The sequence below is a fragment of the Salmo trutta genome, chromosome 14, assembly GCF_901001165.1.
Source record: "Salmo trutta chromosome 14, fSalTru1.1, whole genome shotgun sequence".
Taxonomy (NCBI): Eukaryota; Metazoa; Chordata; class Actinopteri; order Salmoniformes; family Salmonidae; genus Salmo; species Salmo trutta.
In genome coordinates, this window is record NC_042970.1 from 73,899,308 (window position 1) to 73,970,428 (window position 71,121).

Below are 71,121 nucleotides of genomic sequence, written 5' to 3' on the forward strand. Positions count from 1 at the left end.
AGTGCTCCATATGGCCTCCTGAAAAGACAGGCCTGAGGGACCCTATGGGCAGCTCTGTGTTTGAGAGAGTAAACCATAGAATTAGGGGCTTTGTCCCTTCAAGTAATTGTATTTCTATGGAGTGAACTTCAAATTGAAGTGGTGGACAACAGGAGTGCTCAATATGGCCACCTGAAAACTGCATCACTTCCTGTTTGGCAGCTCCACTCCGATGGCCTCCGGCAGACTAGCCTACATCTATAACTCTCTTCTGGCCAATGAACTAAGCCTAAGAGCAAAACCTCAAAAAGACAGGTGAATGATCTATGATTGTGACAGATATAGCTACAGGTGTTTTTGATGAGAGCATCAAGTTCAGATATATTTCTCTCTTCAGCAAGTCTGTAGTGGTGCACTTGCAGCAATATCACCACATCAAAAGGCTGATGTTGTAAGAATGATGACTAAACATCAAGCCAGGTGGAAGAAATGAAAATGTGAATTAAGCAACTCTTCTTGTATTCACAAAAACCTTCCAGAACTGATTTGCACTAAGTTAACTCTGCATTGAGAGACCATTGAAAGCCATGGATTAAGATTGGACATTCTGTTCTAGAACTAAGACTGTAAACTGGACATTCCAACCGTGTTGAGTTGTTGTGGCGAGTGCGCCTCGGTTTACTTCACCCAACGTTTTCTATGTTTTTTTATTGTTGTTGTTTGAAATGTCATAAAGAAGGCATAATATGGACATAATAATAATATGGCTGTGGACACCTGGACTTCGCTGGCTCGAAGGTCCATGTTGTGCCTGTCTGTGTCCCAAATGGCACCCTATTCCCTATATAGTGCACTACTTTTGACATTTGGGATACTGTCTGAGACGCCGGTTGTGATAACCCCATACAGCTACACAGTGTGCCCAAACAGAAGCCTATACAGGAAGTGGATGCTGCGTTGTTCACCCACCAGTTGCTCTTTAAAACACAAACACACAATGGAAACCTACGCATGCACCTAAACATTGTGGTACCTGGATGTGGAGGGAGACGTCAAAAAAAATTAAGATCACAGGAGGCTGGTGAGGGGAGGACGGCTCATAATAATGGCTGGAATGGAATAAATGGAATGGTGTTGAAAGTCATATAAACCAAGTGTTTTATACGTTCCATTAATTCTGTTCCAGCCATTACTATAAGCACCACCTCCCCAATTAAGGTGCCACCAGCCACCTGTGACTAAGATTATAATTTGAGGAGAAAATCTCCACACTGTTTTAGTGGCATTGTAGCTGTAACTGTTGTTCTGAGCTTACTCAGTCAAGTGGAAACTACCTGTTGGTTCCTGATTGGAATTCATATTTTAAATGCCATCACACACACTACAATACAGAAACACTACTATAACAATGTCACCATGAACCCAACTACCTGCAACTCTAGTCAGTGGTGGACTTCTTCACCAAGCAAAGGACTTCATGCAGCCCTTCGTGTTGCTCTTGTGTTATTGTACCGATAAGAACCATCTGTTGCACTTGGGGGTCTCTGTTTTGAAGACCGTGTTATAACCGATAAAACAACAGATCACAAGGTTACAGGTTACAATCCTAACCTGCTAGTCATCATCCAGCTGCATTGGCTGTTTGGTAACGTTAGACAAGAACGTGCTTGTCAGCTATAAATCAAGATCAAAGTGGGAAGATACACAGATGTATACAGTGCAATTATAAGTTACAAAGCCATTGACACATCTGTTATTACTGGCTTTAGAGAGGGTTTTCCTATACAGTCTATGGACCTGAATGTATATTTTTCTACATTTAAACTGGTAATATCATCTAGCAATTCAAAAATAAAACGTGTTCTGTATTTGGATGGATGAATGAGACGGTACACCATACCTTTGTACTGTATGTTGTGTATTGAGCAATTTATTTTTGTATTTCTAAAGGAATTTGTTAGGGCTTGTACATTGTACTGTAAAGTATATGATTTTTGTACTACAGGAAAAAGGTTCTAACATTATTAAAACAACTGTTTTCTGAAAAATCTGATTATAAAGCTGGTGTTCCCTCTCCAGGATTATGCATGCGCAGGGGTACAGTGACTTCAGAAAGTATTCAAACTCCTTGACTTTCCACATTTTGTTGTGTTACAGCCCGAATTTAAAATGGGTTAAATTGAGATTTTGTGTCACTGGCCTAGACACAATACAACATAATGTCAAAGTGGAATTATGTTTTACTAATTCATTCAAAATTAAAAGCTGAAATGTCTTGAGTCAGTAAGTATTTTACTCCTTTGTTATGGCAAGCCTAAATAGGTTCAGGTGTAAAATTGTGCTTAACAAGTCACATAATAAGTTGCATGAACTCCAATAAAAGTGTTTAACATGATTTTGGAATGACTACCTTATTTCTATACCCCACACATCTGTAAGGTTCCTCAGTCCAGCAGTGAATTTCAAACACAGATTCAACCACAAAGACCATGGAGGTTTTACAATACCTCACAAAGAAGGGCACCTATTGGTAGATGGGTAAAAATAAAAAAAAAGCAGAGGAAACCTGGTTGTCTGCTTTCCAACAGACACTGGGAGACAAATTCACCTTTCAGCAGGACAATAACCTAAAACACAAAGCCAAATCTACACTGGAGTTGCTTACTGAGAAGACAGTGAATGTTCCTGAGTGGCCTAGTTACGGTTTTGAATTAAATCAACTTAAAAATCTATGGCAAGACTTGAAAACGGCTGTCTAGCAGTGATCAACAACCAACTTGACAGAGCTTTTAATTGTTTAAAAAAAATGTTAACCTTTATTTAACTAGGCAAGTCAGTTAAGAACTAATTCTTATTTACAATGACGGCCTACACCGGCCAAACCCGGACGACGCCGGGCCAATTTTGCGCCGACCTAGGGGACTCCCAATCACAGCCGGTTGTGATACAGCCGGCTGTAAAATATTGTACTATCCAGTTATTCAAAGCTCTTAGAGACTTACCGAGAATGACTCACAGCTGTAATCACTGCCAAATGGGATTCTAACAGGGGTGTGAATGCTTATGTAACTGAGATATTTATGTATTCAATTTTCAATACATTTGCTAAAATGTCTGAAAACATGTTTTCACTTTGTCCTTGTGGGGTATTGTGTGTAGATGGGTGAGAAAAACAATTTAATACATTTTGAATTCAGGCTGTAACACAACAAACCGTGGATAAGTCAAGGGGTATGAATACTTTCTGAAGGCACTATGTGTGTGTATGTGTGCAAACCTGCGTGTACTTGTGCATACATGCGTTGGCGTGCATGTCCTCCCATTGTGGAGGAGCTGAGTGAGTGAAATAGCATTTCTTGGAGAACTGTGGCAGGAAACAGTCTCAGACCCCCCTCTCCAACATCTGTTTATAACATTGGTCTGGATACTGTATAGCTTCTGACATGATTCAAATATTTCCGTCGTCCAGCTCCTGTCAGACTGACTGCAAACACACAAAGAGCCTATTCTTCAAAGCCAGGCCCCTGACACATGGCCTTCCTGTCTCTCTTAACCTGTTACACCAGGGTCGTATTAATACAGCGTCAAACGGGAGGAAACGGGAGTTGCCCAGAAATGGCCCAGAAATGGCCCAGAAATGGTCCAGAAATGGCCCAGAAATGGACATACACATGTATGGTAATAAAAAGGTACTCCAGTCTGCACTCCAGTCTCCTTTTCAGTTCATTTATTTACTTAACAAAAGGCATTTCTGAATAGGTGGTCCAGGGATCCTCATGACATGGGCAGGCGGGCCTTTCCTCTTCTGTTTTCCATTGGCGATGACATCAGAGGGCACCATCAGACCAACTCCTTGAATGGCCTACTCCATGACGTTTGCACTTGTGTCTAAAAAACACTATTTTAAGTACAAATTCTGTCTGTTCTATAGATTAGGGTTACAGTTAGGATCATTGAGTTGCCCCCTTTACAGTGAATAATATGTTTCACAAACAATCCCATAAGATCTATTTACTGTACATTTGAAGTAAATCCTAATAATCTACCCGGGTTTAACATGTAAAGATTATTAACCCCGTAGAGTGAAGTGTCTTTTGTTAGTACTGTGAGACTTTAAACACCTCTGGATTATCTGTTTCTATAGCGATGGCTTTCAGGTTATTAGACGGTTCACAGTGAATAACACACACACACACACACACACATACACATACACACCAGACACATGTGGACAATTTATGAGTCTACTATAGAAGCAGCGTAGTGTACAGAATACAGTAACATAATACCAGCTGGTCTGAAAAGACAAATCCATTCAATACTAATACCACATAATGTACTGTACATACAGTTTACCACAAAACAGATGAATCATCCCTCTCTGTCTGTCTCTCTGTCTCTCTCTGTCTCTCTCTCTCTCTCTCATTGTCTCTTTCTCTCTCTCTCTCTCTCTCTCTCTCTCTCTCTCTCTCTCTCTCTCTCTCTCTCTCTCATTGTCTCTTTCTCTCTGTCTCTCCCCCCCTCTCTCTCTCTCTGTCTCTCTCTCATTGTCTCTTTCTCTCTGTCTCTCCCCCCCTCTCTCTTTCTCTCTGTCTCCCCTCTCTCCAGTTGTTACTATGGCTCTGAAAACATGAGAGAAGTATTGTGTGGTTGTAACCTGTGAGTTGATCTACGAACTTGGATACATAGATCAAACATATAATCTGACATACTGGTTTTCCACGATATGATGACCACATAGAACACCCCAGCCATCCTACAATCTAAGCTTGATGCCCTCAATCTCACACAAATTATCAATGAACCTACCAGGTACCACCCCAAAGCCGTAAACACGGGCACCCTCATAGATGTCATCCTAACCAACTTGCCCTCTAAATACACCTCTGCTGTTTTCAACCAAGATCTCAGCGATCACTGCCTCATTGCCTGCATCCGTAATGGGTCAGCGGTCAAACGACCTCCACTCATCACTGTCAAACGCTCCCTGAAACATTTCAGCGAGCAAGCCTTTCTAATCGACCTGGCCCGGGTATCCTGGAAGGATATTGACCTCATCCCTTCAGTAGAGGATGCCTGGTTATTTTTTATTAAATGCCTTCCTCACCATCTTAAATAAGCATGCCCCATTCAAGAAATTTAGAACCAGGAACAGATATAGCCCTTGGTTCTCTCCAGACCTGACTGCCCTTAACCAACACAAAAACATCCTGTGGCGTTCTGCATTAGCATCGAACAGCCCCCGTGATATGCAACTTTTCAGGGAAGTTAGAAACCAATATACACAGGCAGTTAGAAAAGCCAAGGCTAGCTTTTTCAAGCAGAAATGTGCTTCCTGCAACACAAACTCAAAAAAGTTCTGGGACACTGTAAAGTCCATGGAGAAAAAGAACACCTCATCCCAGCTGCCCACTGCTCTGAGGATAGGAAACTCTGTCACCTCCGATAAATCCACTATAATTGAGAATTTCAATAAGCATTTTTCTACGGCTGGCCATGCTTTCCACCTGGCTACCCCTACCGCGGTCAACAGCACTGCACCCCCCACAGCTACTCACCCAAGCCTTCCCCATTTCTCCTTCTCCCAAATCCAGTCAGCTGATGTTCTGAAAGAGCTGGAAAATCTGGACACCTACAAATCAGCCGGGCTAGACAATCTGGACCCTTTCTTTCTAAAATTATCTGGCGAAATTGTTGCAACCCCTATTACTAGCCTGTTCAACCTCTCTTTCGTGTCATCTGAGATTCCAAAAGATTGGAAAGCAGCTGCTGTCATCCCCCTCTTCAAAGGAGGGGACACTCTTGACCCAAACTGCTACAGACCTATATCTATCCTACCCTGCCTTTCTAAGGTCTTCGAAAGCCAAGTCAACAAACAAATTACCGACCATTTCGAATCCCACCGTACCTTCTCCGCTAGGCAATCTGGTTTCAGAGCTGGTCATGGGTGCACCTCAGCCACACTCAAGGTCCTAAACGATATCGTAACCGCCATCGATAAGAAGCAATACTGTGCTGCCGTATTCATTGACCTGTCCAAGACTTTCGACTCTGTCAATCACCACATCCTCATTGGCAGACTCAATAGCCTTGGTTTCTCAAATGATTGCCTCGCCTGGTTCACCAACTACTTCTCTGATAGAGTTCAATGCGTCAAATCCGATGGCCTGTTGTCCGGGCCTCTGGTAGTCTCTATGGGGGTGCCACAGGGTTCAATTCTTGGGCCAACTCTTTTCTCTGTATACATCAATGATGTCGCTCTTGCTGCTGGTGAGTCTCTGATCCACCTCTATGCAGACGACACCATTCTGTATACTTCTGGCCCTTCTTTGGACACTGTGTTAACAACCCTCCAGACAAGCTTCAATGCCATACAACTCTCCTTCCGTGGCCTCCAACTGCTCTTAAATACAAGTAAAACTAAATGCATGCTCTTCAACCGATCGCTGCCCGCACCTGCCCGCCTGTCCAGCATCACTACTCTGGACAGTTCTTACTTAGAATATGTGGACAACTACAAATACCTAGGTTTCTGGTTAGACTGTAAGCTCTCCTTCCAGACTCACATCAAACATCTCCAATCCAAAGTTACATCTAGAATTGGCTTCCTATTTCGCAACAAAGCATCCTTCACTCATGCTGCCAAACATACCCTCGTAAAACTGACCATCCTACCGATCCTCGACTTCGGCGATGTCATTTACAAAATAGCCTCCAATACCCTACTCAATAAACTGGATGCAGTCTATCACAGTGCCATCCGTTTTGTCACCAAAGCCCCATATACTACCCACCACTGCGACCTGTACGCTCTCGTTGGCTGGCCCTCGCTTCATACTCGTCGCCAAACCCACTGGCTCCAGGTCATCTACAAGACCCTGCTAGGTAAAGTCCCCCCTTATCTCAGCTCACTGGTCAACATAGCAGCACCCACCTGTAGCACGCGCTCCAGCAGGTATATCTCTCTGGTCACCCCCAAAGCCAATTCCTCCCTTGGCCGTCTCTCCTTCCAGTTCTCCGCTGCCAATGACTGGAACGATCTACAAAAATCTCTGAAACTGGAAACACTTATCTCCCTCACTAGCTTTAAGCACCAGCTGTCAGAGCAGCTCACAGATCACTGCACCTGTACATAGCCCATCTGTAATTTAGCCCAAACAACTACCTTTTCCCCTAATGTATCTATTTATTTATTTTGCTCCTTTGCACCCCATTATTTGTATTTCTACTTTGCACTTTCTTCCACTACAAATCTACCATTCCAGTGTTTTACTTGCTATATTGTATTTACTTTGCCACCATGGCCTTTTTTTGCCTTTACCTCCCTTATCTCACCTCATTTGCTCACATTGTATATAGACTTATTTTTCTACTGTATTATTGACTGCATGTTTGTTTTACTCCATGTGTAACTCTGTGTTGTTGTATGTGTCGAACTGCTTTGCTTTATCTTGGCCAGGTCGCAATTGTAAATGAGAACTTGTTCTCAACTTGCCTTCCTGGTTATAAATAAAGGGGAAATAAAAAAATAAAAATAGAAGACCTACAGCAAACGTTGGTAGCGTATATACTGTAGGCCTATAGGTTTCCCCACTTGTTAGCACCACACTTTGCCACTACCTCCATGAACATGACCATGTTCTGAAAGATGTCAAAGGTCAGTAAACCCTAACATTAGCTTCCTTCCTAGACCACTCACCCCTGTGTTGCAGGACTGTAAAATCGATTCCCCGCAGCTGTTGTAAGGTCTCTTATGCACAACAAAGGAGCAAGTTGTAGCCAGGGTAGATGGCGAGGTAGAGACTCCCATGTATCTGTCTCAGGAATACCCAATCATTGGCCCTGGGCCACCTTTCCTTCCTGCAGTGGAATGGCAGAATGGGCCATGGATAGACTGAATTCACACAGATGAGTTGCTAGTGTCACACAAATTAAATCTGATTTAAGAATTGTCTCCCAAGGCTCAATATGATGTTATTGGAATGAAGGTGTATTCTTCATCACTAATGAAGTGTGAACATTCATTTTCCTTCAAGCATAGACATTAACATTTGGAATTTGGACATGAATGAGTTTCAATATGGTCTCTGCTGCAAGCTGGCTCTGGGCTACTCCTGCAATATTAAGTTTATTAAAGGTCCAATGCAGCCGTTTTTATCTCAATATCAAATCCTTTCTGGGTAACAATACTGTGATTGTTTTCAATTCAAATGGTCTTTAAAGAAACAAAAATACCTTCTTAGCAAAGAGCAATTTCTCTAGCAGGAATTTTGCTAGGACTGTCTGGGAGTGGTCTGAGTGGGGAGGGGAAAACTGAAAACTAGCTGTTATTGGCAGAGAGGTTTGGAAGTCTTTCTTATTGGTCTATTAACTCATTTACAGCCTGGTGATGTTACCGGGCAGGCAAAAACTCCATCCCACCAAAACAGACTTTTCAAACAGCTTTTACACTAAAAGGGCATTATCATAATTTTTACAACTTCAGAGTATTATTCCAACCTACTATTGTTTAATTATATATAACACAGGGAAATCATGTTTTTGACTGCACTGGGCCTTTAAATTCCTTCTCTGCAAAGAGTGGTTTCAATCATCTTAGCTCTGTGGTGGTTATTGCTATTTAAGATGTTCAGTCTCTGAATGATCAACAGCATTGATGTGCAATTCATGTCTAAGACACATTTTTTTCCTCATAGTTCCTGTTCCTAAAGGCCCCAGGTAATTGGAGAATGGAGATATGAGATAATTGGATGTTAGGGACAGATCGCAATTTACTGGGGGGAGGGGTGGTAGACTTTTTGTCAAACTTTTTGTTTTGCTTTGGGGAGGATTGCGGGTTTTTTGGGGGGGGGGGCCGGGGGAGGGTAGCGCGTTTCTCCCTGGTTTACATTCTCTCTTTTGCAGGTTTTACTACATCATTTCTTCCATTCTAGCCAAATTTCCTAATCTGCTTGCATGCACCTCCCCTATATCAAGGTGTTTTGGTACTTCCCTTATGCACTATGCTTTTCCATGTGCTAACTTTTACTATACAACAGCTAAGTATAGTCTACCAGTCTAACGGTCTATCCTGCCCTCTATCCACCATTCATAGTGAGAATAGTGGTAGGTGGATTGTTTGTCCAGACATGCAATAGGCATCAATGCTCATGAAAGAACAGTGAAAACGTAACACACAGCTCAAAAATCTTCCCTATTGATCTTGTTTAGGGACAATACAATTATCCTACCTAAACTCCTAGAAAAAAGGTGCTATCTGGAACCTAAAAGGGTTCTTCGGCTGTCCTCATAGAAGAACCATTTGAAGAAACCTTTTCGTTCCATGTAGAACCCTTTCCACAGAGGGTTCAACATGGAACCCAAAAAGGTTCTACCTGGAACCCTTTTTTCTAAGAGTGTAGACTAGCCTATAACACCACAATGCATTATTGTTTTCAAGTGAGTACAACATTCTAGCCTACTCTAGGCTGCAGTGAAAATGTCATTTGAATAACGATGCAAAAGCCCTGTGATTTGCCTTTAAAGACTCGATGGGAAAAGGATTTGGGGGAGGAACTTGGGGAAGACACCTGGGAATCTGTGCTGCACAGGGTGCATTCGTCCTCTTTTAGCACTAGACACAGCTTCATTACATTCAAGGTGGTTCACCGTATCCACTGGTCCGGGGACAAACTTGGAAGAATATTCTCTGATTTTGATCCTACCTGTGTCAGATGTAAAATGGAACGAGCCACACTGTTGCATATGTTTTGGGGCTGTCGTAAACTGTCAGGTTTCTGGGAATGAATATTGAAATGTTTCTCTGATATATATGACACTGTTATAGATCCGTCTCCCCTTACAGCCCTTTTTGGAGTACTGCCCATAGGTACCCCCCTGTCAAGAATCCAGTTGGACACTGTTGCTTATACAACTCTTTTAGCTAGACGGCTAATACTACAGAACTGGAAGGTGGCAGCTCCCCATCTTATAAATATTGGGTGAGAGATGTGTTGTGCTTTAAGGCATGAAGGTTGATGATGTGCTTATTTATTGTGACCTGCGGATGCCTTGTTCATCTTGCCCGGTCAGAGACTGAAATGTGAGCTTGTTTTTCCTAGTTTTTATTATTTTATTTTTATTTTCAAATTTTGTTCACGCCTACATAAGATGATTATTATATATTTTTTTATTTTAAAGCATTGTAAACTTTTTATTTTTGGACCAGTGGATGGTCGGTCTGTGGCCATGACTGTGTGTGAGTGGTTGCATTTCTCCACCCCTATCCCTTGACTGTTTACAGGAACAATGGTGAGGTGTTTGCTCTGTCCCTGTCCTATAGATGTCATGACTTCCGCCGAAGTCGGCTCCTCTCCTTGTTCGGGCGGCGTTCGGCGATCGACGTCACCGGCTTTCTAGCCATCGCCGCTCCCTTTTTCATATATCAATTTGTCTTGTCTTGTCTCCATACACACCTGGTTTTCATTTCCCCAATTAAGCTACTTGTATTTAACCCTCTGTTTCCCATCATGTTTTGTGTGTAATTGTTTCATGTTATGTGGTGTTAGTTAACGCGCTTTACTTTTATGTTCTGTTTTTTGAGCGCGTTTGATTTATGTAATGCTCTTGTTTTTGGAACTATAATAAAAGTGTGCCTGTTCATTATACTCTGCTCTCCTGCACCTGACTTCGCCTCCAATACACCTGTTGACAATAGATTGCCCTTTAACCTTTGTAGCCTTCTGAATGGTGTGTTTAACTTGTCTAAAGTATGGTATCTTTAAAGCTATTTTTATTTTTCTATTTTATTATTTGTATTTTTTTTAGTTCAGTATATTATTTATATTGCTTTGTGTTGTCTTGTGTATGTAAAACTGAATAAACAGAGATAAAAAAAACAACCTGTGATTTGAATGCTTCATTTGATTTGGATCAGTTGTGGGTCTACTCTCGACAGGTTATAATGTCTAGAAAGGCACAGTAGCAGGCCAGTCTGGCTGTATTTTTACTTCTGATACTGAATGCGCTGTCTGCTGCAGATCATCATTCTCCCAAGTCATCCTATAATAATGTGGCCACATGCTCCCGGCAGGCCCAGTTATTCAGGAAAGTTTAACACATGCTCTGACTCCTCACCAATCCAAGCTATTCCTTGCGCACCTAGAACCTAACGCTTCAATATATTGTCAAGAATAGCAGGCTAAGGCCTAGTTTTCTTTGACATTTTAGTGACAGAGAGCATGGCTAGGAAGGCCCCACTAACACACACACACACACACACACACACACACACACACTCATGAAGAAGTTTCACTTGCACCCATGCACGGAGCATTAAGAAGAATGAATATTGAAAGAAAATGGACATGGACTCTAAAAAAGAAGAAGTAAAAAAAAATGGTACAAATATTTATTAAGATGATTATTGAAGGTTAAATATGTTGAATGTTAAAGGTTGAAAAATGATTAAAGGGGATTAAAGTAATGTAGTAAACTGGTTAATAATGTTCTGTTTGTTTTGACGTGCAGCACATTTGGATTATGTTGAAGAGGCTTGGAGGACAAGGTTCGATAATGAAATGTCATAATGATTAAATGTTATAAATGATATTTAAAATGTTGGGTGTTCAAGATATAACTGGAGTAATAAATTCGATTGGAGTAGGATCAGAATTGAGTGAAGTTAGAAGGGAATAAGAAAGGTTCATGTTTAAAAAATAATGTTTTAAAGGTCATGTTAATGTTAATATTAAGGGTGGAAATCCCCAGGTCAGAGCAGCCAGGGGAGGCAAGGAGGGGGGTGGGTGGGACTTCCTGTGGAGGCGCACCTCTTGCCTAGGCGAGGATAAGGTGGGGGCTAGTGGGTGCTGAAAAAGCACCTTTTGAGAAATGGCCACATTAGGTGTCAACCACTGAATGCGTCATCGGGGCAGGTGTTAGCCACGGTGAGCTAGCAGAAGATGAGGAGTATGGTACTCTCTTTGAGCTTGCTAGAAGAACCTGTTGCCTGCTGGAAGAAGATTTTTTCTGTAGCTTTTTAGTTTAAGATAGATTTTGAGGTTAAGGTTACCTAATTGATAGAAGTGTTAAGAGTTTTTTAGACACCAACTGAGGGACTGATCTTCCTGAGGGGGAGACAAAAAGCTTTTTATAAGTTGTAGAAGGTAAGAACACGTTTTTCTTGTTATTAAACACTGTGCTTCTCATAATAAAAGACAAAAAAAAGACAAAAAGACATTGTAAAAGACAAAAAAAATGTATTGGCACTCCAATAAGGGTTTAGTTAAGGGCGCTGGAGGCATCTATCAATTTAATCCAAGATTAATTTTCGCTTGTCATTGATTGGTGGTATTCATTTGGTATTTTTATGCCTGCTTCCGGAATTTTGCATAAACTTCCTTTTTGTTCTGAAACCCTGTGTCATCAGAGTCATACAAGTGCATGTCGTTTTACTCTAGGGGTCTGAAATAGACTGGATTCATTTAGGATTTTTAACATCTGGTTAATTAGTCTATCGGGAACTCGAGTGGCTGGAATAAAGGAACCTGAGAGCATTGGTAGGTGTCGTAAGAGGGGTGTCTCTGGGCCAAGCCAACCCAGAGGAAGGCGACCTGCTCATAGCTCTGGCCCGGGCGATCCTGAGAAGGCACCGGGTTTATAGGTTCAGGGTGAGGGAGCGTAAGCGCTCAACTTTGGGGATAGCCCACTTTACTGTTGAGTTTAAGGAACTGTCCCTAGCCGTACACTAGCTCAGTGGTAAGGCAGAGCTGCATCTATCAGATCCAGGGGCGCAATTTTGGTTTTAGAAGTGGGATGGACATAATTGTTTTGTTTTTTAATCCAGTAGGATAAACACTCCAAACAGCCTACCTGACCGCTCTGAGGCGTCCTAAAGCACACCGGATTGTATCACATTCCATTGATACAACTGGAGGGGACAAAAATGCATCCCCAGTGAAAGTTGCGCCCCTGATCAGATCTGTAGGGATTAATGAGGAATAACTGAACTGCCATTGGGTAGGCAGGGGCAAGTTGAATTGTTGATCCTGCATAGGTGGTATTTTAGCTTCGACAATAGCCTAAATATTTATGATTAAACTTTTTAAATGTATTACCTTTTATATGTGGCATAAACACAACCAGTCACAATGCTTTAATATGATTAGGATACTTTAAAAGTCTCCTGTAGGCATGCACACATTCATCCAAAATAGAATTCCAGCATCCTCAACATGGCTTGACATTGAAAACCTTTACCTTTACTTTACCCTGCGAGTAAAGTAGCCTACATGTCTGAGAAAATGTTTCACCACATCATGAAATAAGTTATGATGAACTTCACAGGGGGGTGAAAATGCACAGTGACGAGGTTGGTGCTCCTTTTAATAAATATCGAGGGTCTTATTCTGGTGACATGATGATCGATACTTGGCATTTGACAAATAAAAATAATCCTGCACTTTTGTCCATAATAATCTCATCATGTAGTAGGCTATAGCTGCACTGTATCTGCCAGCTGTTGGCTAGACAAAACCATCAGTATGTCTTGAGTTGAAAATGCAATGCAAACCCATTTAACTTGTATTTTGTATTCAGTACATGGGAATTTAACCTCAAAAGGTATTTTTATGTGCATTATGGATTTACACACAAACTTTCATCTGCAACAAGTCAATTTGATGAAAACACAACTCTGATGGGAAAAAGCTCCAGTTTTTTTTTTAAGCAGATAAATAAAATTGTAGCAGGCCAAATTGTCCAGCAGAGGCTGTCTATCATAGCCTACACCCCCAAATGTGAGCTTCAGCACCATACTCTCACGCCTTGCTCACAGGTGCGCCTGCTGCTGAGGGGAGAGAGCAGCAGAGGAGCCTAGGCTACTGTTGATTGTCAAGATTTTTCATTGAAGTAAAACAAAAGTTGGAGGGAAAAGAGTATACCTATAGTGAAAAGCCTACAAGGGGAATTTAATATAAGTTTTAATATTGTAGTGGACTAAGATGAGACTAATACAGGCTACTGTGCAACTCCTTACTCAGGTAGGATGACATTTTGGAAGTTACATTATTTCTAATAATTTGTTTGATCATTATCATTATTATTATTGTATATCATTGCTATTATTGTAAGCCTATTCATGAATCAAAACCAGTTATTTAAATATGTAAAACCTGTTTTGTTAAATTCTGTTGAGACATTTTCATTGGCTAAATTACATTTGATCTGTCTTTTTAATTGTGTGCTCTGTATTTAGTTTAGATAGGTCATAAGTAGGTCTGTTGTAAAATAAGTTGTAAAATAAGTAACATTAGCCTATTTCTGTCATTTTTGGGTATAGTAGGCATTTGCCTTTGTTGGTAATTGCTGCAATATAGCCTGTTCAAAACTTTTGTGAAGGTTTAAACCAGTTAAACCTGCAAGTGTTTTGTTTAATTCTGTTGAGCCATTTTCTTTGGCAAAATCAAGTTCCAACTATAATGCTGTGTTTGCCGCAGTACAATAGCCTGCTTGTATTTCCCCTATAAACAATGGCATGACTTACTTTTGACATTGTCCTGATAAAGTTTAGAAATGTTTGTGAAGGTTTGGAGTGGCTATTATTAAGCTTTAGCCACTGCAAGCCAATGATATAAAGGCAGTGTGATATAAAGGCGCTTCAACTGACACCGACAGTTGAACTTGAGGTGAGGAAGAATGTTTCAGGCCTACTAGAGTTACTCCTATAATCTAACAATATAATGCTTATCTTTATACAAAATATTATAATAAAAAAATGTAAGAATTAGCCTCCTTCTGTATGTCTATATCTGTATAGCAGATGCAATAGCCATCTGACATAAAGAAATGCATTGGTGTCGTAGCATGCCACGGCATAGCTCTATCTCTCTGGGGCTAGGCCTAAACTTCACTTCCTTTATATAGGCTACATATACCGTACCAGTCAAAAGTTTGGACACACCTACTCATTCAAGGATTTTTCTTTATTTTTACTATTTTCTATATTGTAGAATAATAGTGAAGACATAACAACTATGAAATAACACATATGGAATCATGTAGTAACCAAAAAAGGGTTAAACAAATCTAAATATATTTGAGATTCTTCAAAGTAGCCACCCTTTGCCTTGATGACAGCTTTACACACTCTTAGCATTCTCTCAACCAGCTTCACCTGGAATGCTTTCCAACAGTCGTGAAGGAGCTCCTACATATGCCGAACACTTGTTGGCAGCTTGTCCTTCACTCTGCGGTCCAACTCATCCCAAACCATCTCAATTGGGTTGAGGTTGGGTGATTGTGGAGGCCAGGTCATCTAATGCAGCACTCCATCACTCTCCTTCTTGGTCAAATAGCCCTTACACAGCCTGGAGGTGTGTTGGGTCATTGTCCTGTTGAAAAACAAATGATAGTCCCACTAAGCACAAATCAGATGGGATGGTGTATCGCTGCAGAATGCTGTGGTAGCCATGCTGGTTAAGTGTGCCTTGAATTCTAAATAAATCCCTGACAATGTCACCAGCAAAGCATGACCTCACCATCACACCTCCTCCTCCATACTTCACGGTGGGAACCACACATGCAAAGATCATCCGTTCACCTACTCTGCTTCTCACAAAGACATGGCGGTTAGAACCAAAAATATAAAATTTTGACTCATCAGACCAAAGGACATATTTCCACCAGTCTAATGTCCACTGCTTGTGTTTCTTGGCCCAAGCAATTCTCTTCTTCTTATTGGTGTCCTTTAGCAGTGGTTTCCTTGCAGCAATTCCACCATGAAGGCCTGATTCACGCAGTCTCCTCTGAACAGTTGATGTTGAGATGTGTCTGTTACTTGAACTCTGTGAAGCATTTATTTGGGCAAAGATTTCTGTGGCTGGTAACTCTAATGAACAGCAACCCTACTTCCCACGGCTATGCCTACAATGTAGGGAGGGATGTGTTTACTGTTTGTTGAAATTGACATAGTATATTTATTGTGGTGTTGAAAACGCAAATCATGTCAGTATGTTTTGTTTATTGGTTGAATGGTGCATTGGCACAGAAACCTGTTGGTGGAACATGTGTTACAAATACACTATTATATACAAAAGTATGTGGACACCCCTTTAAATTAGTGGATTTGGCTATTTCAGTCACAACTGTTGCTGACAGGTGTATAAAATCAAACACACAGCCATGCAATCTCCATAGACAAACATTGGCAGGTAGCCTATTGGTTAGAGCGTTGGGCCAGTAACCGAAAGGTTGCTAGATCGAATTCCCAAGCTGACAAGGTAAAAATCTATCGTTCTGCCCCTGAACAAGGCAGTTAACCCACTGTTCCTAGGCCGTCATTGTAAATAAGAATTTGTTCTTAACTGACTTGCCTAGTTAAATAAAGGTTAAATAAAAAATAAAAAATAAATAAAAATGGCCTTACTGAAGAATGGCCTTTCAATGTGGCATCGTCATAGGATGCCACCTTTCCAACAAGTCAGTTCATAAAATTTCTGCCCTGCTAGAGCTTCCTCGGTCAACTGTAAGTGCTGTTATTGGGAAGTGGAAACGTCTACGAGCAACAACAGCTCAGCTGCGAAGTGATAGGGCTCATAGAAATGGGACCGCCGAGTGCTGAAGCGTGTATTATGTAAAAATGGTCTGTCCTCGATTGCAACACTCACTACCGAGTTCCAAACTGACTCTGGAAGAAATGTCAGCACAATAACTGTTCGTCGGGAGCTTCATGAAATGGGTTTCCATGGCCGAGCAGCCGCACACAAGCCTAAGATCAGCATACGCAATGCCAAGCGTCGGCTGGAGTGGTGTAAATCTTGCCTCCATTGGACTCTGGAGCAGTGGAAACACGTTCTCTGGATTGATGAATCATGCTTCACCATCAGAGTCTGACAGATGAATCTGGGTTTGGCGGATGCCAGGAGAACACTACCTGCTCCAATGCATAGGGGAGGAGGAATAATGGTCTGGGGCTGTGGTTCATGCTAGGCCCCTTAGTTCCAGTGAAGGGAAATCATAACGCTACAGCATACAAAGACATTCTAGACGATTCTGTGCTTCCAATTTTGTGGCAACAGTTTGAGGAAGGCCCTTTCCTGTTTCAGCCTGACAATGCCCCTGTGCAAAGAGAGGTCCATACAGAAATGGTTTGTCGAGATCGGTGTGGAAGAACTTGACTGGCCTGCACAGAGCCCTGACCTCAATCCCATCGAACACCTTAATGATGAATTAGAACGCTGACTGCAAACCAGGCTTAATTGCCCAACATCAGTGCTCGACCTCCCTATGCTCTTATTGCTGAATGGAAGCAAGTCCCGCAGCAATGTTCCAACATCTAGTGGAAAGCCTTCCCTGAAGGGTGGAGGCAGTTACAGCAGTAATGCCAATGATTTTGGAATGAGATGTTTGACAAGCAAGTGTCATGGTGTCCACATACTTTGGTAATGTAGTGTATTTATATAATTGTAAATATGGCATCAAAATGTTGGAAATGTGATTTTCCCTAGCAGATCATTCATTGTCTGCAACTGTAGTATGAGCATGTGCTACGACGCAATTGGACAATAAATAATGCCAATAGCCAATGAGCACTAAGCACATGATGGCGAAGAGGAACGCTACAACAACACGCATGTTGTCACTAGTTACCACAGCCAGAAAGTCAAAACTGGCTATATCATAAAAATTATGAAAACAAAAATAACAATTGGTGGTGTTCATTTAAGGTTAAGGTTAGGTCTAAAGTTAACGGTGTAGTTAGGTTTAGGTTTGAAATCATATTTTAAGAAGAGAAATTGAAGAAATATGCGGGGTTTATTGGTGGAGCTGTGGAGAGGATGCAGCTGTCAATATTACGTTTTCACCTTCAATTCACTCTGTAGAACACCAGGCAGGATCAACTAGGAAATGATCGTGTAATGCGAGCACCCACATCCTGGGGTTGAGGATGCGAGGAATAGAATATTTGGGACAATGACATGGGGTAAGTGTAGTGTGTGCCCAGCATAACAAACTAAGCTTTCAGTGCCACCTTGTGGCTCTGTTCTGGAATTTACAGTACTTGCTGGAATTACGTATTTTCTCTAGACAGAACACTGTTTAGGGAAGAACAATATGTATTGGTGTGTCAGCACCTTCCGCACCTGGAACAAGCAGCATATATTACGTGTCCAGTTGTACAATAATCATATCGTGAAATTGAATGGAAAATGTACCCAAAGGTTCAAATCCATGGGAATATGAAGTGAGCTATATCAGGTGAGCCATATGATCATGTTATTATGGGGTTGATGAATGTAACTAAATGTATATTTTCATATAGGCCTATTCAACTGAACAGCTGTCTATTTCAAAATGACGTCATTCATTCAAAGAAAAAGATGCATCGTCAGTGTAAAAGCTAGCGTCATTCATTCAATCTACTGTAGTTTATTGTTACGATTCATTCACTTTTCCCTGTGCTTTGTTTCTGTGTGAACTTGTAACTCAGCTTTATTGAAATGTGCACAGCCTGCACTTCATTCAAAGCTGTATTCCTTATTTCTGTAAAGTGCACACACATTTATTTAACGGATTGTACAATTTCTTCGAATACGACTTTCTAATGTATATTTTGAGAAAATTGGGCTAATTTTGTCAATATTTGATAGTCAGAAGCGCGTTGAGAACGTTGCAGAACTAGTCCCGCTTCCTTTATTCTCAGAACTCCTCTTCCGTAAAAGTCCCCTCCCTCCGCTCGCGGTTCACCGCTCATACTTGTCTACGGAGGCCAGCAGACTCGTATTGGGGCCCACTCTTATTTTGGCAGTGAGAATCAGTTTTGTACAATGCTTAGTCATGGTGTTACAGCTTTCCCCCGTTCCTATGTGGCGCACAGACAGCGATGGAACTATTCAGCTATGTGAGTCTATTTTACTATTGAGAAAGCCGATCACGATTGATTTTGAAGATATATAATATTAGTGATTGTGTCGCGAGAATGTTAATGTTCCGATTCCAATCGGTAACATGTTTTCTACGAATCGAGTCGACACCAATAATGCCAGGCAGTTACTGACAGCGAAGCTAATTTTGATTGTCTGACACTGTTTTTCACAGCGTTTGCTTTTAATAGCCGTGGTGTTTTGTTGCTATAGCCTAATAGTACATCGACTGGTTGCCTAATGCTCATATTTGTTGTGAACGAGTGGTGAAGTATTAACGTCGGTGCATGCCAACACGTCAATGTGTTCAGCTATAACTGTTACATGTGACTCACCAAGCAAGCTAAATGTATCACTGTAGCCTATTTGTTGGGAAATCGCCATCCCTTTGTCTGAAATCTGTAGCTAAATCATATGGTGCTATATAATTGCGCGGTAAGCACTTTCTTTATGTCCGTTTACATAAGGACTCTTGACTTCTGGGTCATGTTTTGGTACACGCAGTTCCGTAATTTGCTCCCTCATCACAGTCCACGATAAGATGAGTCACTGGCGAAGGCGCATTGCCAGTCTCTAGCAATCTTGTTTGAAATAAGCCTTCGTTTTTAATACAGGTGGGCATTGTTTCAGATAGTTTAGGAAAGGTTAGGCTACCGGTGGTCGAGCAGTTTGTCGTTCGTCTAGTGTCAGTATCTATCAAAATGTACAACGTCTGTCTCAATTAATTATTTAAGAAGCGCGAGAAAGTTATGGGATCGAGTTACTATTGTAACTCCGATTAAGCAACAATACACATTTCCCCAGACAATCCAGCAATTGTGTAGTCTACTTTGTTGCAAGTGCGTATCTCTTATGTCGCACATCAAATTGAAACATATTGTCGTTCTCTGCGAAGTAAAGTTATCGTATTTGGCGCGGAGAAAGTGTCCACTTTAGGCCGGGGATTGTAAGGCCTGTTGAGGGATAGCTCTAGTGTAAATCCCTGTAATATGGATATCTTCCATACAAGGTTCCAGCGTGATCTGAACGAGAAGAGTGTAGCCTACCGCCTATAGACAAATTGACTACGAGGGCAGTTTCTAATTTACAAAGCTGGCCCCATGAGTTGCAAAGCGTTATGGGATATTAGAACCACGTTGTCTTAACGTGTAGGTTGAAGATTACAATGTTAACTAGCTGGATAGATGTATTTTGTCTTGCATTAGCTTCAATTGCAATTCTTCACCAACCTTATGATCTGCTTCAGACCGCTTGCGTTCTGCCTAAGCAGCATAGCTACTATGCTTGAGCTGGTCCCATGGTTGATTCAGAGCGGTAGACCCTCTGCATTATTGTGACTCCATTGTCTTAACCTTCCTATCATAAACCTAAGCATGAGTACACTCAAAAAGTGACAGTTAGTGGAGGCTCCTCAGAGAATTGAATTTCATAAAAATAGCGAAACATTAAAGGTAACCTTTTTTATATAACACTATACTAAATATATTAACGTAAATTGATTAAAACACACTGTTTTGCATTGAAGGTCTGCAGTAGCCTCAACAGCACTCTGTAGAGTAGCGCCATGGTGTAACCGGAGGACAGCTAGTTTCCGTCCTCCTCTGGGTACATTGACTTCAATACAAAACCTAGGAGACTCATGGTTCTCACCCCCTTCCATAGACTTGCACAGTAATTATAACAACTTCCGGATGAGGTCCTCCAACCTATCAGAGCTCTTGAAGCATGAACTGACATGTTGTCCACCCAAGGATCAGATAATTAATCTGATACTGAAAGCATAAGCTACAGCTAGCTAACACTGCAGTGCATAAAATGTGGTGAGTAGTTGACTCAAAGAGAAAGACAATAGTTGAACAGTTTTGAACAATTTCATTTCCTAAAAAATGAATAAGCAAGCATTATATTTTGTTGTATTTTCTCCACGTTCACTTACTTAGTTAGCGAATGCAGCTAGATAGTTTAGCCTACTCAAACACTGCTCAAACAGAGAGGGATGCCATGTTAGCTAGCAGGCTATGGCTATCCAACACTGGAACTTTTTTCCAAGTCAAGGTAAGCTTCTGGTTTGATTAATTTATTGCCACTGGAGCCGGCAGGTGTAACTGCTAAACTTCTTGATGACTGTACTGCATGATTTGTAGCGATTACTATGCTTTAGTTCTAGTAGCTATGTTGTTTATGAGTATGATGTTAGCTAATATGGTGACAAAGATGTAGGCTGTGTGTAGTTGTTATGATGGTTTGGAAGGTTTTTTCACCTGGTTACAGACAGCTGATCTGTTGTGCACTGAAGTCCACAAACAAAGGGGAAAAATTGAGAGGAGGAGAGCGCGAAGATGTGAGAAGGAATTAACGAGCAAAGTGATCATGCTGATTGTATGTGGCTGCTATGAAAGTGAACTGTGTTTGCGTGTGGTCAGGGGTGTATTCATTCCGCCGATTCTGTTGAAAAACGTTTCTTGGGGGGGGATCACGTGACCCTTGAACAAGATGGCCGCAACTAAGAACTCTGCACAAGTAGTTTACAATTCCTAATCTTATCTCCACTTCAAGTTTAAACTCCTTTAGCTTTAGTCAAAAAGTCATGGCGGCGACATTACAGGTGCCATTTTTACCCGGACTCGAGCATTGGCGACGGAAAAAGCCTCCAAGAAGCAGCTAGCTTCAGAGGCCCAACGAATGCCAACATCGCACTCTGTCGAAGACATCCTTTCTGAGCTGAGATCCCAACGTACAGAACTCAACATTAAATTAGATGCCATTAACTCTCAGCTCAGTGCGATAGGGGGCAAGGTGACAATCCTGGAAAATACTTTGCCTGACATCAACAACAAGATAACCATAAACGCGGGGCCCCTGGACGAGGCAGAGGGGCGAATCCTATCCATGGAAAACTTATTGACAGACGCCATGGAAACAATAGCATATGCTAAAAAGAAAATGGAGCATCTGGAAGAGAAAACAGAGGACCTGGAAAACGGGGCGAAGGAATAATTGTGTTCTATTAAATCTGGGCGAAAAAGAAGAGGGAAACATGCCACTGATCCGCTACCTGCAAGACAAACTCCCCGAGTGGCTCCACCTGTCCACCGACAGGCCCATAGAACTCGAGAGAGCCCACCAAGCACTGAGGCCCCCACCAGCAGCCAGACAACCACCGCACCCAATCACCATACGTTTCCTGAGATTCTCAGAGTCCTACAGGCGACGAAAATCAACACCATTACAGTGGGAAACGCCAAACTCACTTTACACCAGGACCTGTCAGCTGGAATACGCCGAGAGTTTGACGGGGTGAAGAAATACTCCATTGACCGAGGCATCTTTAGGGGATTCAAATACCCAAACGAGCTCAGGATTCTTCACCAAGGAGCCCTGCGACACTTCAAAACTCCCGAAGAGTCACAACGTTTTTTGAAAGACAATCCTGGTCAATGAGAAATGGACCAATGACTAAATGCAATTACTGTTATTATTAAAGGAGGTAAGACAACATATAGCCGACATCCAAAGACCCCCCCCCCCCCCCCGCTAAATGTCATTATAGCCGTCTAATCTATATTTATTTACCTTTAGCTGAGAGGGATAGGCTCTATAGCCTAACCTAGGCCTACTAACATTTCAGCCTACTTTTATTTCCCCTTTTTTTGTTGCTCTTATTACTTGTGGTTCCCTATGTCCCTTGGGGGAGGTATATGTAGACTGGGCTATTGATTTTATTTTCTCCCTCTTTTAATGTGGTCTGGACGGGGGCTACGTTGTCATTTACTCAATGCGGGGCGGAGAGGATGAGGCATTTCTTTGGTTGGGAGGGGGAGACGTTGTGCGTTGCTAACTGTTCCAGGTTTTTTTTCCATTTTTTTTCCGGAACAATTAAAAAAAAGAGCAGTCAGAGTACAATCATGGCTATCCGAACAGCAGAGGACGAGGTCACATATGACCCAAAAAATATCAATTTAACTTTTCATGATTTTTACTGCAAACTATATACCTCTGAGAGAAAACACACGGAGGCAGAACTCCACTCCTTCCTGGAGGGACTCTCACTACCTAAATTATCAGAGACCGACCAAGATCTTAACTCCCCCTTCACTCCTGAGGAGGTCCTGGAGGCAATTACTTCCATGCCACCTAATAAGTCCCCAGGCCCAGATGGATTCCCCAGAGTTCTATAAAGCTTTTTGGCCCCAGCTTAGCCCTATTTTCATGCCAATGAGGATTTTTCAAAAACGGAGTTCTCCCAGACTCAATGCACACAGCTCGCATTAGTGTTGCTCACAAAAGACAAGGACTCTCTATCCTGCTTGTCCTTCCAGCCCAGAAGCTTGTTGGATTTCGACTACAAAGTATTTACCAAATTGCTTGCCAAAAGACTAAACACTCTTCTTCCCAAAATAATAAAAGGGGACCAAACTGGATTTATTAGAGACAGATACTCTTCTGATAACATTCGCTGTCTTTTTGATATTATTGATCAAGTAAACGCACAGAAGACCCCTGTCCTGCTCGCTTCACTGGATGCTGAGAAGGTGTTCGACAGGATGGAGTGGAGCTTTCTGTTCTCAGTCTTAGACAAGTTCAATATGGGCCCAAACTTTATTAAATGGATCAAATCACTATACTCTCATCCAAATGCCATGGTGACTACTAACGGACTGAACTCTGACAGATTCCCTTTGGGACGGGGCACAAGACAAGGGTGCTCGCTGTCCCCCCTGCTCTACTTGTTGGGGGCGGAGCCTCTGGCAGAGTTGATAAGGAGCAATCCAAGTATTATGGGTGTCTCTGCTGGCGGCCTGCAGCACAAGATTGCTCTACATATCCAACCCTGAGAAATCCCTCCCATTTCAGACACAATTGCTCAGTATGGCACGTTTTCAGGTTATAAGATACATTTGAACAAATCCACTGTCTGCCCTCTCAATATTACACTCACCAGCTCTATGAAGACACTATGTCCATTCCAATGGAAGACACAGGGGTTTCAATACCTTGGGATCTTCATAACACCAGATCTGAATAGCCTTTTCAAGGAAAATTATCTTCCACTCCTGGATCGAATCAAGAACGATCTCCAAACATGGATCTCCCTCCCAATTAGCTTGGTAGGAAGAATTAATGTCATCCGTATGAACATCCTCCCTAGACTGAACTATTTATTTCAGATGCTACCATGCTATCTGCCAGTTTCCTTTTTCAAAACAACTAACCAAAGCATCACCACATTTATATGGGCCAATAAAAAACCTAGGATCAAGTTCTCCACTCTATTGAAACCTGAATCTAAGGGTGGTCTTGCCCTTCCCTCCCTTCAATTGTACTACTGGTCTTCCCAAATCCGCAACATGCTAACATGGATCACAAACAGACGAGTCAACGTGGATTCAAATAGAAGCCCAATCCTGTGGTTCATTGCCCCTAAGCTCAATTATATTCATTAATAACTTTAGTGAAGTGGGCAACATAGCCAAAACCTCTGTGATTTACAGCACCCTACTAGCGTGGAGGGACTGTAAAAAAACCTGGGCATTTCCTCCCAAATATGTTCTCTCGCCTATAGTAGGCAACTCAGACTTGCCAAAAGCCCTGAGGGATGCCAACTTTAATCTTTGGCATACGCTAGGAATCAGGACCTTTTCAGACCTATTTCATCAGAAAACCACTACACTGAAATCCTTTCAAGAGCTCTGCAGTGAATTCAATGTGCCAAGATCCCTTTTTTTTTTTTTTTTTTTATCTTCAAATTAGACATGTCATTTCCTCATTTACTTCCAAGAGGAGGTTTAGAACTCAATTGAATTAAGTTGAAACCCTTCTTGTCACAGCACAATCCATTAAAGGCAAAATATCTTATATCTATAGAATCCTTTCTGAGAAAGTGGACTCCTCCTTTACTCCTTTGAAAATAATCTGGGACAAGGACCTTGGTCTGACTATCAGTGATGAGTTATGGGTGGAGGTCTGACTATCAGTGATGAGTTATGGGCGGAGGTTTGCGACAGGGTTTACTGGTCCTCTACTAATGTAAAAATGAAAGAATCTAATTACAAATTTTTGTACAAATTTTATTACACTCCTTCGAGACTCCATAGAATGAAAACTGACATTTCTCCTAACTGTAAAAGATGTACCTCTGAAAGTGGAACCTATATGCATGTATTTTGGAGTTGTAGAGAGAGAGACAGATTTTGGCAATCTATACATACTGCTGCACAGAAAATACTAGATGTACAGTTTGCTATGACCCCGTGTATCTATCTATCTTAATGCCCAGCAGGACTTTGTTCTTGAGCCTGACAGAGAAAATTTGCTTATGACTATTACGTACTTTGCTAAGAAATGTATTCTTGTATTGCGGCTCTCTAATACCTCTCCTCCATTTAAAATGTGGATTGACCAGATTGTTGACTTTCTCCCTCTTGAAAAGCTCACTTATGACCTCCGCAAGAGAGAGCCCAAGTTTGATACTCTGGTCTCCACTACTCAACTATATTTCCAATTGGACAGAGTGAATGGGGTGATTAGGGAAATGAGCAGATACATGTTGTAAGGTGCTGTAAAATCTAAAAACAAATTATTTGCTTGTCGTCTCAGCTAAGGCTGGAAATAGCTAATAAGAACCTTGATAGTGCTGCTGCAAGTTTTTTTTAATATATATATATATCTTATTTTTTAATTATTCTTTGTGGTGTGTGTGTGTGTGTGTGTGTGTGTGTATGTATATATATATATAAATATAATGTGGAATGTGTTTTGTTGGTTGATTTGAAAAACAAGAAAATGTAATAACTTTAAATAAAAAAGTTTCTTAAACAGAAACAAACGAAATGGGGCTAAACACCTGAATTTCTCCAATAGAAACACTCATTTGCAACTGATGGACTAATGATTACACTCTAAATAAGCTAGATGCAGGCAAGAGTGAGCAAGGCGGTATTGAATGTGTCACTGTCTGTCAACTTGATTACTCACATTTTTCTCTCGACCTGTGTACCTACGTTGTAAACTGTCATTCATAGGCTAGGTTGTAGCAACCTCATGATGGGTATAGAGAAAATGTATCCTGTAGTAGCCTAAACCTATCGATGATGCATTGATCTGGGTGAATGGAATGTGAATGACAGTCATCCAATATGCTGTAATAGAAATAAGGTTATGCTCATAAAAAATAAAGAATTGTCCTCCCTCATATTAAATGGCACCGACAGCCACTGCTGCCTGTCCACCCATTATGACTTGAATGGGGACGCTCGTTCTAGTCATTCTATTTCTATGGTGCCACCACAAGTCATGGGACCGATATTAGCTTTTTCTGTGCATAATGTTCAAATCATTTATAAGTGACTTTGTTGAGCTTCACAATCAATTTTAGATATTTTCCCATGATGTGAATGGGATTTGTGCCACAAATACTGAAACGTTAGCATGTGGAACCAGTGCCAGGGAAACTAAACCGACGCATGAATTGCTGTCATACCCTGTAAGCAGTCTATGGACAAGTTAAGGAAACCATTGTGTCATTTTATAATTTGGGTCAACTATTCCTTTAATGATTTCCCTTGTACCTATTGCTGCGTTCTTGTGCTAGTCGGATCAAAGAAACTGACATTTTCGACTTGTGCCGCGTTCAAGCAGTTAACGTGTATAACTACAACCAGTTAGCAAGTCGGAAATTGTAGTTTCCTAGTTCCAACTAGCACGTGAACGCGGCATATGTTTGTAACTGCAGGCTTTTCTTTGGGTGCTGAAATCTGTCGTTTTTGATTAAAAACAATTTTATGTGACGTCTGTGAAATTGCACCCCGTAATCCACAGTTTTTCAATGGAGTAGTAAGTTACGACTTCAAGCGTGCACCACCACACGATACTTGTATAAATATCCATTCTTTAACGCTTACTGTGTACCTGTGCTTGTCCTGATTGTAATAGAGTTGTCAGTTGAATTTGGAATGCATATTTTGATAAAATTGCATTCTATACGTCCGCTTCCAAAACTGAGTCTGTCCTGCCATGATGGGCTGCTCCTTCTCAGTTAACAAATAGCTCCCTTGGCAGGTTTCATGTAAAATGCTACTTTTATCAAAACATACAGATTTTAGTAAACAAAGAAAAGCTTGCAGCTACACAGAACAAACATAGGTACAAGGAAAGAATTAAAGAATTTACATTTTTACAAGTATTGACTGACGGTGACTTGATGTAGTTGGAGTTAGCCTACAGTCCACCTACACTCGTTTGAGTGTACAAAATATTAAGAGCACCTGCTCTTTCCATGACAGATGGACCAGGTGAAAACTATGATCCCGTATTGATGCTGCTTGTTAAATCCACTTCAGTCAGTGTAGATGAAGGTTAAAGACCAGAAGGATTTTTAAGCCTTGAAACAATTGAGACATGGATTGTGTATGTGTGACATTCAGAGGGTGAATGGGCAAGACAAAAGATTTAAGTGCCTTTGAATGGGGTATGGTAGTAGGTTTGTGTCAAGAACTGTAACGCTGTTGGGGTTTTCAAGCTCAACAGTTTCCCGTGTGTATTAAGAATGGTCCACCACCCAAAGGACATCCAGCCAACTTGACTCCAATGCTTCTCACAGTTTTGTCAACATGGGCCAGCATCCTGTGGAACACTTTTGACACCTTGTAGAGTCCATTCTTCGACAAATTATGGCTGTTCTGAGGGCAAAAGGGCAAATCAATATTAAGGTGTTCTTAATGTTTTGTGCACTCGGTGTATATATCATTGTTGTGTAAACTCAGCTAGTTGAGGGGGTGAGTTCTTCCATGATGAGTACACTGTGAGTGTTGAGCAACAGCCTACTATTAAACTGTGACATTTCTTTCTCAAGAAACTGTGAGGGATAGGCCTTCCATGAGATTTCACACAACAAAGACACAATATAGGTCTACTTACCACTAGGCCTACTACTGCTGCTTTGTAGCCTACATCTAGGTATAACTCCTACATCTCCTCGCTAAGCTATAACTCTTACATATCCTCGTTAAGCTACAACTCCTACATCTCCTTGTTAAGCTATAATGGGTAACTATACATTCCTACAATGCAGTGCCTTTTCTTACCCCAGGAAATATCACTTCTTCTTTAGTGTAAAATGTGGAATCCAAAAGGATTTAAATATAAGGTCAGGTGTCCTTTTACCTTAAACACAAAAATCTGGATATTGAAACTGAATTGTAATGCATTTGGAACTGTTTTCGTAGTGGATGTCGGTGTTTGCCATGTCTCTGGCTGTTATTCATCAACTTCCACAATAAATATAAGCCATCAAATATTTCATCTTTCTTCATTATTTTATAGTCCTAGTTAAAATTCTCTCAACAATGTTTTTTTCATGAAAGGGGTTGTATTTTATTAAAGATTGTGTATCCCTGATATCTCTTTTCACCCTGTTATTTTGTTGTAATTCTCCATTTAAGAAAACAACCCCTTTCATTTATTTGGTGAGAAAACAACAGTGCAAAGCTGAATAAATATAAACACTCAGTTAGATCTATTTGTCCATGTTTCATGTTTAGTCCAACTCATAAATGTCCACCCTGTTAGGCTAAATTATAGAGGGAAATTGACCAAATTTCAAAAGCTTAAAATATGTTTGATTGAGTTTAAATTACTTTTACTTCTATCTTGCTCACTCACAGTGCGATGGCTAATTTAGGCTCAACATTTCCACCCGGTTAGGTTCCACCCTGTTAGGTTCCACCCTGTTAGGATTATGCACCTAACTGGTTAAAAAAAAAAAAAGTGAGTGCCTGAGCTTGACCAATATGTTTCTCTGAAAGTCAAAAGTCCTTTTTCTGAAATGTTTTCTAAAGTTACGAGTTCCAAAAGACACTACATTGTAGGAATGACCCAACTTTACTTCAGTTAGGCCTACACACTGTAATAATATATCAGTGTCCAATGACCCAACTTTACTTCAGTTAGGCCTACACACTGTAATAATATATCAGTGTCCAATGACCCAACTTTACTTCAGTTAGGCCTACACACTGTAATAATATATCAGTGTCCAATGACCCAACTTTACTTCAGTTAGGCCTACACACTGTAATAATATATCAGTGTCCAATGACCCAACTTTACTTCAGTTTGGCCTACACACTGTAATAATATATCAGTGTCCAATGACCCAACTTTACTTCAGTTAGGCCTACACACTGTAATAATATATCAGTGTCCAATGACCCAACTTTACTTCAGTTAGGCCTACACACTGTAATAATATATCAGTGTCCAATGACCCAACTTTACTTCAGTTAGGCCTACACACTGTAATAATATATCAGTGTCCAATGACCCAACTTTACTTCAGTTAGGCCTACACACTGTAATAATATATCAGTGTCCAATGACCCAACTTTACTTCAGTTAGGCCTACACACTGTAATAATATATCAGTGTCCAATGACCCAACTTTACTTCAGTTAGGCCTACACACTGTAATAATATATCAGTGTCCAATGACCCAACTTTACTTCAGTTAGGCCTACACACTGTAATAATATATCAGTGTCCAATGACCCAACTTTACTTCAGTTAGGCCTACACACTGTAATAATATATCAGTGTCAATGACCCAACTTTACTTCAGTTAGGCCTACACACTGTAATAATATATCAGTGTCCAATGACCCAACTTACTTCAGTTAGGCCTACACACTGTAATAATATATCAGTGTCCAATGACCCAACTTTACTTCAGTTAGGCCTACACACTGTAATAATATATCAGTGTCCAATGACCCAACTTTACTTCAGTTAGGCCTACACACTGTAATAATATATCAGTGTCCAATGTAAGCATTGTCTTCTTTACAGAGAATCATCCAACCACATAATATTAGTCTAATCTTGGTTTCACTTCAGTGAGTTGTACAGGATTTCATGTAATATAGAGGGAGGGTAGTAGAATGACCTAGATAGAACTGTAGGTAGGCAGACCATACAACGAAGTCTGCGCCCAAATGGCACCCTATTCCCTACACTTTTAGAAAAAAAGGGTTATTCGGCTGTCCCCATAAGATAACCTGTTTTTGGTTCCATGTAGAACCCTTTCCACAGAGGGCAATACATGGAACCCAACATGGTTATACATGGAACCAAAAAGGGTTCTTCAAAGTGTTCTCTTATGGGGACAGTCGAAGAACCCTTTTAGGTTCTAGATGGCACCTTCTTTTCTAAGAGTTTACATAGTGCACTACTACTAGAGTCCTATAAGCCCTGGTCAAATGTAGTGCATTACATAGGGAATAGGGTGCCATTTGGGAGGCGTGTAAAACAGGTAGGCCATATAACTTGTCCTCCAGCCCTTCAGCTCAGCCAGTCAGTTCTCTTATCTACTTGTACAGGTAATCATTATGTGCAAAACGTAACATTGCAGTTATGTTACCCACTCAGGCCAGAGCAGCTGCAATAACGCGATAACAATTGTTGCTGAGTAACTATGACTCTCTATAGTGGCTTTTGTATTGGCCTAGTTGTGAATGAACAGGCTTAACACCTGTATAGCCTGTAACTTACTTATTTGTGTGTGTGTGTGTGAGAGAGAGGTTATTTTCCTACTCTCCACTGCTGTAGCCAGATTGGTCACAGGACAATCCAGGGGAGAAAAAAACACTCAGTCACGATGACTAATTCAATTCTGTCCTAATTGAAGTCACTCACTCTGTCTTCCTCAGTAGGAAGTACGTCACTCGGATCAGACTCTCGACTAGTGGTTGGGCTATCTTACCCACTCCCCGCCAGACCTGGGTTCAGACTCTTTTACAAATCTTTCAAATACGTTGAGCATTTGCTCTAGTCTGTCTGAAGAGCCAGATGGGTGGGGTTTGCACTTTTGAGATGTCTCTATTGGTTCCATTGCAGCAGGTATGCTCAATCAAGCATAGATGCAGTATTTGAAATGATTTCTAATGGTATTTGAACCCAGGTCTGGGGGGGGGGGACTCTGCATTTGTGTAGACACCCAAGCTCTCCAAGAGCTGTGATGTTGTCTAAAAGTATGTTGACTCTAGTCACAGTGACTAAGAGAAACTGTGACCCCTCCCAAGAGGATTCATGGGTGACTGTAAACTCTGATTACCTTAAAGCTATGTTGTATATCGCTTTCTGTTCTAGGACAGTCTTTTGTTCTGACTGGAGTGATTGAGGTTGGATGGCTTCGGGATGTTATTTAGCTGAGTCATTTGCTTGTCGAATAACATACTAAATCACTCTCGAAGATGAAAGTTCTAGCTCCAGACTGCTATCTGTTTTGATCAGACATGGAAATAAGTGCTAAAAACAAATTAAAGGAAGATGGTGAACAATGAAGGGAAAATACTGACATTTTGGTGCAGGTACAGCCAACTAGCGCAAAAATATTATTTAAATATTGTCAGTACGATATATCATCAAAAAGTATATCCCGATATGTAAATGTGTTGATTTCTTTCCCCCATCACTATTAGATAAACCCTATCCACCCTAACACCTAACTGTCCTGTCTTTTCTCTCTTCTCTTCTAGTTGCCAACGGCGCCCAGACCTTCCCAGTAAATACAACAGTGCAATTTGAGATTCCAAAGCGGGGCGACTTCTGGGAAAGCTTCTAGAGTGGAGCAACTGATCAACCAAACTAAACTGAGCTCCCCCCTCTCATTCCTGAATCCTCAGGGCTGCTAGCTTATGCTGACGACATTTTTGGCACCTGCTCTTTTTTCTCTCTCTACAGAGTTTAGGAGTTTACACCCCTCTACTACCCTATCCTTGTCCCTCTTCTACCCAACTCCTGGCAGAAGTGTAGCTAGCTCCATGAGCTAAATCCGGATTATAATTATGACCACCATTTAAGATGCAGTAGTATATCAGTGTCTGTTTTTTGGGCCTCGGAGCGAAAAATGAATAAGCAAGTTTTGACCTGCGATCGCTTATCTTCACAGGAAAAACATTTTTCAGTTGGAAATTGATTTCTGTGGATGCTTGAAATAACGTAACTTAAAAAAACTTCTGAATGGAGTAGTTGGACTTGAGAGAAGATGTCAGAGTACTAGACACATCTGTCTGTTTTTGTGACTGTTGCTGACTCTCTCCTTTGTTCAGAAAGTTCCCCTTTAGGAGAAAAACATATCAACAAGCGGACGTGAATAACAGTAATTTCCCTACTGCGTATTTTCGGACTTGCTGCATACTTCCTGCCATAAAGACCATACATCTTGCTGTTCCTTTAATTAAAAGACGAGAAGTTTACTCAAGGGCAGGTGGGAAAGAATCTAGAACACTGGTTTGAATGATGCCATAAATCGTGGTGGATTACGATTGGCCTGGTTATAACATGCATAACCATGACTGGCAGTTCATGTAGAAGTATTTTTTTTAGTTTTACACTTGCACCTGTATGTGCACTATGGCTGGGCTTGTGGAATAAGTAAGACTGTACGAAAAACTCTTATAGACACAGTGGCTGGAATTGAGGAGTAAGGAATTGAGGAGTAAGGAATAAGGAGTAAGGGCTAAGAAACCGTCTTTCGGACCTTTCTAAGAAAGCGAATTTGGTACTCTCTGAACTCTACAGTCCCAGACATACATTCAACCAAAAAAACAACAAAGACCCCAGGAAAAGGGTCCTAGCCTTCTACAATCCCTCCCTAGCGCCTCCAATTTTCAACATTTCCCTTGTGTCTCCTTGCCCCTCAGTGAGCAAGGATGTCCGGCAGTAGTCACTCCCAACACTGTTCTTAGTTGTTGTCACAGCTTCAACAGAAGCACCAGGAAGGATCCTTCGTCAGTCAGGATGTCTAATGAGTGCCCGACGGAGTGCAAGGCGGTGGTGACGCCGTCGACGCGCAACGGCCACCGCGTCTTCAGCTACACGCTGGAGAGCCACACAGCGGCCGCCTTCGCCATCATGAACGAGCTGCGGCTGGACAGCCAGCTGTGCGACGTGACGCTTCGTGTGTGCTACAACGACCTGGAGGCCGTGGACTTCGTGGCACACAAGGTGTGTAGCATTGTGTCAATAACGGTTATGCTATGGACGGAGTCTGGCGTAGCGGTAACGCTTCTGACTTCAGACTACTCGTGCCCCCTTGGCGACAGGGGTCTGTGCCCTTGTCTTCTAGTTTATCCCCAGATTTGTTTCTAACACGATTCTGTCTGTGAAACTCCCCCCCCCCCCCCCAAAAAAATGTCTGAAAAAAATAATAATTCTGCACTCCGATCTCCTTTAAAGCTCCAATGCAGCTTTATCTCAAATCATTTCTTGGTAACAATTAAGGACCTTACTGTGATTGTTTTAAAATAAAATTGTGAAAAATAAACAAAAAATAGCTTCCTAGCAAAGAGCAATTTCTCAAGCAAGAATTTTGATAGGACTGTCTGGGAGTAATCTGAATGGGGAGGGGAAAACAAGCTGTTATTTGCAGACAGGTTTGGAACTCTCTTTCTTATTGGTCTGTTAACGTGATGTCACCAGGCAGGCCAAAACTCCATCAAACATCTTACACTAAAAGGGCATTATCATAATTTCACAGTATTATTCCAACTTCAGTGTGGGAATGTATATAAAACACAGGTAAATGTATGTTTTTGACAGCACTTGGCCTTTATATATACATGCACACACACACACACACACGCACACACATAGATATATATATACACACACACACACAGTTGAAGCTAGACGTTTACATACACTTAGGTTGGAGTGATTAAAACTCTTTTTTTCAACCACTCCACAAATTTCTTGTTAACAAACTATAGTTTTGGCAAGTTCGTTAGGACATCTACTTTGTGCATGACACAAGTAATTTTTCTAACAATTGTTTGCAGACAGATTATTTCACTTTATTAATCACTGTATCACAATTCTAGTGGGTCAGAAGTTTACATACACTAAGTTGACTGTGCCTTAAACAGCTTGGAAAATTCCAGAAAATTATGTGATGGCTTTAGAAGCTTCTGATAGGCTAATTGACATCATTTGAGTTAATTGGAGGTGTACCTGTGGATGTATTTCAAGGCCTACCTTCAAACTCAGTGCCTCTTTGCTTGACATCGTGGGAGAATCAAAAGAAATCAGCCAAGACCTCAGAAAAATATTGTAGACCTCCACAAGTCTGGTTCATCCTTGGGAGCAATTTCCAAACGCCTGAAGGTACCACGTTAATCTGTACAAACAATAGTACGCAAGTATAAACACCATGGGACCACGCAGCTGTCATACCGCTCAGGAAAGAGACGTGTTCTGTCTCCTAGAGATGAACGTACTTTGGTGCGAAAAGTGCAACTCAATCCCAGAACAACAGCAAAGGACCTTGTGAAGATGCTGGAGGAAACAGGTACAAAAGTATCTATATCCACACTGAAACGAGTCCAAAATCGTCGTAACCTGAAAGGCCACTCAGCAAGGAAGAAGCCACTGCTCCAAAACCGCCATAAAAAAGCCAGACTACGGTTTGCAACTGCACATGGGGACAAAAGATTGTACTTTTGGAAAAATGTCCTCTGGTCTGATGAAACAAAAATAGAACTGTTTGGCCATAATGACCATCGTTATGTTCGGAGGAAAAAGGGGGAGGCTTGCAAGCCGAAGATCACCATCCCAACCCTGAAGCATGGGGGTGGCAGCATCATGTTGTGGGGGTGCTTTGCTGTAGGAGGGACTGGTGCACTTCACAAAATAAATGGCATCATGAGGAAGGGAAATTATGTGGATATATTGAAGCAACATCTTAAGGACAACAAAGTCAAGGTATTGGAGTGGCCATCACAATGCCCTGACCTCAATCCTATAGAAAATTTGTGGGCAGAACTGACAAAGGGTGTTCGAGCAAGGAGGCCTACAAACCTGACTCAGTTACACGAGCTCTGTCAGGAGGAATGGGCCAAAATTCACCCAACTTGTTGTGGAAGGTTACCCGAACCGTTTGACCCTAAAACAATTTAAAGGCAATGTTGCCAAATACTGATTGAGTGTATGTAAACTTCTGACCCACTGGGAATGTGATAAAAGAAATAAAAGCTGAAATAAATCATTCTCTCTGCTATTATTCTGACATTTCACATTCTTAAAATAAAGTGGGGATCCTAACTGACCTAAGACGGAAGGTTTACTAGGATTAAATGTCAGGAATTGTGAAACTGAGTTGAAATGTATTTGGCTCAGGTGCATGTAAACTTCCAACTTCAAGTGTGTGTGTGTGATATATAAATGAATAGGTTATGCTAGTGATTTCAGGGGACCTTTTAAAACCGTCTTGTGAAAGAGGAGTGCATGGTGATCTCAGGGAATCTCATAACACATTGGAAAAGTTGATTAACAGATATATCGCTTCATTGAATTGTTTGTACACGGTAGGAGCCCTACTTTTATATGTTTGAGATATCAAGCTGACAGTTCACGTCTACAGGTGGTGCTGGCATCGTCCTCTCCGGTCTTCAGAGCCATGTTCACCAACGGCCTGAAGGAGTGTGGGATGGAGGTGGTGCCCATCGAGGGGATACACCCCCGGGTGAGTGTTACAACACATTTTAGAAGACTTGCCACAGGCATGTAATAAACCTTTCTAGCTGTTGGCCTAAAGTAAAGTGTTAACCAATTTTATTGAAACCAACTGTATTTTCATGAGAATCCGTGAGTAATAGTAGTGAACACTGGATAGATGAGGGAGACCTGCGTAAGTAGGAGGGTGAGAAGACTGCCTTTCATCCAGGTGTGTCAGTAGAGCTAGAGTTTCAGAAATCTGTTGTAATTATCCACGTTGCATTCAAGATAGGAAGGCAGTCCACGTTTTCCTACGAGGGACCAAAGATTGACTCCATAAGAAAGACGGTTGTATTTCTGTGGTAAAAATACACGCTCACACACACACACACACACACACACACACACCTGCTTTTATCGCTGGCTTCTTTGTTCCAGCTGGTGCGTACAGCCTCACTGAGTTAGCTCCGAGATATGGTAATCATGCCGCTGCCTTTAGAGGCGCAGACACACCAAGCTCACAGAGAGTGCAGGATTAGCCATGTTGACTAATGAGGGAACTGATAAACCAGCAGCTCTCTGACTGCTCTCTGTCATAAGCTAACTCAGAACTGTGCCACACTGCGACGGCTTGGATAGTATTTATTGTGTTACTATTTTTATTTGCGAATTGTCTTATTTTTAACTCTGCATTGTTGGGAAAGGGCTCGTAACTAAGCATTTCACGGTAAAGTCTACACCTGTTGTATTCAGCGCATGTGACAACTACAATTTGATTTGATCGCTTTTATTTGATTGTGTAGTTCCTCAGTACTGAGGCAGATTGTGTCAGTCTGGACCCTTATGCAACAATAATGATGTAATTGAATCGACCCCTTTCTGTCTTCCTGTCTCTTCTAACTGTTCTAACGACTCTCGTCTCATTCTCTCTCTCACCTGCCCTCTACTCTCTTTTCCATCTGTCCCATCTCTTCTCTCCATCTCCAATCTTTTCTCTTCCTTTCTCTCTCTGCAAATCCCTCCTCCTCTCCCTCAGGTGATGGGCAGGTTGATAGAGTTTGCCTACACGGCCAGCATCTCTGTGGGGGAGAAGTGTGTGATCCACGTCATGAACGGCGCCGTCATGTACCAGATCGACAGCGTGGTCAAGGCCTGCTGCGACTTCCTGGTTACGCAGCTGGACCCTAGCAACGCCATCGGCATAGCCAGCTTCGCCGAGCAGATCAGCTGCACGGAGCTCCATCAGAAAGCTCGGGAATATATCTACATGAACTTCAGCCAGGTATGGGGTGTAGATACTGTTTTCTGGATTTGAGCAAATATCTACTTCCCCAGAGGATGACCTCATGGATACTATTTTTATGTCTCTGCATCTAGTATGAAGGAAGTTACATGTAGTTTCGCAAGACAATGCTAACAAGCATGTTATGACCTCTAATATCCTTCATACTGGACACAGAGACATAAAATGGTATCCACGAGTTCATCTGACTCTGGGGAAGTAGATAACAAGCTTCATCGCCAACATCCCGAAGTATCCTTTTAAAACAGTTGGCTTCCCCCCCTCATATCTGATTCAGGATCAGCTTTGCCTAACCTTGTTCTTTGGGTTTTGCGATTCTCCAAACCATAGGTAGAATCATTTTAAACTCACGAGGGGAGTGAACAAGTACACACTTCAGAGAGAATGATAGTCTCTTTTTTCTCCCCCCGAGTTGGAAAAGTCCAGTATCCAGAGCATGCTCACTGTTGATGGCACGAAGTGTTTCACCATGACACTTTGCTCCTTGACCTTTCGATACACCCTATGGGGTTTCCCAGGAAATAACCACGTCGCCTGACTCCGATCAGTTGAAACAATTCAAGCGGATACTGTGCATCTCTCCTTATCTTCATTTGATATGGATGAGTCATTCAGTCAACCTTATCGTTAGTTTCACCGTCACTGTCAGGCCATTCAGCTGCTTTACAGATCTGTAGTCCCATCCTGTAATTGGTGTCTTTGAAAAGCCAGAGACCGTTTCCTCAACTGACTCACTGTGTTTAGTTAAGGGAAACGTCAAGGCTTTGCTAGGGTGGAGCACCACCACCTGCACCACTGAGCAAATAGTCTCAGCTGTTACTGTACACCATCTTCCTTTCTTTTCTGCCTTGGCCCTTGGTGAACACTCAACATGAATAATCGTACTATTGTGTGGTAGTGGGTTAGGTGAGTGTGTGTTGGGTTAGTTTTGTGTGTGAGTTGGGTGAGTCGTGTGGAATCAGAGTGTTGTGTGGGCGGGCTCATGGGGGTTTACATGCATGTTCAATGTACAGGCAGTCAGTCTGCATAACTTCACAGGGAGTCAGACTGAAACTGTTACAATGGAAGAGCTGGTTGGCTGGCTGGTTAACAGGGAGAGATGTGTCTCACACACACACACACACACACACACACACCCACACCCACTCCCACAACCAGAAGAATGATCATGAGTCATAATAAGATGAATACCAGTGGTGAACTGTGTGATTCAGTGTGCTCCATTGAAGAAAAAATGTTTTCAAAATGCTTCGTTACTCCCCTTTGTAATTAGAAAAGCCTAACAATTGCCCATTAACCATATCCAGTAATTCCTTGTTATTCTCCATGAGTTCATTTTAGACTGGCAACCAAGTGATGCCTTTCTTAAAACAGTCTCCTTCTTTTCCTCCTTCTCACCTTTAGGTGGCGACCCAGGAGGAGTTCTTCAACCTCTCCCAATGCCAGCTGGTCACTCTCATCAGCCGCGACGAACTCAACGTGCGCTGTGAGTCGGTGGTCTTTCAGGCTTGTGTGGCGTGGGTCCGGTACGACCGGGAGAACCGGCGGCCCTACGTCCAGGCCCTGCTCCAGGCTGTGCGGTGCCACTCCCTCACCCCACACTTCCTCCAAGCCCAGCTGCAGTCTCTGGAGTGGGACGACCAGTGTAAAGACTACCTGTCGCAGATCTTCCAGGACCTCACCCTCCACAAGCCCACCAAGGTGAGATGGTTGGTTGGTATTTTGGGTAAAAATAAATGTTACAGTTCAAAAGCCTCACCCTCCATTGTTTCTGATGTGCATCAATGACCTTGCTGCTGTATCTAGCACTTAACGTCCAATACTGATGCCAAGAACCTTGATTAAATAAAGTTTAAAAAAACTACAAAGCCGGCCTCCCGAGTGGCACAGCGGTCTAAGGCACTGCATCGCAGTGCTTGAGGCGTCACTACAGACCCGGGTTCAATCCCAGGCTGTGTCACAACCGGTCGTGACCAGGAGTCCCATAGGGCGGTGCACAATTGGCCCAGCGTTGTCCAGGTTAGGGGAGGGTTTGGCTGGGGGGGGGGGCCGGGCGCCTGCTGCCTGACTTCGGTTGAACAGTGTTTCCTCCGACACATTGGTGAAGCTGAATTCCGGGTTAAGCGGGCGGGTGTTAAGGAGAGTGGTTTGGCGGGTCATCGACCTTCGCCTCTCCAGAGCCCATTGGGGAGTTGCAGCGATGAGACAAGATTGGAATTGACATTGGGAGGAAAAAAAGGGGATAAAAAAATATCAAAAATATTTCCAATGTATTTTTCTCCAAGGTAATCAATCTCCTGATGGATCAATTGATTGATACATTTATGTGGTCCTCCTAGGTGATCTCGTGCCGCACGCCCAAAGTGCCCCAGCTCATCTACACGGCAGGGGGATACTTCCGTCAGTCCCTGTCCTATCTGGAAGCCTACAACCCCTGTACTGGGGCCTGGCTGAGGCTAGCTGACCTTCAGGTCCCCCGGAGTGGCCTGGCTGCCGTGGTCATCTCTGGGCTGTTCTACGCTGTCGGAGGAAGGAACAACGCTCCTGACGGGAATATGGACTCCAACACGTTGGATTGTTATAACCCCATGAACAACTGCTGGTTGCCTTGTGCTCCCATGAGTGTACCCAGGAACAGGATAGGAGTGGGGGTGATTGACGGGATGATCTATGCTGTCGGAGGGTCGCATGGATGTATTCATCATAACAGCGTGGAGAGGTTCGTAGAACTGAGATCTGATTGGGAGGTTTGATGAAGGGAGCGGGAGTTTTTGGGTCCTTGGGTTGGGGTTATGATTGGTTAGGTATGTAGGATTATGTGCGGAGCAAAGTGATGTTATACAAGGAAGTAAACTCAGCAAAAAAAGAAAGGTCCCTTTTTCAGGACCCTGTCTTTCAAAGAAAATTCGTAAAAATCCAAATAACTTCACATATCTTCATTGTAAAGGGTTTAACTTCTTACATCTAGACGTTCCGCTAGCGGAACACCGCTCCAATATCCAATGATAGGGCGTGGCGTGAAATACAAACTCCTCGAAAATCCGAAAACTTCAATTTTTCAAACATATGACTATTTTACACCATTTTAAAGACAAGACTCTCCTTTATCTAACCACACTGTCCGATTTCAAAAAGGCTTTACAACGAAAGCAAAACATTAGATTATGTCAGGAGAGTACCCAGCCAGAAATAATCAGACACCCATTTTTCAAGCTAGCATATAATGTCACAAAAACCAAAACCACAGCTAAATGCAGCACTAACCTTTGATGATCTTCATCAGATGACACTCCTAGGACATTATGTTATACAATAAATGCATGTTTTGTTCAATCAAGTTCATATTTATATAAAAAACCAGCTTTTTACATTAGCATGTGACGTTCAGAACTAGCATTCCCACCGAACACTTCCGGTGAATTTACTAAATTACTCACGATAAACGTTCACAAAAAACATTATTTTAAGAATTATAGATACAGAACTCCTTTATGCAATCGCGGTGTCCGATTTTAAAATAGCTTTTCGGTGAAAGCACATTTTGCAATATTCTGAGTAGATAGCCCGGCCATCACAGGCTAGCTATTTTGACACCCACCAAGTTTGGTACTCACCAAACTCAGATTTACTATAAAAAAAAAATGGATTACCTTTGCTGTTCTTCGTCAGAATGCACTCCCAGGACTTCTACTTCAACAACAAATGTTGGTTTGGTTCCAAATAATCCATAGTTATATCCAAATAGCGGCGTTTTGTTCGTGTGTTCAAGACACTATCCGAAGGGTGACGCGCCCGCGCGTATCGTGACATAAATTTTCAAAATATTCCATTACCGTACTTCGAAGCATGTCAAACGATGTTTAAAATCAATTTTTAATGCGATTTTTCTCGTAAAATAGCGATAATATTCCGACTGGGAGTCGTTGTTTTCGTTCAAAGACTGAAAATGTAAAATGGACTCTTCACGTGCACGCGCTCGCCCGTCTCATTGTTCTCAGATCGACCACTATCCAAATGCGCTACTGTTTTTCAGCCATGGACTGCAAAGTCATTCAACGTTCTGGCGCCTTCTGAGAGCCTATGGGAGCCTTAGAAAGTGTCACGTTACAGCAGAGATCCTCTGTTTTCAATAAAGAGGCTAAAGAAGGCCAAGAAATGGTCAGAGAGGGCACTTCCTGTTTGGAATCTTCTCAGGTTTTGGCCTGCCATATGAGTTCTGTTATACTCACAGACACCATTCAAACAGTTTTAGAAACTTTAGGGTGTTTTCTATCCAAATCAAACAATTATATGCATATTCTAGTTTCTGGGCAGGAGTAATAAACAGATTAAATCGGGTACGTTTTTTATCCGGCCGTGAAAATACTGCCCCTATCCATAACAGGTTAAACACTGTTTCCCATGCTTGTTCAATGAACCATTAACAATTAATGAACATGCACATGTGGAAAGGTCGTTAAGACACTAACAGCTTACAGATGGTAGGCAATTAAGGCCACAGTTATGAAAACTTAGGGCACAAAATAGGCCTTTCTACTGACTCTGGAAAAACACCAAAAGAAAGATGCCCAAGGTCCCTGCTCATCTGCGTTAACGTGCCTTAGGCATGCTGCAAGGAGGCATGAGGACTGCAGATGTGGCCAGGGCAATAAATTGCAATGTCTGTACTGTGAAATGCCTAAGACAGTGCTACAGGGAGACAGGATGGACAGCTGATCGTCCTCGTAGTGGCAGACCACATGTAACAACACCTGCACAGGATCGGTACATCCGAACATCACACCTGCGGGACAGGTACAGGATGGCAACAACTGCCCGAGTTACACCAGGAACGCACAATCCCTCCATCAGTGCTCAGACTGTCCGCAATAGGCTGAGAGAGGCTGGACTGAGGGCTTGTAGGCCTGGTGAAAGGCAGGTCCTCACCAGACATCACCGGCAACAATGTCGCCTATGGGCACAAACCCACCGTCGCTGGACCAGACAGGACTGGCAGAAAGTGCTCTTCACTGACGAATCGTGGTTTGTCTCACCAGGGGTGATGGTCGGATTCGCGTTTATCGTCGAAGGAATGAGCGTTACACCGAGGCCTGTACTCTGGAGCGGGATCGATTTGGAGGTGGAGGGTCCGTCATGGTCTGGGGCGGTGTGTCACAGCATCATCGGGCTGTGCTTGTTGTCATTGCAGGCAATCTCAACGCTGTGCATTACAGGGAAGACATCCTCCTCCCTGATGTGGTACCCTTCCGGCAGGCTCATCCTGACATGACCCTCCAGCATGACAATGCCACCAGCCATACTGCTCGTTCTGTGCATGATTGCCTGCAAGACAGGAATGTCAGTGTTCTACCATGGCCAGCGAAGAGCCTGGATCTCAATCCCATTGAGCACGTCTGGGACCTGTTGGATCGGAGGGTGAGGGCTAGGGTCATTCCCCTCAGAAATGTTGGGGAACTTGCAGGTGCCTTGGTGGAAGAGTGGGGTAACATCTCACAGCAAGAACTGGCAAATCTGGTGCAGTCCATGTGGAGGAGATGCACTGCAGTACTTAATGCAGCTGGTGGCCAAAACAGATACTGACTGTTGCTTTTGATTTTGACCCCCCCTTTGTTCAGGGACACATTATTCAATTTCTGTGAGTCACATGTCTGTGGAACTTGTTCAGTTTATGTCTGTTGTTGAATCTTATGTTCATACAAATATTGACACATGTTAAGTTTGCTGAAAACAAACACAGTTGACAGAGAGAGGACGTTTCTTTTTTTGCTGAGTTTATATACAGTATATATATTTTTTATCTCAAAGAAAGTATTTCTTTGTGCCTAAAAATAAACCAGGAAGAAATTACTTTGATGTCACGATTTTCCAACCTCACACTAAATATAGTTCAGTTGGTTGATTTTGTGGGCGTGTCTCTGTCCTGCTCCGCTGGTGTTGTCAGTGTGTTTGACTGACAGTGTCTCTGTCCCCTCCTCCTCAGGTATGACCCAGACAGGGACCAGTGGCACCTGGTGGCCCCCATGTTGACGCGGCGTATCGGGGTGGGCGTGGCGGTCATCAACCGGCTGCTGTACGCGGTGGGGGGGTTCGACGGCACACACCGTCTCTCCTCCTCAGAGTGTTATAACCCAGAGAGGGATGAGTGGAAGAGCATGGCTGCCATGAACACTGTGCGCTCTGGGGCAGGTGAGGAACGAAAGGGAGCACACTGACTTTGGACAGAATTTACGGTCTGATTCTCGACCCTTCTCTCAACGTGTGTACTTACACGCCCCTTCATTTATTTAAAAGGTGTGGACAGGAATATGGTGGAAACTCTCCAGCCATGCTTGCACAAATCCAATGTTTTCAAATCGATTTTAAATGCACTATTCTGGGTAAAGGGTGGAGATTCAGAGTGAAACCTGTGTGTAGGCCTAAAGTCCCACCTGTGTCAAGAAGGCCCTTCTAATAATGAACTTTGACCCATCAGGTGTGTGTGCGCTGGGGAACCGTATCTACGTGATGGGGGGCTATGACGGCACCAACCAGCTGAACACAGTGGAGCGCTACGACGTTGAGACTGACACCTGGAGCTTTGCAGCCTCCATGAGGCACCGGCGCTCCGCCCTGGGCGTCACCGCGCACCATGGGAAGATCTATGTACTGGGTGGGTATTGTAGAAGCAGGTTCTACCGCAACAATGCATTAATGTAATTATGAGTAATTTGCTTCGGGGGCAAGAATTATTTCTTTGAACGCCGTAAACAAAGCAATGGAGTCCGCCCCAAATACCCATTTTGTTTTAGCTAATACATTATGACAGAATCAACCCCCATATGAAGTGCAGTATTTAGTACTACAGTGTTTAGGTCACATTTAGTTTTCCAGTGTGGAAGTGACATAGAGAGAGCATATCTTAGTGTTTTTATTTATTTATTTAGTTGAATTTTTTGTTGTTTTTGATCATTTGTTGGGAGACGCATCTGGTGGTGACTCACGGAATTGCAGGAGTGATTATAGCAAGTCAGTTTATATTTGGCAGCTAGCTCCATTTGAATGATGCAGCAGCAACACCTGGTGAACAGCATCGGCTTTTTGGCCTCCTGCTCCGGCTCCTAGAGGGAAGTGGACTGCGGTGTGAGGTGATGCAGAGGCTCGCCTCGTAGGGCGCGTTTCAGGACTACTGCTGAGGTGCGGTGGTCTTGTTTGCGCTTTTACAGTCCCTGAAGCATGAGCCAGGTGGGTGCTACCAGCCTGAGAGGAGGAGCTGTGAACATCGACAGACGAGGTACCCGATGAAGAGCTCCGTGGCCTGTCTGTCAGATGTCTCTGCCTCCCTGCCTGGCTGTTCCAGCAATGCTCCCTCCGCTCATAATACTACCTTTCTGAACTGTCCATGATGAAAGACCATCGCCCAATAACTACCAGATCCTCCTACATTTTTTGTTGTTGAATTGTTTTGTTTTTAAAAGCAACTTTGTGATTCAACGTGTAATGAAAAGCACTATATAAAATACGTGTTATTATTTACATTTTGAGATACAATTCTCATATGTTATAAGTGTTTATAAATCCCATCCTATGTCCTAAAGAGTGCTTCTCCTCTCCTCCTCCGTTCTACAGGAGGTTATGACGGGAACACGTTCCTGGACAGCGTGGAGTGTTATGACCCGGAGACGGACACGTGGTCGGAGGTGACCCGCATGATGTCGGGCCGCAGTGGTGTGGGCGTGGCCGTTACCATGGAGCCCTGCCAAAAGGACCTGGCCCAGTGTCTGAAGCATGAGAGGACGGAGGTCACTGGCGGTTGTGAGGGTGGTAGTTTGGGGTGTTCAGGGACAGGAGGGGACTCTGGATCGTACCATAACTCCAGACACGGTGCCTTCGGCAAGGGGACTTGAGTCGTACGCTCTCCACCATCCCTGGCTCAGTCCTCTTCAGTCTTCCATGGAAAAGCGCCCCCGCCTTGAATAGAAGACAGAAACACAGGTCTTCTGAAAAACACAAGATCACAGAGGCCCTCCCTAGCCATGTTGGTTTCACACAACTTCAGTCATATGTGACAAGTTGTTTAATGATAAATTGTATATGGTTTATGATCTAGCACGTTGATTCACTCACTGTTCCCGTGATAACAATGCAGATGGGCAAAGTCATAGAAATAGGAGTTCTAGATTGTTTAATCTGTTCAAATCTACTTCTATGTGCGCCATCCCATACCACCACAGTAGCACTGTAGCTCCCCCTTGGACCAATGACCAATGTTTCCCTGGTCTACACCAAGAGAAAGGGCTGTACAATATATTTCAAAGGCTACTAACTAACCTCACTTTTTTCTATTTCAAGACCAGCCTGTGCAGATAAACCAAATATTTTGGGGAGGGGAAGAAATATACAAAATTGCATACCTTCAACAACAAGAAAGTGTAAGACAAAGTACCTATTGCAGAGAATTTTCCTGAACAGCAGTAAATGCGAACTTGTAGTGTATTCAAGGTTTAAAAAGGCTTCTAAAATTAGAATTTTCCACTTAAAAATGTTAGATTTGATTTTCCCTAATGAAAAATGTATCAACCCTACACAAAAATGTCCATTAATTATAATCCACATAATTCATATTTCCTGTTGCTGCAGGATTCTTTTCCTACTGTAGCAAACTCTCTCAAATTTAAAGATCCTACATCTGTAGTACTTTTGGCAAAGTCTGTGGACAAATAGGGAATTTTAGGGTTTTCCTAATATAAGTGCCATTACTATGCCTGCTGGCATGATTACCACCATCAGCATACAGACCACTCTCTGGTGGCAAGAAAGCACGTTGGTGCTCGGGCCAAGGGTTGGAGACTTAGCCTACAGTGGTCGAAGTAGGCCTAGAGAGTAGATACTATCGGCTCAATAGTGTCGCAAACCAATCATAAAGAATTTGTGGGACGGGAATGTACTAAAAAGTTTAGAGTAGGGAACTCACAAGGACCGCCCATAAGGACAAAGAAGTGTCAATTAATTTTATAACATTACACACAAATATATCTCCAATCTCCCCCCTGCGATTGCTTTTGGGTTTTAACACTCGTACACACATCTGGCCAAACCACAGGTCAAGTGACCATTGTTGTGCATTAAGTCGCATTGATAATGTCACTAAATGGGAAGAAGAGAAGAAAAGGGTTCAGTCCCAAATGTCACCCTATTCCCTATGTCGTGCACTACGTTTGACCAGAGCCCTATGGGCCCTTATCAAGAGTAGTGCACTAAATATTTCCTGATGACTCTGAATTGAATTCCGCTGCTCTATCGATGGAGAAGGAATGTCAGTGGGCTGGAGCCTGCCAAAACTAAATTGGGAATAGAGTGCTATTTAGTACGGGCTACTTAAAGAAATGTATTTGTAACAGCGGTTTAATTAAACTACAAAGGTTTTTTTAAGTGATGTTTTGTACATTGATATTATATTCCAATGGAGTCTTGTACAGAAGAATTTAAGAGCTGAAGTTTTTTATTTATTAATTTTGTCCTTTTTTTTCTTGTTTGCTTTGACTTACTACAACGATTAAAATTGGACTCTGATATTGTTTTCCTGCTAATGAGAAGCATGCATTGTATTTAGGCATGCCTGTTGAATGCCTAAATTTGTATAGAAAGGTTGCCTCTTTTGAAAGGGACTTTTTTTCCTCTTCTTAGTAGTTAAAGAAATATAATAGAATATTTAAAGAAATGCTTTGTACATTTTTCAGCAAACAAACACTGTACAAAACACATTGTATATTAAAATATGTTTATTTTAACAGTGGCATATGTTTCTTTGTCGAAATCCCAGTTCAGGGCTCGTATTCACACAGCGTCTGATTTAGAAGTGCTGATATAGGATACGTTTTTGCCGTTGCGATCAAAATGAAGAAGGTGATCTGAGCCTAGTTTTAGCAATACTCCAATTAGCTTTGAGAGAAAGGCACCTGGATCCGGTTCGTTAGAACCATCGTTGAACTTGGCCTTAAGATACTGTAATGAACAGGCAAGGAGCAGGTCTCGAACCCTCGACCTTCAAGCCCGAAGTCCGGCGCGCTATCGACTGTGCCGCAAAAGCATGCTCGAGCGGCAGAATCGATTTCCGCGCTTATAAACCCAGGGTTGTTACACTACTCCCTCCTTTCAAAGAGCGCGTCCTCGCGCTAGCTTGCGACTCAACGCCTTACAGGAACGCGCTCACCGGCCAAGCACACGCACTGTCGTGGATGCAAGGTCCGATCACTTCCGACACCAATGTAATGAACAGGCAAGGAGCAGGTCTCGAACCCTCGACCTTCAAGCCCGAAGTCCGGCGCGCTATCGACTGTGCCGCAAAAGCATGCTCGAGCGGCAGAATCGATTTCCGCGCTTATAAACCCAGGGTCGTTACAATACTTTAGGGAAACCGGGCCCTGATCAGTGAGTGTCTGTACAAAGAGAGTACAGTACGACGATGGGCAGAAACTGCTTCTCCAATAGAAATCCCCGATCACGCTCGTATGCGATGTCATGGCGACTTTGGCTGGCTAAATTCATGCGCAGAAGCACTTAATCGCTTCTAACGGTCGTCTCGCGCCGAACTGTGCATGTGCAGGTCGTCAAATCAAAGGCATGCCTTCGATATATCGTTGTTTTTGACGAAAATGAAAACTTGTCAGTTTGTCATTTTCAGGAGGTTAGTCATAGCATGCTCAGCTACTTACGACATTGTCTCGAATCTCGGTTGTGTCTTTTAGATTTCAAAAACGTTTACAACTAAAGGAAGAATTTTTCCACTTCTCTAATTGACTTCTCTAACGCCAAACTCCGGCCTGGTCTGCTTTCACAAGCGTTCCCGGAAGTCTCGCAATGTTGCTCCTCTGGGTTTAGAAACTCTGTGGTCTGCATCATGCTGCCACAAGATGGCGCCTAAACACAGATTTTCGTGATACCACCAGATGGCCACGATATCACAAGTTATTGATGACAACATTGATGTGGATTTTGGATTAAATTTGCAATATTAAAATAATAGTAAACATATTTTACTATTAAGGGTTTAATGTTTTATATTTGTTCAATATTATTTCTTATTTTATAATGTAACTGTAAGCTGTTGGCTGTAAACCAAGTAATTAATTGTAAGTACTGGCCATTCATGATGACTTGACATTTCGCATTCCCTTGGTGAATCTGGCAGCGGAATGCAAAATAGGCACTGGGCTACAGTAGATTTAGATAAGTAGCCTAAACTCAACTCCATATACACTACATGACCAAAAGTATGTGGACACCTGCTCGTCGAACATCTCATTCCAAAATCACGGGCATTAATATGGAGTTTGTACCCCCATTTGCTGCAATTTGTTTTACATTTTACATTTTTTGTCATTTAGCAGACGCTCGTATCCAGAGCGACTTACAGTAGTGAATGCATACATTTCATTTCATGCATTTTTTAAATTTTTTTATGATTATTATTATTATTTTTTTGTACTATTTCAGTCTCCACTCTTCTGGGAAGGCTTTCTAGATGTTGGAACATTTCTGTGGGGACTTGCTTCCATTCAGCCACGAGCATTAGTGAGGTCCGACACTGATGTTGGGCGATTAGGCCGGGCTCGCACTCAGCGTTCCATTTCATCCCAATCGTTTTTTATGGGGTTGAGGCCAGTCAAGTTGTTCCACACAGATCTCGACAAACCATTTCTGTATGGACCTCGCTTTGTGCACGGGGCCATTGTCATTCTGTAACAGGAAAGGGTCTTCCCTAAACTGTTGCCATAAAGTTGGAAGCACAGAATCATCTAGAATGTAATTGTATGCTGTAGCGTTAAGATTTCCCTTCAGTGGAACTAAAGGGCCTAGCCCGAACCATGAAAAACAGCCCCAGACCATTATTTCTCCTCCACCAAACTTTACAGTTAGCACTATGCATTGGGGCAGGTAGCGTTCTCCTGGCATCCGCCAAACCCAGATTCGTCAGTAGGACTGCCAGATGGTGAAGCGTGATTCATCACTCCAGAGAACACGTTTCCACTTCTCCAGAGTCCATTGGAGGCAAGCTTTACACCACTCCAGTCGACGCTTGGCATTGCGCATGGTTATCTGCGTTATTGTCCTTGGGTGCTGCAATCTAGTTTTCGCAAAAAATAGCATTTTATGTGATGCCTGTCAAATTGCGCCGCGAAATCCAATGGAATATGAAGTTTGCCACTTCAAACATGCACTGCCAGTCTTATGGATAATTTTATAAAGATAAATGATTTAACGCTAACTGTGTACCTGTGCTTGTCCTGATTGTTATAGTTGTCAGTGGGTGTTGCAACCCATAGTTTTTTATTTAAAAAAAAAATGCATTCTATGCATCCCCTGCCAAAACTAAGCTCTTCCTTCTCTGTTAATGGCTCCCTTCGTGGAGGTCGCGTAAAATGCTTTTTTTTTTTTTTTTTAAACTACTGGTTGCAGCACCCAAAGAAAATAACGTAGTTACACAGGCCAAACAGTTACAAGGTACACATTGAAGAATGGGCATTTCTGCAAGTATCGACTGATACTGAAACAATGTAGTCGGAGGTACACTCTGCCGACCCTCATCGCAACTCGGCTCCATTGAAAAGTATGGACTTGAGTTCTATAAATGATTATACAGACCAAGAAAGAAACAAAAAATGCTGAATAATAATGATGATGCACTTCTCTTCATTCTAGATCAATGTCAAGGTGACATTCCTATTTAATTGCCTATGTAAGCAAAAAATGGACACATCCGTAGATTTTTTCTGGGGGCACACTGTCACTGGGTGGGCCAGTCAGAGTAAGATTAAGCGTCGATGCGTCGTACGTATTTCAGGAGGCGGAAGGCTTGCATTACCTGTATGGACTTCGACAATCCTGTGTGGCGTGGTAGGCTACTGAACGACACCTCACACTCAAACAACTATCTCAAACTTAAACTTGGGTCCATGTTGTCATCGACTAAAAGCCGAAAACAATAAGTATTTTCCCGCCTCAATAGCCTATTGAGTGGCCTGGCAGCGATGTGTCGGCGTTCTGATACTGTCTGTTAGGAGGGACACTCGCGGACTAACCCCCCCGTGGATCTCGCACGAGCTCAGGTAAGTTGCCCGCTCTGAAACAATTCATATCAGAAATATTTGAGAACTTTTGGTTCTTTAAACGTATTCTTTATCTTTCATACATTTGAACTTAAAAAATAACTTTCATGAATTGTTTTGAAAATCGATTATGTGAAATAGATTACAAACTACTTTTGTAAACGAAAATTGTGTCTTCAATTTTGTGTGACAAGATGCTTTTCTCACAAGGTATGGCGGAGGCCATAACGAACTGTAAAATCAATTGGCTCATGTGCAATAAGCAGTGTTTTCCTGATTCATTGTGTAGTGTACTGTAATACATGTGTCATAAAGTGTCCGTTTTTTTAATATAGGATAAGTTATAGGCTGGCTACCCTATAAAAGTGTAGGCTACTTTCACAAAGCATGTTGAAATGTTCATGGTTTTGGTCAATATAAATAAGGTTTTCAGAATGAAATAGTTGCATTCTCAGTCATTAGCTAGGCTATTTGCTTTAAATACACTGACACGAGGGAGACAAAATGACTAAGCCTGTTGTGAAATGGTCATGTACCTCTTGAATTTAAAACACCCAAGATATGATTACCTCAACTGTATCACTGTTCTTAGAGACCTCTCTTTGTTGATCAGCCATTGTTGTCTTGTCATACAATACAGAACAAAAATATAAACACAATATGCAAACATTTCAAAGGTTTTACTCAGTTACAGTTCATATAAGGAAATCAGTCAATTGAAATACATTCATTAGACCCTAATCTATGGATTTCACATGACTGGGAATGCAGATATACATCTGTTGCTCCCAGATACCTTAAAAAAAGGTGGGTACATGGATATTGCCTAGTTAAATAAAGGTTCAATAATAATATTTTTTTTAAATAAGAAAAGTAGTCAGTATCTGGTGTGACCACCATTTGCCTCATGCAGTGCGACACATCTCCTTCTCATAGAGTTGATCAGGCTGTTGATTGTGACCTGTGGAATGTTGTCCCACTCCTCTTCTACGGCTGTGTGAAGTTGCTGGATGTGGACAGGAACTGGAACACGCTGTCGTACACGTTGATCCAGAGTATCCCAAACATGCTCAATGGGTGAAATGTCTGGTGTGTATGCAGGCCATGGAAGAACTGGGACATTTTCAGCTTCTAGGAATTGTGTACTGCACATTTTAGAGTGGCCTTTTATTGTCCCCAGCACACGGTGCACCCGTGTAATGATCATGCCGTTTAATCAGCTTCTTGATATGCCATACCTGTCAGGTGGATGGATTATCTTGGCAAAGGAGAAATGCTCACTAACAGGGATGTAAACAAATTTGTGCACAAAATTTGAGATAAATAAGCCTTTATTGCATATGGAACATTTCTGGCATCTTTTGTTTCAGCTCATGAAACATGGGACCAACACTTTACATGTTGCGTTTAAGTTTTTGTTCAGTGTAGTTTGTCCACTTTGGACTACAGTTCTGGCCCCACATTTTCCCATGCAAGGCTCATAGATACTGTAGGAGACACCTCAGGAGAAGCACATTCTATTCCCTCCCCAACCCCTTTCGAAAACACAAAATTTCTTCCTAAATTATAGGTTACTATCAGGTAGAGACATGTTGCTTATAATCCAGTCTTTGTGTCAGATGAGTTTTCTAAGCAGGTTGGCATTTAGTGTCATGAATCTTGCCCTGGAGGTTAGAGACCTCTCTAATGCCCAGAAAGCTCAGATTCAAACTCCCATTCACCAGCCCTGCAAGCGTCATAATGTAAAAAATACACTCCGGGGCCAGTTTATTAGGCACACCACCCTGTTCCCGAAATGGATCGCTCCTGAGTCACGGGACTGTGGCTTGCTGTATAAAGCAGGCAGACAGGCATCTAGGCATTCAGTTACTGTTCAATTGAACGTTAGAATGGGCAAAACGAGTGACCTAAGCAACTTTGAGTGTGGTATGATCGTTGGTGCCAGGCGCGCCGGATTCAGTATCTCAGAAACACCTGCCCTCCTGGGGTTTTCACGCATGACACCGTCTAGAGTTTACAGAAAATGGTGCAACAAACAAAATGGCCCCATCCTGCCTGGTGTCAATGGTACAGGCTGGTGGCGGTGGTGCACTGGTGTGGGGAATTTTTTCCTGCCAAATGTTAGGTCCCTTGATAGCAATTGAGCAACAATTGAACGCCATGCACCGAAAAAGTCAGGCTGTTTGGAGGCAAAGCGGGGCCCGACCCGATACTCTATGGGTGTACCTAATAAATTGAGTGTACATTCGTTACTCACCAAATATTCGCTGAGCAGCTATCTTCTATTACTCCCGTTACGGCCGGTATGCAATTCCAAAAAAGGTTGCTTGTAAATGTTTACTTAGACCTTTTTTGAAAGTACCTACCAGCCGTAACGGGGGTAAATGAAGATAGTTGCTCAGCGAAACTCTTTGGTGAGTAACAAACATATTTTGACTTTATAACACTTGCAGAGTTGGTGAATGGGAGTTTGAATCGGAGCTTCCTGGGCGCTAGAGAGGTCTCTAATGCACAGATACTGGGGCACCCTGTAGGCAGCTCTGCAGAGTGGTCACTAGCTGGCACAGCCACAAAGACATACAATCAGATTTGAACCCTAATCCCTAACCCTAACTTTAAATACAGACCAAAAAGCTCATTTTTACAATATAGTCAATTTTGACTTTACAGCTTGCCCATATAGCAGAAATCGTTTGGTTCTGCCTCTAGGGGAAAATTCATGACAGTAAACGTCAACCTGCATCTTCTAATGTTGGGCAGGCTTACTATAACCTTAAACATTGATATTTTGTAATATAGTGACTATAACTAAAGCCATACATTATGATATTATCATTATCATATGTTGTTTATGATATGCTTATTTTTGGTTTAATCCTCAACTGGTCACTTCCTCATTCTTTCTGCATCCTCCTCTTCTTCCTCACTTTGCTACAGTGATCAGGATGATACCAGTAACTGAGTTCCGGAACTTTGCCTCATCACAGAACCCCGAGTTCCGGGTTCTAAAGCCATGGTGGGATGTGTTCTCGGAATACCTATGTATTGCCATGCTCATGATCGGAGTGTTCGGATGCACCTTACAGGTAAGACTAAACTCAAACTAACCACCAATGAAGGTATACATTTTCATTGAATGATGAGTAGATTTAAGTCAAAACTGGAACATTCACTGTCTTACATTTACATTACATTTTAGTCATTTTAGCAGACGCTCTTATCCAGAGCAACTTACAGTAGTGAATGCATACATTTCATACAATTTCATACATTTTTTTTCCTGTGCTGGCCCCCCGTGGGAATCGAACCCACAACCCTGGTGTTGCAAACACCATGCTCTACCAACTGAGCTACAGGGAAGGCTTCTTGGTAAGCAACTCCAGTGTAGAGTTGGCCTTGTGTTTTAGGTTATTGTCCTGCTGAAAGGTGAATTCATCTCCCAGTGCCTGGTGGAAAGCAGACTGAACTAGGTTTTCCTCTAGGGTTTTGCCTGTGCTTAGCTCCATTCCATTTATTTTGTATCCTGAAAAATCCCCAGTCCTTAACAATTACAAGCATACCCCTAACATGATGCAGCCACCACTATGCTTGAAAATATGGAGAGTGGTACTCAGTAATGTGTTGTATTGGATTTGTCCCAAACATAACAATTTGTATTAGGGACAAAAAGTGTATTGCTTTTCCATTTTTTTGCAGTTTTACTTTAGTGCCTTGTTGCAAACAGGATGCATGTTTTGGAATATTTTTATTCTGTACAGGCTTCCTTTTTTCACTCTGTCAATAACACTAGTATTGTGGAGTAACTACAATGTTGTTGATCCATCCTCAGTTTTCTCTTATCACAGCCATCAAACTCTGTAACTGTTTTTAAGTCACCATTGGCCTCATGGTGAAATCCATGAGTCGTTTCCTTTTTCCCCAGCAACTGAGTTAGGAAGGACACCTGTATCTTTGTAGTGAATGGGTGTATTGATACACCATCCAAAGTGTAATTAATAACATCACCATGCTCAAAGAGATATTCAATGTTTGTTTTTTATTTTATTTTTACCCATCTACCAATAGGTGCCCTTCTTTGCGAGGCATTGGAAAACCTCCCTGGTCTTTGTGGTTGAATCTGTGTTTGAAATTCACTGCGCGACTGAGGGACCTTAGAGATAATTGGATGTGTGGGGCACAGAGATGAGGTAGTCATTCCAAAATCATGTTAAACACTATTATTGAACACAGAGTGAGTCCATGCAACTTATTATGTGACTTGTTAAGCACATTTGTACTCCTGAACTTATTTAGGTTTTCCATAACAAAAGGGTTGAATAGTTATTGACTCAAGACATTTCAGCTTTTAATTTTGTATTAATTTGTAAGAAAAATAACATAATTCCACTTTGACATTCTGGGGTATTGTGTGTAGGCTAGTGACCAAAAAATCTCAATTTAATCCATTTTAAATTCAGGCTGACCCACTTGAGAAAGTCAAACTTTCGTAAGGCACCGTTCTAATCGATGACATCAGTCAGAGTAATGATGGCCAACTATTGAAGTTTGCACTTTTGTCTAAAAAATACTGTTTTGTTCAAAACATATATTTTTTTACCCTTAAGTGTGTGTATATTACTGTATTTATTCTTGGGATATTGTTTTTCAACAGGAAAAATTCAAAAGATAGCTGGAGTGCGTCTTTAAAGCACATAGCAGATTAGCCCCCGGGGCATCATTGCAACAGCTGAATGTAAGCACCTAATGGAACTGTTGGATCTTGACAGATTTTGGCAGTGTGTAGCCTGTAGCGATAAGAATAGGTGTGCCTACAGTATATGAAATAAAAATACTTGGCAATTACTTACTTTATGTAAATGAAATATAATTTGACCTGAATAAGTTTACCTGTTATTAGTGATATGTGAGGACAACTTAAAAAGTGAATTAATGTAGAAAGCATTTGGCCCTGGATTATGAAAACATTTTAGATGTGATTAGTGTGTCCTGTTTGAATCTACTCCTGCCACGTAACAAAGCATTCTTATCAGTGGTGGTGACCTCCAAGTGGGAAGGGAAAAGAGAGACATGTTAACTAGTGTTTCCCCAAATGTATTTAGCACCGCCGCGGCTAAATCGATCAATGTTTCCCCTGGAATCAGGTCACTAACTCCGTATTTAATATGTCATCTTCTCATCACACGATCCTAATCATTGGTTGATATCAGACCTGGGTTCAAACGGTATTTGAAAGAAAACAAATACTATTTGAACCCATGGCTGTTAGATATCAACTGGAACAGGAAAGAAATAGATCCCAAAAATCTAAGCCTTATGTTATGTAGGTGGCTACTCTGCATGTTGTTCCATTGCCTAATCTTTCCAATAGCACTCACTCTGCTTCTCTTTCTCTTTTTCCCTCCCTCTCTCCATCATAGCTCACCCAGGAGAAGATCTCCTGCCTTCCCAGCCATTTCTCCAGCTCAACTCCAGAGGCCATCGATTGCAGCCACGTCCGTAGCCACGGCGAGAACGAGACATGGGAGCACCATACCTTAGTCAAGCCCGTCAGGTAGGTAGCCTTGAGCTAGAGGTTAGAATCCCAGCTCCTAATGGGGGAAATTTGGTGGCCAGATAAAGAAAAAAGACACATGTCTATTTGGATCTGTTGATAAGCAACTTCTTGCTAAGGTTAGGGTTAGGTTTAGAATAAGGTTTACATTTAGAGTTCAAATAGTATTTGGGTTAGAGCGAGGTTAGTAGATAGTCTCTACAGCATCTAGAGATGGACTATCCAAGTTCTTATTTTACAGCCCCATCATCCGGGAGGTGTACGGACGCAAGAACAACCTTGACATCCACCAGTACATCTTCGTCAACCATTACTGCTACGAACGGGCCGTGCACTGGTACGGCAAGTATTTCCCCTACCTGGTGGTAATCCACACATTGATATTCATGGTGGCCAGCAGCTTCTGGTTCAAGTTCCCTGGGACGTCGTCCAAGATCGAGATCTTTGTCACCATCCTGGGGAAGTGTTTCGACTCGCCGTGGACCACCCGGGCGCTGAGTGAGGTGTCTGAGGAGCGTGGTGAGGAAAAGATGGTGATATGGAGGAAGAACACCATGTCGAAGTCGATGGCATCGGCGTTCGCTGCCTCGCCGGACAGTGAGCCAGGGGAGGAGGAGGAGATGGTGGGACTTCTCCGGCAGTCGTCCATCAAGTCAAATCCAGAGAAGATGAACCCGGAACTACAGCCAGCGGATTCACTCTTGGACAAGAAGGAAGGGGAGCAGGCCAAAGCTCTGTTCGAGAAGGTGAAGAAGTTCAGAACGCATGTGGAGGAGGCGGATCTGCTCTACCTGATGTACGTTCTCCAGACCTCCCTCAAGGTCTTCAAGTTCGTCCTCATCACTTGTTACAGCGCTGCATTGGTCCCCAACATTGAGATTGTAGTTCGTTGCTCAGTTCCTCCGGAGCTGACCGGCTTCGAAATCTACTGCTGCAACCACACCAAAGCCCACCTCTTCTCCAAGCTGTGCTACTGTTACATCTGCTTTGTGGGAGTCTACGGACTTCTGTGCATCTACACCCTCTATTGGCTCTTCCATCGACCTCTTAAAGAGTACTCCTTTGAGCATGTTAGACTGGAGACGGGTATCAACGACATTCCAGACGTCAAGAACGACTTTGCGTTTCTCCTCCACCTCAGCGACCAGTACGATGCGCTCTACTCCAAACGCTTCGCCGTCTTCCTCTCCGAGGTCAGCGAGAGCCGTCTTCGCCAGGTCAACCTCAACCACGAGTGGCCCGGCAAGAAGCTGCGGGGCCGCCTCTCCCGGAACGCCGACAACCGTCAGGAACTCCATCTCTTCATGCTCCCGGGTCTCCCCGACACCGTCTTCGATGTCCCTGAAGTGGAATCTCTCAAACTGGAGCTGCTAAACAACGTGACTATTTCCTCCAGTGTAATACAGCTAGGTTCTCTCCAGGAGCTGTCCCTCATCCACTGCCCTGCCAAGCTCCAGCTGGCTGCCCTGACCCACCTCAGAGAGAACCTCAAGGTCCTCCGGCTAGCCTTTGAAGGACTGGAGCAGGTACCAATGTGGATGTACACACTTCAGAGTCTCGAAGAGCTCCACCTGAGTGGCACTTTGACCCACGAACTCTCCCGCAGTGCAACCTTAGACTCCCTGAGAGAACTCAAAGCTCTAAGAGTCCTGACGCTTCGCAGCCGCCTAACCAAGATCCCTCCGAGTGTTGGGGATGTGGCAGTCAACCTCCAGCGTCTCTGCATCTATAATGAGGGCCTCAAACTACAAGCCTTCAGCAGCCTAAAGAAGTTGACCAACCTGGTCTCTCTGGAGCTGATAGGATGCGAGCTGGAGCGCATCCCCAGTGCGGTCTTCAGCCTGTCAAGCCTGCAGGAACTGGACCTGAAGGAAAACAAGCTGACGACAGTAGAGGAGATCCTGAGTCTACAACATTGCCGGCGCCTGGTAACTCTTCGTCTCTGGCACAACGGCATCGCCTACATCCCTGAGCACATTGCTAAGCTGAAGTCCTTAGAGACACTGAACGTCAGTTGGAACAAGCTCCGGAAACTTCCGTCACGTCTCTTCTACTGCACCAAGCTCCGGCACTTGAACCTGTCCCACAACCAGCTCACGTCGCTACCACCCGAGGTAGGGATACTCCAGAGTCTCCAGTTCTTCTCAGCAGCCTTTAACTCCCTGGAACAGCTGCCGGAGGAGCTGTTCTCCTGCAAGAGGCTCAAGACCCTGGCGTTGGGAAACAACTGCCTGCTCTCGCTTAGCCCCAGAGTGGCTAACTTGGCCCAGCTATTGCGCCTGGAGCTCAAGGGGAACAGACTAGACTCTCTACCTCCGGAGATAGGGGACTGTCCCCTGTTGAAGACCAGTAATCTTGTGGTAGAGGACAACCTGCTGGATCTACTGCCGTCGGATGTACGGAGCAGGATGAAAGACAGTTGAGAGACACTTACTTTGCTTACTTTAAAGAGCTGTTTACTCCTGCTGGTGTATAGGCTGCTGACAACAATTGAGAGATAGGATAAAGGGTCAGGTTTGGTGAAACTTGATTGGTCATAGCTGTCAGCTCCGTGGGAAAGGATTGGACCTCTGGGTGGGTTTGCAGTTTTGAGACATTCACTTTTTTAAAGGCAAATAAGAGCCCGAAAGTACGAGAGGAAAAGTAAGGACGGAACTATGGACATACCGTAGCATATAAGGTTCAAGAAAGGACTTTTTGGAGGGACATACAGTATAGCAATAGAATAATTAGCAAATATAATATATTTTGGTCAAATCATCCTCAAATCATGTTCACCTACTTATTGCCATGACTATACTTTTTAAAATGTTTTTTAATACAAAGATTATCAAATTGTCCTTGATGAAATGTCATCCTTAAAGCGTTTGTCATATAATGATTCTCTTTTTTTATTTAACTTGCTGGTGGCTTGGACATTGTTGCTCATGAAGGCTGTCTTGCAGGCTTGTTAAGGGCACTATTCAATCTGTATCACTGAAGTGTATTGCACACTAGAAATACTGTAAAGGTTATTCCCGATTGAGCTGACCAATGCAACGTTTACCGTGAGTGCAGCCTCCACTAACTCTGAATTTCCATGATATGGATTGAGTAGAGCCTTAAGTTTACAGTGAAAAACTGTCAAAGTGAGTTAGTGTTTTATGCCATAGAAAGGATGGAGGGTGATATGAACACACATGATACAAGGTAGTGGGAGGAAAACATCTAAGTATCAGTTTCTCTCTTCTCAAAGATTATACCTCTCTTGTTCAATTTATTTACCTGCTAGATTAGTTGTGTACGACTAGAGGAACCATATATTTCTGAGATCTCTAAAGAGAGAACTTCAGTTGCATCCAGCCAGAGGGTAAAATTGATGGGGATCCTGTATCCTGTTCAACTCGTTGTTTCATACAGCACAAAGGGTTTTTGTATCACTGTCATGGAGATGTGACAAACGCAGAGTGAAATCTTTTCAATGCCAATGTGTCTTGGGAGTTTGACCTTTTCCCACATTAACTGAGTGACTTGGAGAGTAACTCATTGAATGAATGTTTTTCATTGTGTTTTATGCATATCAGTTGAAACTAGATGGAGGCCTATTCAACTAGCTAATCATATACAGTAATACTGTAAGCTTCATTATGATACACTGCAGTACATTCACAAAGTGAAACGTGTTCTTTTACAATGTAGTACACCACAACAACACAATGATGACACTGGTAGGCAATGCACAACTGTATTTCACAACGTTTTTACAATCCACCTGTAATGAGTGAAAAACGTGGACCCAAGTGAAGCTTCCTTATTCCTTTGTTGTTGTCATCCCTTGGTGGTTTTGGCTACCTTTTCAGCATGTGAGTCACACAACCAATGTTAAGAAATAAATGAGGGCTGAATCTAAGGTCAGCACTATAAAGGGTTGTACACAGTACTATACTGTAGTAATACTGTAGCAGTAGGAGGACTCAGCTTACAGTACTATACTGTAGTAATACTGTAGCAGTATGAGGACTCAGCTGACAGTACTATACTGTAGTAATACTGTAGCAGTAGGAGGACTCAGCTTACAGTACTATACTGTAGTAATACTGTAGCAGTATGAGGACTCAGCTAACAGTACTATACTGTAGTAATACTGTAGCAGTAGGAGGACTCAGCTTACAGTACTATACTGTAGTAATACTGTAGCAGTATGAGGACTCAGCTGACAGTACTATACTGTAGTAATACTGTAGCAGTATGAGGACTCAGCTGACAGTACTATACTGTAGTAATACTGTAGCAGTATGAGGACTCAGCTAACAGTACTATACTGTAGTAATACTGTAGCAGTATGAGGACTCAGCTAACAGTACTATACTGTAGTAATACTGTAGCAGTATGGGGAGTCAGCTGACAGTACTATACTGTAGTAATACTGTAGCAGTATGAGGACTCAGCTGACAGTACTATACTGTAGTAATACTGTAGCAGTATGAGGACTCAGCTGAGAGTACTATACTGTAGTAATACTGTAGCAGTAGGAGGACTCAGCTTACAGTACTATACTGTAGTAATACTGTAGCAGTATGAGGACTCAGCTGACAGTACTATACTGTAGTAATACTGTAGCAGTATGAGGACTCAGCTGACAGTACTATACTGTAGTAATACTGTAGCAGTATGGGGAGTCAGCTGACAGTACTATACTGTAGTAATACTGTAGCAGTATGAGGACTCAGCTAACAGTACTATACTGTAGTAATACTGTAGCAGTATGGGGAGTCAGCTGACAGTACTATACTGTAGTAATACTGTAGCAGTATGAGGACTCAGCTAACAGTACTATACTGTAGTAATACTGTAGCAGTATGAGGAGTCAGCTGACAGTACTATACTGTAGTAATACTGTAGCAGTATGAGGACTCAGCTCTTTCAACAGGTTGCATACTTTACTACAGTATTATACTATAGTGATAGTACTAGAAGGCAGGGATGTAGTCAAGTCACTAAACCTTGACTGCAAGTTTTTTATACTCGAGTCACGAGTTGAGTCACGAGTCCCTTGGTAGTGCTAAAAGCTGCGGTTCAAAAAATGTTTAAATGTCAAATGTGTTAATATGTTGCACATTGTAAGGATAACGAGATAACACAGCTCTCTAACATTTGCTGTTGTAGCTAGTACGGTATGTTAAATTATGCCGCAAGAGAGGTTTTCTGACAGTCACTACTGGTCGAGTCCAAGTCCAATTCCCCACTGGTTGAGTCCAAGTCGAGTCACAGTCCTAGACTGGAGTACTACAACACTGCTAGGAGGTATCAGGGAGCAGTTTAGAACATACAGACATGTACAAAAGGCATCAGGCCATTGATCTGATTATTTACAGATGCAAGTTACTGCACAATGTCACAATGGACTGGGTCAGACACAGCCATGTTAACACACAAACACCAAAGCGTTCCTGTTGTCAATGTGTTGTGTTTCTCCTCCTGTAGAAGGAGCCCAGTCATGCCCTGCCTTTTGTCTCCATAACAAGGGTTCATATCAGCCAAGCCAGGAACATACATACCTCAGTAATACCTAATCACACAGGCCAGCCCACACACTGACAATCACAGACAAGGCCAATGGGGGGAAACTGCACTTCCCTGTTCATGCTGGAGCTACAGTAGGGGAGTAGGCTAGGTTGGAAGGCGGGGGAGTGGATAGAGAGATAGAGAGCAGCCAGTGGAAATTTCCAAAGGTGTGCAGACAGCACTGTGTGTCCGTGGTATGCACATGCACACACACACACGTGTCCCACTCTGCTCTGCCAATCATTTCCTTTCCCTTTCAGGCAGTAGTGTCAGTTAAAGGTTGATCTGGAGTTTGGAAATGACGTCCAGGATTAGTCAGACACAACCCAGTTTAATAACCCCCGAGACAGAGCCATAGACAAGCCCTAACGGAGCCCTAACCTCTGCCCTAGACACTCCGGTAGAGCTGATGGAATTCGATAGGTGCACAAAGTATGGTAATTGCTTCTTCTGGCCTTTTAATAGGCTGGGTGGGAGTTCTTACCGTATTGTTTACACCTAACAAATCACTATCAGATCTACTAGGGATTGTTCCTGGAAGGAGAAATAGATTGGGTGTTGACTCTAAACTGTGCTGCTTAGCAAGTAGAGCACGAGCACAAGTCTCTGAATGCGTATCATGTTATGTTTGCTTCGGTGTGTACCAGCCAACAGGTCTGGTCATCCTAATGCAATATTTACACAAATAGGAGTTGATCTCATCTCCTCTAGGTGAAGATACTTCCTCTAGGTGCCTCCCAGCAATATAATTTAATTCCAGCAAACTTGAGAAATGTTTACCAACTGCGTGATTTAAGTTACTCAGTGTGTTGTATATCTGGTATAGCCTGGTTCCAGATCGGTTTGTGCTGTGTTGTTAATGCCTATGGTCATTGGCGTGATAATGACCATAGGCGTTGGCAAGACGGCACAAACAGATCTGGGACCAGGATATATCTGGGAGGCAGAAACTGTGTCAATGTTTCCTATCCTAACAGATGTGATAAGCTCATAATGACTCATTATATTACTTCATCATGAATGCTAAATATACAGAAATTGAACCGGTATGTTGGAAAGGTCTAGCATGGGTACCAGTCTGTTTGTCTAACGTTCCACTCCTTGTTCTCCATGTCATATGCCAAAGATGTTTAGCATGACAAGGAGTGACAAGGAGTGGAATGATAGCTAAACCTACTGGTAGCCAGACTAGGAAAGTTCATTGTTATCATAACATTATCATGTCACCATACTGCTTAAGCACTATTTCAGCCCCAAATACAGGTTTGCCCATAGGCACAGATCTAGGATCAGATTATTTCCCCCTATTGTCAAGAGAAGAAGTGATAAGGATGTTTTGTTAGGTGAATTTTGGCTTGTGGCACATACTGTAGGAAAACAACACATCCATTGTGCCAGGCAGTGCCCTTCTATGCCTGGACTTGGGTAAACTGCCTGGACCACTCTTAACCAAACAGGGCCTTCATTCATCCCTGTGTGCGTGCGTCCGTGCGTATATGTCCAGATATCTGCCGTTACCTTTGTGTTTACTCTGTGTAGTACATTCCATTGTGGAGTCATTAGAAATGTCCTTGTTGACTCACCTTGGAGTTAACACTCATGAGTGGAAAAAATAATACAATGGACAAATGTTACCTCAGGTAAAGTACTCTATCTCTGTAGCCACATTCACACTGCACTTAGCCCAGGGCTAACAGCCTCCTTAGTCCAGAGCTAAGAGAATGCAGTGTCAAAAGGCCACATGTAAGATGTTTTTTTTTAGAAATGCCAATACAATAGATTAATAACACAACTGAATGGGTTTACAATACAAAGGTATGACAGCCACGAAGAGAAGACTCTTAAGCCTTAAAATATTTTCTCTCTATAATCTACATATGAATTTGTGAAGGTTCTTGAAATTGTATGAAACCACCACATTGTTATCTCAAAAGTGTTATGGGGACACCTGCACCTAGTCAGGTTTGCCCGTAGAGAGAGAGAAAACTCATGGATATAACCCGTTTCAGCATGAACATTGCCATTGAGGGCTCCCACCATTTTAAAGTAGTCAATTGGGTGGGGATTCCTATGGGTTGTAGCCTCAATAGCTTTGCCACAGGTAGCCTAGTGGTTAGAGTATTGGGCCAGTAACCGGAAGATTGCTTGATCGAATCCGCAAGCTGACAAGGTAAAAATCTGTCGTTCTGCCCCTGAGCAAGGCAGTTAACCCACTGTTCCCTGGGTGCCATGGATATTGATTAAGGCAGCCCCCCACACCTCTCTGATTCAGAGGTTGGGTTAAATGTGGAAGACACATTTTAGTTGAGTACATTCAGTTGGACAACTGACTAGGTACCCCCCTTTCCCTATCACAGACGCTATAATGGTACAGATCTAAAGATAGAGGACTTCTCTATGGGTTTGCCTCCCTTCTTGGCTCCTCAACTCTAGTTGGATAGTGACCTCCTGTGGCCACAATAGAGAACTGCACTTGTCATCAAAATCCTTGTATATGGACTTACATTTACATTTACATTTTAGTCATTTCGCAGACGCTCTTATCCAGAGCGATTTACAGTAATGAATACATACATTTCATACATGGCCCCCCGTGGGAATCGAACCCACAACCCTGGCATTGCAAACACCATGCATTGCAAATACCATGCTCTACCAACTGAGCTACAGGGAATGTAGCTCAGGGAATGTAGCTCAGGGAATGCTACAGGGAATGTAGCTCAGGGAATGAAGCTCATTCCCTGTAGCTCAACTGAGCTACAGGGAATGTAGCTCATGGATGTAATAATATAGAAGATTCTTTTGATCAAGGTTCTGAATTTTAGGTCAGACATAATTCTAAATTGTATAACCTGTTGTTGCTATTTTACCAACAGTAAACAAAAAAGGTCAAGTTAAACACTTTATTTTGTGCTTCAGTCTTCCAAGAAGGAATGAATACTTCATTTTCAATAGTATTTGTATATAAATAACATCTCAAAAATAAAATTGACAATAAATGTAGCTATTTACAAGAGTTCATAAGAATATTTTCAATAAATAAATACATGTAAAATTCCCAAAAATTCCAAATACGCCTAACAAAAGACAAGTTTTCAAAGATAAACACAACTACCATGCAATGTAGTCATCACGGGATACGCCATGTCAAGTCAAAATATCAAAGTTTGGGGAAGAAAAAAAAATCAAACAGTTCAATTTCCTTCACAATGAGGAATAATGCAATATAAGTCATCACAAACACTCAATAATAAAGCCATGTACAAGTGTGCACTCCTGAATCAAAGAGGTCAAATTTAGCATCAAAAGGTGCTTTGCTCTGTGCAAAAATGGTGTCCAAATAATGTCCACCATACTTATTCTTCCATAAGCTGCCAAAACAGGACGGTAAACACAAGTCAACCAGTTACTAAAAATCATACTTTAACAAAGTAAAGTATACATCAACGAATTCAAGTCACCAGGTTTTGAGAGGAGAGTGTAGGTAAGGTTGGTGTAGAAGGGGAGTCTATGCACCATCCAATTCAGCATAGAGAGGGGGGGTTGGTGGTAGAGTCCATCTAACTCCTAAAGAGGGAGCGGTGGGGAGTGAGAGAACACTTTAGACTCCAGCTGTCTCTCTAGAAGCTCCACCACGTCCGGTGTACATGACGATGAGGCTCGGGCGAGGTCCACCGCTGTCTCTCCACTGGTGTTGGGATGTTTCAGGTTGGAGAGAGGTGCAAGGAACTCAATGACGTCCCGGTAGCCCTCTCGGACAGCGATGTGGATGGGTAGGGTGCCGGTGTGGTCTGGCATGTTGACTGATGCGCCAAACTCCACCAGAACCCGGAGTGTGTCCACGAAGCCAGTGCGTGCCGCATCATGTGCCGGTGAGACTCCTCGCCTGTCTGTGATGTTTGGGTCGGCTCCGTGCTCCAACAGTAAGCGGGCCACGTTGGAGTTGCCCATCATCATCACCTAGGGAGAACAGAAGGAGACTTGATGTTAGAGGGCCTTACCAAATGTTATTCATCACATGATGCAGTGTTTGACATAGGCCTAGTGGGAGAGAGTTCATGGGATTGTAACAATTTAATGCAGGGGAATTATAAAGGATATAGGTAGCTAGGTTAGGTACATTTGTCAGAATGGTTGTCCAACACTTTAGCTATTAATGAGCAATAGACAAGGTTGTTACTTGATGCTTCAAAGAAAATAGTTTAACTCTGGTTTTCACTGTATTTCATTCAAACAACAAGGTATAAGAAACCATTCTGAGGAAGCAACCATGGGCTGACAGATCTGTTGTTGTCTCCCTCTCCCACCCACACAGACTTAGTTAGCTACCTATATTACATTAAAAGCCAACACAGTTTGAGTCTTAATATTACAGGCTAGGACACAATGAAAGTTCAATGAGGAAGTTGGTTACCTGTAGAGCGGTCTTGCCAAATTGATTGACAGTATCGGGGTGTACTCTGCATTCCGGCCCTAGCATCCTCCTGACCTCGTCCGTATTTCCCTTTGCTGCGGCTGCGGTCAGGCTCTTGGCCGCATCACTCTGACTCAGGACCATTGTGTGCGGATTTCTATATTTTCTCCCTAAAATATTTATAGAAGAAATAGCTAGCTGAGTAGCTACCAAGTATCTAATTGTAATCAACTGTTCGAGTCGAGCTACGCTAGCCAGTTCGTCTCGTTAGCTAGCTCACTATCATTTATCCCCAACCAGCAAACGTTAGCAAGCTAGTTGCGAGTAGTTCAACCAACATATTATAATGAGAACAAAATGCCAACAATATATATATTACACACACTTCACAACGTTATTTCTTAGAAATTGTGGAGCCCAATTCTAGCTAGTAGCGCAGGATAATAATGCTAGCTAGTAGCTAGCAGTCTCAAAGGGGAATCAAAACTCATATGAAAAGGTAGTTTACCTTGTCTGTTTTGAAAAGATCCCGACCGTTACAGGCTCTTCTTTTCTGTCCTTTTTCCGAGATACTTTTGAAATAAATCACAGCAGGTAAATGTTGAATAACTTTGAAGGCTGCAGGACCTTTAATTTGCGCGCTGAGAACTACGCTACCGTTTACCCAACCAACATTTACAAACATTGGACAGAACGTATCTCGACCAATCAGCGCGTTGAATGGCGAGGTGGGTGGAGTAATGACTTGGTTGCCACCATACAGTCACTGGTTGCTACAGTATCACTGTGGTAACAGTTGAGTCGACCAATGAGAAGCCATAGCGTAGAAGGCGGGCAATTTTGCGGACGTTGATGTCTTCAAAGTACATTCATTCATATTTCTAAACTGTTATAGTAAATCTCCAAAGTCAGAAATTTGATAGTAAGTCTCCAAAGTCATGTAGAAAAAAAGGCGGGTTATTGAAGAAATCGTTCTCAAATGCCCGCGATTGACAGTTGTGTCACTAAAACGCGCCAATGGGTGTGAAAAACGTTTGATATGTGATTTATATACTTTCTGGCTAAAATAGCAGCTAGCATTTTGGATGATATAAAACAATACATTTAAAGCTAAAATGTTTTGTTCACTAAATGTAATAATACACAAGAAAAACACCCCCATAAAAGGTATTTCAAGGCTATAATTTAATATAAACATTTAACAATCTAAGAGACAATGAGTAAAGCAATTAAAATCAAGTTAAATCTCAAATTACATTGCATGAAATAAAAGTAAAAATCACAAACAATTTTATACAGTAACATTATTAAGTAGAGCATTTCAATGAAATTCAAAGACATTTTCCCTTTTTTAGTGTGCAATTAAATTGAACAATGATCTCTGGAAGCAAATGAAGAAGTTAGCCACCATGGTTTAGAAGTTACTCCGTAGTTGGTAATCTAAATGAAAGAAAACAGAACAATAAAAATACTATAGGATAAATACTAGTTCTATTTTTAAAAAGTAAAAATCATTTTTTTCTTAAATTTCTCTCTCTCTATGATTAAATGATGGGGCTCTTTTCACTATACATGAGTAAGCTATATCTAAAGAGCATGGCAGTCCTACCTCCACTCTGTGTGATGTATCTGACCCAGGGCAAGGCCTGGTAACCACTCTTCTCTATAATTTTCATGTACCGCACCTTGAGGCACACAGTGACAGAGGAGAGAGATCAGGTCAGTGTAACTTGATATAATGGACCATTTGATTTGCCTAACCAAATGAGGCACTTGTAGCCTGTGCTACTTTATGCTAAGTAAGTTACCACTTTGGTTCCACATAAGCTTGTTTTCAAAAGGTCAATACAGTATACTCGCATGCGCGAGCACACACACAGCTCACCTGTATCCCTGACACTGTGAAGTATGGAATCTCAAAGTTGACAGTGATGGGAGGTTTGCCCTCCATCTCATCATTCTCCACACTGGGCAGGCCAAAGCTGGCCCGCATCAGAAACTCCTTACCGCCCTGGAGCGACAGCGACACACACAGAGACAGAGAGAGAGAGAGACAGACAGAGAGAGAGAAAGACAGAGAGAGAGACAGACAGACAGACAGACAGACAGACAGACAGACAGACAGACAGACAGACAGACAGACAGACAGACAGACAGACAGAGACAGAGAAAGACAGACAGAGAGACAGACAGACAGAGAGACAGAGACAGAGAGACAGAAAAAGAAAGGGGGGCGGAGAGAGAGAGAAAAATTACAGAAAGGGTGAGATGGTTCATATAGGGCCCTGAGTTTTTCGTCCTGATGATGTGTCCTGACCAGAAAAAGAGTCTGGAGTTTTTCCAGGTCAGGAGCCTTAATGTTCTAAATTCTAGGGTACATTATAGACCCATTTCCTGGCCGACAGCCACATCATGAAAAGTTGCTCACAGTTCAGAATCAGAAAGGGGTTTATTTACATGGGAGTGGGATACAGAATCCTCTGGCTTCAAATGCAGCTTGTGCAATTAAATCAGATGGTTATCGTCTACAACATCATCAGAGGGTTGATTACCTAGCAAGTTAGCAAGCCAGTGAGGCAAGGTAAAATACCACAACTAGAGCTGGATAAAGCCAGGAGAATAATATACTTGTTGAACACAGCTATAGCCATCAGTCTTACGTGTTTTCATGGTCATCACTCTCTCACTGTTAAGTTTGTCAAGGTCCCGACATCAGGGTTAGCTATCCTGCTACAGAGCTTTTTGTTGCGAAGATGTGCGCGCTTCACTCGAACGGGACGTTTGCTTGTAAACCAAAAAATGGCTCTATATATTTGGCCTTGAGTTTTGTCAACAGGGAAGATCGGCTGGAGACAGAAGTGCTGCTTGGATGAAACACTTACAGGGAAGGACTTGATAGTCCACACAGCCAGGTTCTTCTCAGGGACGTATTTAGCGTGGCCCATACTGGTCTTAAACTTGGGGGAGTCAGCATCACTGGGGACGGGCACCCGCACCTCCACATTGTTGGCTACTGACTGCTTCTTGAACTGACCTTTAGCCTATGGAAATAGAGAAAGGCAACTGTAGCATAGGACAATGCATAGATTCATACACTGAGTGTTACTATATAACAACTACCTTAACCATGATCTCGACTCGACTGTGAGAGAACTTCTCGATGACAGACTCAATCCATATCAGAGGCTTCACCTGTAGGGATACAGAATGTGGTTAGTTCTACCGTCAACTGGAAAGCCATTATACAACTTCATCAGTGATGAAGTGGTTGAAAAATAGGCTGATCGCCGTTCGCGGTGAGTCATGTAACACTTCCTTTACTTTCAATGCATTTTTCCCAAAAAAGGTGGGTAAGTGCACACACCAAAATAAAAAAATGGTGCATGAAGTGTTTCCCCTCCACTACACCACTGTACTTGATACAGACAGGGCTTACAGCTGACTCAAGTATTGATTTCGGTACAGTAACATAACAGTGCAATGGAAGAGTGAAACTGTATGAGGGAGGGATGAGGGTATTTAGGGAGGTCATTTATGAGGGACACGTGGACATTTTCAGAGATACAATATGAATTTCTTAAGGTAACTCACGTGAGTGTTGATGCGGTAGGACATGAGTTCAGACTCTCCGTCAGGAGGGATGAAGGAGATGGTGCGGTCACTCTCGAAACGGGACAGACGAACACACTGGTGAAACTTAACGTCCTCCATCGTTACAGTCTTCCCCTTGTCTCCTGAACACACACACTCATATTCATCAACATCTAAAATGCAATTGCATCTGAGAAGCAGTGACTGTGTGTGTGTGTGTGTGTGTGCTCACTGCTAGCCTGCGTGTGTATTGTACATACGGCCAGTGAGGGCGAACAGCGCGCGGTCATTGAGTCCCAGTCTCAGCTCAGGCATGCCAGACAGCATGGTCTTCAGCTTGACGGTGCCCACGATGTCACTGCTCATCACACTGCCATTGGCGTTCACCTGGGGTCAACGCATGACACAGGGGTCAACCTCTGATGGAGACTTTTTATACAGTAGCTAGTTGATTTATTGAGAGAATGCTCAGCCAATTAAAGATCAAATCCACATTAGGGGAAACAGCATCAGTGTTCACCCCAGCACCTTCGGTACTGTTTTTGTTTTGTTGAGGAGATACGGCGGAGAGGAGCATTCGGCAGTAGGGGAAAACTACAGTAGGCCTACATATTCTGCTGTTCGCGCGTGCAGTGATGTCTGAGGAAAAAAAACTGTTCGTTGTTTCCAGTAACTTCTTTGTTGTTGTAATATCGCAAACAGGCGTGGCACTTCCACCAATTAAGGATTCCAGCTTTAATCAATTAAATGAATCAATTATTCAGAAAGCAAAGGTTATTGGTATTTTCATTTTCAGGAAAATATTGATCACTATGGAGATGAAAGCATTATATACACAAAATCAATTATGACAATTATTGATATTGCCCAAACACAAGCAAATTCATTGCCAAATTGCATGTATCAAACCCAGCATCCTTATGGTAAACCACTCACCAGTAAGTTGATGGACTCGATGACGTCGATGAAGACCTCATTCTTCTTGTACTTGATGCCCTCTGACCTCCAGGACACAGCGTTGGTGACAGTGGTGGGAACCTTGGTCTTAGCCACCTCCAGCTTGGTGCCCTCCTGGGTGATGTACCTGGAGAGACAGCCAGTATGGACATCAGTAGCTTGATCCCAGATCTGTTTTGTATGACAATGAATTACAAGGACCAGGAATTGGCAAGACAGCACAAACAGATCTGGGATCAGGCTAAGTCAAGATAACATTCAATGTACCTGTAGTAGAGACAGACAGTATGGAGATCAGTTGGATTGAACTTTCAGAAGTCCCAAAACTTGTCCTTACTGGTTCTAGACCCAACACCATAAAGTATCTGTCTATTAAAACTGCACATTCATAATAATAATAATAATAATAATAATAATAATAATAATAAGCCATTTAGCCATTTAGCAGATGCTTCCAGGTGGAAGGTGGCGTCCCACCTTCCACCTGGGTTTCACACACCTCCAGGACACAATCCCAGAGAGGTGAATCGAAACGTCTTGCACAACGACACCAGCGTGCAGCAGGGACACCCCTCTGCAGTGGAGAATTCACCTGCCCCTCATGTGGCAAACCACAGGTCTCGACTTGGCCTGCACAGCCACATGCAATGGCACTAACACAACTCCCCACAATAACCACAACTGGGAGCAGCGTCATCATCGAAGGACAGCCATAAGCAAGTAAGTAAGTGAGCGGGTGTCACTCACTCCTGCAGGATCTTGCTGTCGGTGGTCTGGGGGAAGCCAAAGTCCATGAGCTCGTCCAGTAGCTCATAGACCACCACAAAGTTGTCCTGTATGCTCTCCTCCTCCAACTCTGTAAAGTACTCTGTGAACACCTGGAAACAACACAACGTCGATTGGCAACCTCAGAAATAATATGTGAATTATGATTATGTTAGGAACATGTTACGTCAAATGGGTCGGGAGAAACCAGTAGACACATTATGCAGGTCTTTTGGTAGAGAGAAACACTTCGGACTCAGCCAAGACAGCACAGACAGACCTCTGACTCACCTCAACCACTTTATAGAGGAAGGCATAGACCAGAGAGGCGTTGGAGTTCTTGTTGGTAGTGGCCACCACTGTTAGAACGTCAAGGTAGATAGAATACACAGGCCTATTCTAAGGTCCTAGGGTAATATGTTTAAGAAGTTCATTATCTTTACTCTAGGGAAAAACACATATTTGTCTTCGTGTAGGTTCGATTAACATCTCATTAGTAAAGCTAACATTATTTATACAGGCTACACAATGGTAATGATTAACTT

General features: G+C 42.5%; 5 protein-coding genes across 8 annotated transcripts in view; 3 read left to right on the plus strand and 2 right to left on the minus strand.

Annotated features, from left to right (window-relative positions):
• The window catches only part of LOC115147366 (sphingosine 1-phosphate receptor 1), a 5,512-nt gene extending 3,485 nt beyond the window's left edge, over positions 1-2,027 (plus strand). The window contains exon 3 of the mRNA XM_029689577.1: positions 1-2,027. This exon is cut by the window's left edge and continues 987 nt beyond it. The gene's annotated coding sequence lies outside the window, so the exon portion shown is untranslated.
• A 16,094-nt stretch (positions 2,028-18,121) lies between these two features.
• Positions 18,122-46,441, plus strand: LOC115147367 (kelch-like ECH-associated protein 1). 3 transcript variants are annotated; one of them, XM_029689579.1, is made up of 9 exons: positions 18,122-18,213; positions 31,409-32,879; positions 35,293-35,394; positions 36,403-36,648; positions 38,074-38,370; positions 39,009-39,388; positions 42,650-42,855; positions 43,142-43,318; positions 44,275-46,441. In XM_029689579.1, the coding sequence occupies exons 2-9, from the start codon at positions 32,673-32,675 to the stop codon at positions 44,550-44,552; spliced, it is 1,893 nt and encodes a 630-aa protein (XP_029545439.1). In that variant the 5' UTR covers positions 18,122-18,213; positions 31,409-32,672; the 3' UTR covers positions 44,553-46,441. The 3 variants fall into 3 exon arrangements, with proteins under 3 accessions (XP_029545439.1, XP_029545438.1, XP_029545440.1); XM_029689578.1 differs by lacking the exon at positions 18,122-18,213 and adding an exon at positions 18,721-18,856; XM_029689580.1 differs by lacking the exon at positions 18,122-18,213 and adding an exon at positions 19,321-19,492.
• A 2,580-nt stretch (positions 46,442-49,021) lies between these two features.
• Positions 49,022-59,206, plus strand: LOC115147369 (volume-regulated anion channel subunit LRRC8C). 2 transcript variants are annotated; one of them, XM_029689581.1, is made up of 4 exons: positions 49,022-49,754; positions 52,692-52,840; positions 55,172-55,305; positions 55,547-59,206. In XM_029689581.1, the coding sequence occupies exons 2-4, from the start codon at positions 52,700-52,702 to the stop codon at positions 57,726-57,728; spliced, it is 2,457 nt and encodes an 818-aa protein (XP_029545441.1). In that variant the 5' UTR covers positions 49,022-49,754; positions 52,692-52,699; the 3' UTR covers positions 57,729-59,206. The 2 variants fall into 2 exon arrangements, with proteins under 2 accessions (XP_029545441.1, XP_029545442.1); XM_029689582.1 differs by lacking the exons at positions 49,022-49,754; positions 52,692-52,840 and adding an exon at positions 53,911-53,941.
• A 4,532-nt stretch (positions 59,207-63,738) lies between these two features.
• LOC115147371 (cyclin-dependent kinase 4 inhibitor D) lies at positions 63,739-65,979 on the minus strand. Its single transcript, XM_029689585.1, has 3 exons — positions 65,772-65,979; positions 65,264-65,433; positions 63,739-64,809 (listed from the first exon to the last, which is right to left on the minus strand). The coding sequence occupies exons 2-3, from the start codon at positions 65,405-65,407 to the stop codon at positions 64,417-64,419; spliced, it is 537 nt and encodes a 178-aa protein (XP_029545445.1). The 5' UTR covers positions 65,408-65,433; positions 65,772-65,979; the 3' UTR covers positions 63,739-64,416.
• A 447-nt stretch (positions 65,980-66,426) lies between these two features.
• The window catches only part of LOC115147370 (AP-1 complex subunit mu-2), a 6,518-nt gene continuing 1,823 nt past the window's right edge, over positions 66,427-71,121 (minus strand). The window contains exons 3-12 of the mRNA XM_029689583.1: positions 70,868-70,935; positions 70,559-70,689; positions 69,791-69,938; positions 69,115-69,241; positions 68,855-68,997; positions 68,384-68,455; positions 68,146-68,304; positions 67,149-67,274; positions 66,873-66,948; positions 66,427-66,703 (exon numbers count right to left, since the gene is read on the minus strand). Coding sequence (XP_029545443.1) covers positions 66,678-66,703; positions 66,873-66,948; positions 67,149-67,274; positions 68,146-68,304; positions 68,384-68,455; positions 68,855-68,997; positions 69,115-69,241; positions 69,791-69,938; positions 70,559-70,689; positions 70,868-70,935 — 1,076 coding nt within the window. The 3' untranslated portion in view covers positions 66,427-66,677. The remainder of the gene's footprint in view (positions 66,704-66,872; positions 66,949-67,148; positions 67,275-68,145; positions 68,305-68,383; positions 68,456-68,854; positions 68,998-69,114; positions 69,242-69,790; positions 69,939-70,558; positions 70,690-70,867; positions 70,936-71,121) is intronic.

Excerpts from the sequence above, each read along its gene's own strand:
- LOC115147367 (XM_029689579.1), top strand. The coding sequence starts at position 32,673 with ATGTCTAATGAGTGCCCGACGGAGTGCAAGGCGGTGGTGACGCCGTCG. Across the intron at positions 32,880-35,292 it reads TGGACTTCGTGGCACACAAG|GTGGTGCTGGCATCGTCCTC; the intron begins GTGTGTAGCATT and ends TCACGTCTACAG. Across the intron at positions 36,649-38,073 it reads TCTACATGAACTTCAGCCAG|GTGGCGACCCAGGAGGAGTT; the intron begins GTATGGGGTGTA and ends TCTCACCTTTAG.
- LOC115147371 (XM_029689585.1), bottom strand. The coding sequence starts at position 65,407 with ATGGTCCTGAGTCAGAGTGATGCGGCCAAGAGCCTGACCGCAGCCGCA. Across the intron at positions 64,810-65,263 it reads TTGGCAAGACCGCTCTACAG|GTGATGATGATGGGCAACTC; the intron begins GTAACCAACTTC and ends TGTTCTCCCTAG.
- LOC115147369 (XM_029689581.1), top strand. The coding sequence starts at position 52,700 with ATGATACCAGTAACTGAGTTCCGGAACTTTGCCTCATCACAGAACCCC. Across the intron at positions 52,841-55,171 it reads TGTTCGGATGCACCTTACAG|CTCACCCAGGAGAAGATCTC; the intron begins GTAAGACTAAAC and ends TCTCCATCATAG. Across the intron at positions 55,306-55,546 it reads ACCTTAGTCAAGCCCGTCAG|CCCCATCATCCGGGAGGTGT; the intron begins GTAGGTAGCCTT and ends CTTATTTTACAG.